The sequence below is a fragment of the Quercus lobata genome, chromosome 6 (genome assembly GCF_001633185.2).
Source record: "Quercus lobata isolate SW786 chromosome 6, ValleyOak3.0 Primary Assembly, whole genome shotgun sequence".
NCBI classification, from domain to species: Eukaryota; Viridiplantae; Streptophyta; class Magnoliopsida; order Fagales; family Fagaceae; genus Quercus; species Quercus lobata.
The window spans coordinates 1340733-1411603 of record NC_044909.1 but is presented as its reverse complement, the minus strand read 5'-3'; the positions used below and the strand labels follow the sequence as shown (position 1 = coordinate 1411603).

General features: G+C 34.2%; 7 protein-coding genes across 7 annotated transcripts; 4 read left to right on the top strand and 3 right to left on the bottom strand.

Moving 5' to 3' along the window:
* Positions 1-3376: 3376 nt before the first annotated feature.
* On the top strand, positions 3377-4731 carry LOC115950840 (early light-induced protein 1, chloroplastic-like). Its single transcript, XM_031068097.1, has 3 exons — positions 3377-3611; positions 3770-3820; positions 4327-4731. The coding sequence occupies exons 1-3, from the start codon at positions 3453-3455 to the stop codon at positions 4669-4671; spliced, it is 555 nt and encodes a 184-aa protein (XP_030923957.1). The 5' UTR covers positions 3377-3452; the 3' UTR covers positions 4672-4731.
* A 7807-nt stretch (positions 4732-12538) lies between these two features.
* Positions 12539-14369, top strand: LOC115993852 (early light-induced protein, chloroplastic-like). The gene is made up of 3 exons (XM_031117829.1): positions 12539-12777; positions 12916-12999; positions 13802-14369. Exons 1-3 carry the CDS (start codon positions 12613-12615, stop codon positions 14144-14146), a joined length of 594 nt encoding a protein of 197 aa, XP_030973689.1. The 5' UTR covers positions 12539-12612; the 3' UTR covers positions 14147-14369.
* Positions 14370-25086: 10717 nt separating this feature from the next.
* On the top strand, positions 25087-33893 carry LOC115995001 (protein NETWORKED 1A-like). Its single transcript, XM_031119394.1, has 6 exons — positions 25087-25301; positions 25386-25458; positions 25990-26066; positions 26185-26460; positions 27798-32035; positions 32510-33893. Exons 4-6 carry the CDS (start codon positions 26358-26360, stop codon positions 33644-33646), a joined length of 5478 nt encoding a protein of 1825 aa, XP_030975254.1. The 5' UTR covers positions 25087-25301; positions 25386-25458; positions 25990-26066; positions 26185-26357; the 3' UTR covers positions 33647-33893.
* A 1306-nt stretch (positions 33894-35199) lies between these two features.
* Positions 35200-38822, bottom strand: LOC115995327 (40S ribosomal protein S3a). The gene is made up of 7 exons (XM_031119843.1): positions 38682-38822; positions 38548-38595; positions 38313-38418; positions 37019-37156; positions 36687-36872; positions 36031-36231; positions 35200-35564 (listed from the first exon to the last, which is right to left on the bottom strand). The coding sequence occupies exons 1-7, from the start codon at positions 38690-38692 to the stop codon at positions 35469-35471; spliced, it is 786 nt and encodes a 261-aa protein (XP_030975703.1). The 5' UTR covers positions 38693-38822; the 3' UTR covers positions 35200-35468.
* A 7043-nt stretch (positions 38823-45865) lies between these two features.
* LOC115995122 (leucine-rich repeat extensin-like protein 6) lies at positions 45866-47348 on the bottom strand. The gene has a single exon (XM_031119559.1). It carries the CDS (start codon positions 47330-47332, stop codon positions 46043-46045), a length of 1290 nt encoding a protein of 429 aa, XP_030975419.1. The 5' UTR covers positions 47333-47348; the 3' UTR covers positions 45866-46042.
* A 6754-nt stretch (positions 47349-54102) lies between these two features.
* On the top strand, positions 54103-60868 carry LOC115995287 (STIP1 homology and U box-containing protein 1). The gene is made up of 8 exons (XM_031119793.1): positions 54103-54474; positions 55722-55815; positions 55902-55952; positions 56065-56238; positions 58021-58200; positions 58443-58562; positions 59248-59381; positions 60313-60868. Exons 1-8 carry the CDS (start codon positions 54281-54283, stop codon positions 60386-60388), a joined length of 1023 nt encoding a protein of 340 aa, XP_030975653.1. The 5' UTR covers positions 54103-54280; the 3' UTR covers positions 60389-60868.
* A 2244-nt stretch (positions 60869-63112) lies between these two features.
* LOC115950860 (sulfate transporter 3.1-like) lies at positions 63113-69326 on the bottom strand. The gene is made up of 12 exons (XM_031068129.1): positions 68775-69326; positions 68472-68679; positions 68008-68179; positions 67844-67909; positions 66737-66850; positions 66288-66404; positions 64923-65049; positions 64419-64705; positions 64131-64321; positions 63950-64035; positions 63759-63835; positions 63113-63664 (listed from the first exon to the last, which is right to left on the bottom strand). The coding sequence occupies exons 1-12, from the start codon at positions 69088-69090 to the stop codon at positions 63476-63478; spliced, it is 1950 nt and encodes a 649-aa protein (XP_030923989.1). The 5' UTR covers positions 69091-69326; the 3' UTR covers positions 63113-63475.
* Between the last annotated feature and the right edge of the window lie 1545 nt (positions 69327-70871).

Sequence of the window (70871 nt, the reverse complement as noted above, 5' to 3'; positions counted from 1 at the left end):
GGAAACATTAGGAAACACCATGTGCATTCTTGTGCATGTGAATTTGAACTCTTTTACTTCGAACTCTTTTTTTTTTTTTTTTCTACTTTTACATCTAGTTGTATTTGGGCCAGTGATTTACTAGGCTAATTATTTTATTACCCTTTCTATTTGACCATTGGACTTGGGCCCGTGCCACTTATGCAGCTTATTTTGGGAGTTAACATCCTTGCCTGCAAAAACTAAGTGCAGTTTATAATCAACATAAAAGATAAATTACTCTTTTTTCATCTTTTTCCTTGAGTTATGTACCTTGAATTATTCCAACAGCCAGCTTTGTATTTTAAAGTTTCTTTTGTGGTAAGGAACCATCAGAGAAGGATAGTTCATTTAAACTTTCATACCTGGAAGTGCATCCTTACAGAGGTAGTCTAATCTTGAAGGTTGCATGTCAAGAAGCCTAATCTCATCTAGTTAATAACTTGGTTTACGATATCAGAATGAATGATTTTATAGCATTGAGAAATCATAACTCACCCTTATTATTACTTTCGAGACTAATATTGTTTAATTAGTTATAACAAATTTTTCACCATCAAACTATTTTCTCAAAAAAAGCGACATTGCCCTGGCTTCATAATGTAAACATAAAAGTGAAATTGCCCAACAAAATCGAAAGATGATTCAACCATAGCAATATAAGAACAGTGTTGCCAAGAAAAATGGTGTGTTTGGACTGGCTTTTTCCCGTTAATAATTTATTTGCTTATGTAAAAGGTCTGTCCAAGAAAGGTTCAAAGTTTAACACTCAATTTGTCCATTTTCATCAAAAGAACGCAACGGTTCTGGGGATGTAACAATTAAGCATATATATAAATGATAATTTGCTCTAGTGTGCTGTAAGTTACTGCAGTGGGGTTCAATTATATTCTTAACAAGACATCTCTTCCAAAGAATATGACTATGAGTAGCTTCCTCAAATCTGCAAACTCTTCCTATTAGGCATCAAGGTCCACGATCAATACGAACGACTTTGATGCTGATGGATTCAAGCCCTGAAGCTAACCAAATCGCATCTCTTTCTGGTATTTTCCTTTATATTCACTAGCTTCTTATCTTTTTAATATTTAAAATTTATGTCCTTTTGTTTTTATCAAGGATGTAGTTTATTCATGTCTAAATTAGGGAAATTAATGATACTTTTTTTGCAAAACAAAAGCATTACCTATTTATAACTGAATGTGATATTGTAATAGATGTCCATAAAATAGTACAATAGCCTATAGGAACCTCTCGTTTTTCTTGAAAGTGAAGAACTTACATCAAAATGCTGATCAAAGTGAAGTCAGTAATTGTGAATTCTTTTTCCCCAAGTAATTGTGAATTCTTTTTCCCCATAGGTAATAATTATTTTATTGAAAAGAAATGTGGGTGAAGCTTTGGTACAGTAAGGACTATTTATTTATAACGCCGAACCTTGCTAAGGCTTGGAGTTATCTTTAGGAAGTAAACCATGGACACATGACCCTATCTGTCATAACTATGTATTAAGTAATCCACGAGAACTCTTAGTAGAGATCATTATGTGTAAAATATGAAAGACATGAATACTGTCCAGAACCCCTTTATAAAACTAAACTATATAAAGGAGAATGGAATCAATGTATTGTTAACTAAAGCAGGTGATATATATAATTTTCGGTGCAAAATTGACCAAAGAGTGATAGATATAGGTTCTTTCTAAATCACACTGGCAGCTTCAACCTATCAAACCAACGTACTAGACAAGTGAGCAAATTAAACCTATCATGGGAGTAAAGAAAAATGAGACAGCCGTCCCCTGCACCCCAGTGGCAGTGTCAAAATAGATAGACCAACATCAATTGGGAATTAACCAATGAACAACTTATGAGCAAGTTATAACATTCAGAATCTTGAAAAAGTTGTGGAATGAGAAAATTATGGCCAACCAAATCTGAATTAAAATGTGTTTTTTTTCCCCAATAAATTCTAATCCCAAATTTATCACTTTATATGTAAGAGAAAACTCATATTTATCAACTTCAATAAAAGTAGAGAGCAAAAGCGATTATACTCAAACGAAATAGAGAAAGAGAGAGATTAGTGAGATTATACCCATTTCCATCTTTTAGATTTGTAGACTTTTATATACACACACCAGATTAAGAGACTAAATTAGGCAAGCTTAGTTCCAGTAGGGCTGCATTTCTATCAAATTATGCTCTTTTCTATTGCCCCTTCATCCCTTCTGATCACATCTGCTTAATGTGCAGACCCCATCAAGAGTCTTGGAGTGGTCCTTTGGCCTCCCCCAAATGAATTTACTAAGCATGGAAGTGTAAATAAGGCAATTGTTGTTTGATTCATCAAGTCAAATAGGCTAGTCTAAACCTCACTTGTTATAGATGAGTTGAATTCAAATTGACTGTATTTTATGCGGAGAAAAATCAAAAAATGAACTTAATGTGGATTCAAATTTTCAGGACGAAAACAATAATTTAACTAAAGATGTGTTAGTTTAAGTAACGCATAACATTCAAACCACCACTCCCCTATACACAAAATTTATAACATATCTATTGAAAAAAAAAAATTGTAACATATCTCGGTATAATCAAAATTGGCTGGGACAGTCATATTTGAGCCTAATTAGGAATGATGACACTATGGTAAAAGAAAATGCATATCCATTAACATTTTGAACTATGAGTTATGCAACCAAAAGAAAAAGGAAAAAGATAGGTTCTAATTAACTCAACTGGTAAAATCTCTGATGGTTGTATAAGAGATCTGGGGTTCAATTCCCCGTCTATACTAAAAACTTATTGATGTCTTGATATGATGATAAGGAACTATCATTCTAAGCGAACACCATAGATTAAAACTCTAAAAAACAAAGAAAAAATAAAAAGAAAACGGTGACTTCTTACAAACTTTTCCCATCAAACAAAAACGTTGGTATAGTCTAACCCAATCAATTGCGGTTGCGTATCAAACTTTGGTAGTGATCAAAGTTAAAATCCGTGGCACAATGTGAGAGGGGAGTCGTACGTAGAAGATAGTGGAATGGTATTAGTCTCTTCAAAAATCAAGAGTGAAAACCTCGAACCATTTGGGCCATAAACTCACTGATGGGAAGTTCTGATGAGCCCAAAGTGCCACGTCCATTACGTACCGACACCACCATGTGTGGACAACTGAGCCCATAATGCCTGTTGTAACAAAAAAAAAATCTTGATGCATGGGCAGTAAACAGTAGACACTGCCATAATATGCAAGACGTGGATCCTAAGTATCCACTGCTCTACTTGCTTCTCCTCCAAAACTCTCTATATATATCACTCCGAGACCAAACATAAAAGCCACAACCACTTACTACTTCATCTTCTACTACCTTCTTGATCACTCATAGCCTATTAGTGAGTTCCATATATAAAAGCTCTTTGGTAATAATGGCAGCCTCATCTGCAATGCAATCCATCTTGGCAAGCCCTTTGACCCGTGTAGTTTCAAACAGGTCTACTAGGGTAAACCAGTTTCTAATTATTCCCACTAGTTATGTGTCACCTGTGCCAAGAAATGCTATCATGCGAGTGCGTTGCATGGCAAAGGTAATGAAATCTATGCACCATGATAAATTTTTATTCTTATTTTTGTCGAAAACTCAAAACCTGATGGAAATAATTTAATATTTATATTTATATGATATGTTGATTTATTTCTAAGTAAAGTTCATGACCGTGAGATTCATTTTCTTTGCACTTTGCAGAAAGAGCAACTAGAGTCTGAGACAACTTCTCCACCTCAATCAACACCCAAGGTAGCTACCCTTAACCCAAGGGATACTTCATCTCTTTTTTCTTATTCTTTTTTCGCTCATTAACCCTAGATATACAATGAAAATATTTCTTGAAAATCCATATTTTTAACAATTAGTTTAAGCACAAAAAATTATTCATTAATTTTTTCACAACTTTCTGAGCAAATTATAACTAGAGCAAAATTACTTTAACATAAATTTATTATCGATCCAAATTTAATTATACATAACTTAAAATATGTTACCTTGATTTTGCAAAAAAAAATTCTTTTGAGTTTATTTATTTTTTACTTTCTTAGTAATACTATGGACACAATTATAACTAGTAACATGACTCTTCATATGGAAGTAACATAATTCTTAATTGGGTCTACTAAATGATCCTACTTTTATTAAGCACTAAGCACAATAAATTATTTTAATAGTTATGAAAAATGTTGTTGATGGTTATGTGTACAACATTATTTAAGATTATTTTTTGACATGTGTTTCACTATGATTGACAGATCAGCACAAATTTCTATGACCTGTTGGCGTTCAGTGGACCTGCACCGGAGAGGATCAACGGCAGGCTAGCAATGATTGGGTTTGTTTCTGCAATGGCAGTGGAGTTATCCAATGGTCAGGATGTGTTCGCCCAGATATCCAATGGTGGGATTCCATGGTTCTTAGGAACTAGCATTCTGCTCACTTTTGCATCTCTGATTCCTTTGTTTAAGGGAATTAGCGTGGAGTCCAAGTCAGATGGGTTCATGACCTCAGATGCTGAGATGTGGAATGGGAGGTTTGCCATGTTGGGTTTGGTTGCACTAGCCTTTACTGAGTATGTTAAGGGTGGAACCCTTATTTAGGTTTTTGATGTGCTAACTCAAGCCAACTTGTGTAAATGAATAATTAATTTCCATGTAATTTGGAAAGCAGCTTATGTAATCTATTTTTCAGTAAATTATGTTTCAATTTTATAAAGGAATAGTAGCTTATATGCAAATGAGTCTATCAAAAGTAGTGGTCCTCTCTAAATATGTTTGCCTACTCTCATCGTTGCTGTATTAATTGTCAAATGACTCTGTCCAACTAATGCCTCATTAACCATATGTCATCACTAATGGAGGGCTAATCCATAAGCACCACAATGGTGATTTAAGCATGTATGCATGGACTTCTACTTGATCCATAATGGTGCAGTGCATAATGTTAAGACCAGAGAGATTCATGCTCTTGGTGCATATGTAAACATATGAAAGAGTAAATGTATGCTTCTAATTCTTTTTGTTCATATTCATCAAAAAAATTCATTCTGTTCATATGTTTGCTACACTGCAGAGACCTTTCCCACACATAAATTTGAAATATTTAACGTAATGAATAAAAGACGATGCTCAATTCCATTTTTATACCTTAATTTTCCAAGAAAAACCACAACTTTACCACGTCCTTTTATAATTAGCCCTCCATTGTGTTATTGAAAATGATAATCACTCTTACATTAGAGAAAGCAAATCACAATATTATTTGATATTACTATATTCCCTTGCACCTGGCCATCTGCTTCAACAACTAGTTAGACATAATTTATACTAGCTAAAACACCATGCATCACACTTCCCTAGTGAAACAACATATTTAAAGAGCTTCTTGCTAAGAGTGGATCGGGACAAACCAAATACAATTGCCTCCTCAAGAATTAATGACCAAACACTGCAAGGTTGGACTAAATCTAATTTAATACTCTATTTCATTACAAATAAAATAAAATAAAATAAAAATATATTTAAATAGGATAACTGAAACTTGTGAATACTATTACATTCTATATTTCATCTCCAAAAAAAAAAAAAAAAACTGTTACATAATATATATATAACGGGAATATTTATTTGTGACTTATTATTTTATGAATATTACAATTTATATTAACATAATTACAATTACGTATACTAGTTGAGCTAAATTCAAATGAATTTGCTCTTGGATGTCTTGGGCTTGCTGGAGGTGGTGATCTGATAAGAGATCATCAAGGGAGATGGGTGAAGGGTTACACTAGATTTATAGGCTGGGCTAACAGCATTGAAGCTGAGTTGTGGGCAGTAAGGGATGACCTAATCCTATGCTTGCAATTACAAGTCCAAGTTGTTGAAATTGAGTTTGATGCTAAATCTGCTATCCAACTTCTGTCAAATAATGATGTATCTTTTGCTGACTATGCACCTATTACTGATGACTGCAGGAACCTTCTGAACCGGCTGCCTTTTTAGAAAATCCAACACTGCTTTAGGGAGGCGAGTGCCTATGCTGATGCTCTGGCTAGGAAAGCTGTATCCCTTCAACAAGATTTTTGTATCCTAGACTCTCTGCCTGTGCAGTTATCTTACCTTTAATGCACAACCTCTCTAGTCTTTTTTGTAATATATATACCATGTAACACTTCTTCCACTGTGGCTAACTCTTAGGCCTCGTTTGGGAGGACGGAATGGAATGGAATGGAAATGAATAAAAAAAAAAATTTTAGAATATTCTTCCCTTCCCCTTGTTTGGGAGTTTTAATGGAGGGAATAGAAAGCTCATTCCCTTGTTTGGGAGTAATAGTAATATTGTTATAAAATGAATCCATTACATTCCCTCCATGTTGCTCCCAAACAAAATTATTTACATTCCATTCCTTTCCATTCCTTCATTTTAAAATATCCAATCAAGGTTACTTAATTCCATTCCATTCCATTCTTTTCCATTCCTTTCTCTTGCTTAAATACATTCCATTCCATTCCCTTATGATCATTCCATTCCATTCCATTTCTTTCCCTTATGAACTCCCAAACGGAGCCTTAGTTTCTAATATATATCCTTTTAACCAAAAAAAAAAAAAAAAAAAAAAAACCTATACTAAGCAAAAGTGGGGAGTTGGGGCTGATTGCTGGTTTAGTCAAATGTATGGGCCATATTAATGGGTTTTGTTTGGGACCGAGACTGCTGATGCATGATGCTTATGGGCTTGAGTTATTAATGCATAATATTCATGGGCTTTGGGTTGATCACGCAAGACCAAATTAATGGCTAAACCAATGGATTTTGGGCTTTGTCTTATATTTGGAGCCGAGTGATAGAGGCTTCACAGGAAGAAGCTCAATGAGGACGCTGACAAATTATTGGGCCGTTGGTGATGAATGATGATGGGAACGGTGGTGTTCGACAAAATGCCACTGAGAATGAGAATGTTGGTGTTACAGAGTGACAAGTCAGTTGAGATTCACAAACACTAACCAAAAAACTTCTTGATTATAATGATTTGATCACTAATTTATTCACAATTTTAAAGAGAAGAAAAGAGAAGGCTGTAGTGTTTATATGGAGTTAGGAATACTATCTTGTACATCTAAGCAAACAAAGGGCTTGTAAAGCCTCACATTTCCTTCTCCTACCACTTCATCTGGTGCCATGATCATCTTCTCATCCTCAAAGCACCAAAAGAAAGCAAGAGAAAACCGGTTTGCCGCCCTAAAAATCTCATAAACCAATAGTGTGATAGATAGACTCTGAAATCTTTGAGTTTACATCATGCCTCAGATTTATTAGAAAAACAGTTTTGTTTTGGAGTCTCACATTCTCTAATGCCTCACTTGAATCAAATCAAGTGTGAAAAATCAGTTAGACAATAAACATTTAGAAATACATTATTATAAACTTTCTTCTTCTTTTTTGAAAAATTAGTTTAACTTTAAATTTTTTTTTTTTTTTTTTGATTTTCAACTTAAAATTCATTAAACTGAAGCAGAAGCCAAATGGCTTACATCATTTTGCACTTGATTTACAATCATTGGTGGGGTATCTTCCACCCAAATATCACAATCGTTTACATACTTGGCATATCTAGCCATAACATGCGCTACTGTGTTGCAGCCCCTACGTGTGTGAACAACCTCCCACGCATCAAAATGGCACAGCCCAATGCTTGAACCTTCAATCACTTTCTGGATGCTGCTTTGAACCAGACCATGCTTGCCAAAAGAGTTGATCACCACCTGAGAATCACTCTCAATGACTATCCGACTCAGAAAAAGGTCCCTTGCAAACTGGACCCCTTCCTCCACAGCTTTAGCCTCTGCCTCCAGCGCTCCCAACGGTAACTCCAGTCTTCTGCACAGAGCTCCCATAATTTGGCCCTCTTCATTCCTGATCACCACACCAATGCCGCAGCTGCCGGTCTCCCTGAATACTGCCCCATCCGTGTTAACTTTATACCAACCTTGCTTTGGTGGACTCCACGTTTGTGCAACACTTCGATGGTCTCTCCTCTGTGGAGTTTTCTCCCCTTTAAATTCTTCAATGTAAGCTGCCACAGACCTGATAAGCCCCTCCTTTCCTTTGCTAAGGCCACCATGAACCACCGTATTTCTATTATTCCACAGACTCCACGCTGTCACAGCAAACAGCAACCAATTTGTGTTTGGATGAGAATCCATGACCTCCCACACCACATTCACAAACTCAGGAACCGGGCCAGGCAGAGCTGGAAGTTTGATCTTTGTGCCACTCCACACTTCCTTGGCTAATTTGCAATCCCAAAGTATATGCCCCGAAGTCTCACTACATCCACATAGAGCACAGCAATCCTCACAATTAATTCCCTTCCCCTTTAGCCTACTCCTAGTGGGAAGAATATTCTTGCAAACCCTCCACATAAAGTGTTTAATTTTGTTAGGACAATCCAACCTCCACACCATTTTCCAAATTGCTCTCATCCTTGCATTATCTGAACAGCTGCCTAGATCCGGTCTTGTTGGCCCCTCTTTTAGCCACCTCTGCGCTACCTCGTATGCACTCCTCACAGAAAATTTTCCATTTGGGGTCCATGCCCATATAACTGAATCGTTAGGCAATCTACAACTGATTGGAATGCCCAACACCAGCTCTGCCTCATGTGAGAGAAAGGTGCTCCTAACCCTCGCTGTATCCTAGCACCTCCTATCCGCATCTATGAGGTCCGAAACCATCACCACATCATCCTGAGTACGCCTAGGGCTGAATATTTTAAAAGAGTCAGGTCTCGGGACCCACCTATCATCCCAAATATGAACCTTAAGACCATTTCCAATGCACCATCTAGCACCTCTCAAAATTATGTCCTTTGCCGCCATAATGCTCCGCCACGTGTAGGAGGGTCTCCTACCCACTTGAGCGTTTAGGAAAGACTCGTTTGCAAAGTACTTGGCCTTATAGACTCTATGAACCAATGAGTTTGGATTCTCCACCAATCTCCACCCTTGCTTTGCTAAAAGCGCTAAGTTGAACGCCTTGAGGTCCCTAAACCCCATACCTCCCTCCGACTTAGGCTTACATAACTTCTCCCAAGATATCCACACCATTCTCCTCTCCCTTCCCTTTTGGCCCCACCAGAAATTACCCATCATTGAGTTCAATTCCTTGCACAAGGAATCCGGAAGCCTGAAAACGCTCATTGTGTATGTGGGGGTGGCTTGAGCCACCGCTTTTATGAGAATTTCTCTGCCTGCGTTGGATAAAAGCTTTCCTTTCCACCCCGCAATCTTTCTTCCCACTTGATCCTTAATTCGGTTGAATGCTTTCCTTTTCCCCCTTCCTATTAATGGCGGAAGCCCCAAATACTTCTCATGTTGTCGAACTATCTCAGCCCCGAACATTAGCTTGACCCGCTCTTGCACTTCCCTACTTGTATTTTTACTAAAGTATAAGGCTGTTTTCTCCTTATTCACCTTCTGCCCCGAATCCCTTTCATAATCTTCCAACACTTTCAAAACTCTCTCACACTCCAAGATAGATGCCCGACAAAAAATAATGCTATCGTCGGCAAAGAACAAATGTGATACACTCGGAGCCCCCCTACAAACAGCCACACCTTTAATGTAACCTTCGTTCTCTTCTTTCTTCAACATAGCCGACAAACCTTCCGCACATAATAGGAAGAGATACGGGGAGATTGGATCCCCTTGTCGAAGACCTCTTGAAGGCACTATCTTTCCTTTAGGCTCCCCGTTTATCAAAACCGAGTAAGAGACCGTTCGGACACACATCATCATAAGGGCAGTCCACTTCTCATGGAAACCCATTTTCCTCAACATCGCTTCTAAATACGACCATTCAACCCGGTCGTAGGCTTTACTCATGTCGAGCTTTACCGCCATCAAAGCTTCCTTCCCCTTCCTTTTTTGGTCTATGCAATGCATAGTTTCAAATGCTACCAGCACGTTATCTGTTATTGATCTACCCGGCACAAACGTGCTTTGAGACACATCAATGACCTCCGGAAGAATTTTTTTCAATCTATTTGCAAGAATTTTAGATATGATTTTATACACTACGTTGCATAAACTTATCGGTCTATATTCTGTGATTTTCTGAGGAGAAGCTACCTTAGGAATGAGACAAATAAATGTTTCATTAAGAGTACAGGGCAGCTCACCAGAATTCAAAACTTCTAAAGCACAATTAACCACATCAGGTCCTACGATATCCCAATAATGCTGGTAAAAAATGGGAGACATACCGTCAGGGCCCGGGGCCTTTGTGGGATGCATTTGTTGCAGGGCTTGCCACACTTCTTCTACCTTGAACACAGCAAGCAGCTTCTCGTTCATTTCCGACGTGACTCTTTTCGAAATAGCACCCAAACTCGCATCAAAATTTGAGGGATTATCCGACCTGAAGAGCTTTGTGAAGTAGTCAAAAATAATGTTTTCAATACCCTCCTGATTTTCAATCCACTCCCCTTGATCATCTTGCAGCCCATCAATTCTGTTTTTTCTTCTCCGCTGACTCGCTGTGGAGGGCTGTTTCCTGAAAGTCCATACACAGGCAGTAAGGGTCCAAACTTAGCCATGGCTGATGAATTAGAGGAGCTATGGAACTTTAAATATTTATAATAAAACCAAGTTTGTGCAATCATGCAATGTACCAAAGTTTAACTATCTAGGATTAGTAAAAACATAGCTAATAAATTTAGAATAAAATTGCAAAATTTATCAAGTACCAAATGAAAAATCTCTCCACAAATGTTAGGGAACAAGAAATAAAGAAAAATTAATTCTCGGTCCTTAATAAGGTTCTTTTAGGAGAGTAAGTCTCATATATATATATATATATATATATATATATATGTTAAGCCCAAACTCAATAGGTTTACTCTTTCATATATTTACATATGCATCAAGAACATGAATCTCTCTAATCGTAACATTATGCGCTGCTCCCATTATAGATCAAGGAGAAGTCCATGCATGCATGATCAAATCACCATTGTGGGGCTTATGGGTTACATGTTTGAGCAGATGATAGTCATTCTAGGATCCTCTTTTCTTCTTCTTTTCTCGATGTATTTGATACCTTGTTTGTTGGGCTTCAAATTTTGATCGTTTTTAATTTAATATTGAATTATTGGGCTGGTTTTTACATCGTTTATGATCTACATATCCTTTAGTTTTACAACATCTTCAGAAAAATCTTACTAAAATTCTTCTTTTTCTACGAAGGAGTACATGTGAGAAGGTAAGTCTTTTTAAAATTAAAGAGAATAAGATTTGATTGTCTCATCCTTTGATTTATCTCACACACACACAAAAAAAAAAAAAAAAAAAATGTAAAGGTTTGAATAATTTAAGCGAAGAAAAATAAATTTCTTGCAAATTTTAAAGAGGAAAACAATAGTTTAACTTTAGTCTAAGATGACACGGTTAAAGTAATCCACATATCTCTTTATCATTAATGATGTCATTATAGGCCATTTTGGATGTACACTACTGTCAATTTCTTTAAAACCTTCTCACTTTTCCCCGTATGTGTGTGTGTGTTAAAATACTTGATATTCTAAAAAAAAAAAAAATTTAATGATGTCATTATGATAAAAGGAAATGCAAGTTCATTAAAATTTTGAACTGTGAGTTTAGCAAAATTATATATATAAAATAAATAAAAATAAAATCAAAAAATTGAGTTCCTTTGAGTTTTTTCTACCACAACTGTAAACTAGTATCTACCCAAATGATACGATATTCAACGAGAAACTACACTCAAACAATGGCGTAGAAAAAAACAATGAAATAGATGATGGACTAGCTAATTGACAGAATTTTTATACATGAGTCTTGCCCAAGTTTTGTGTATGAAAAGTATTTCTGAATGTTTGTCAAGTAAGCACCCTTAGAAAGCTTTGTAATAAATTATGTGCTCTCTTAAACTGTTTATTTGATTAAATAAAATTTCTCCTTTATACCAAAAATAATAAAGAAAATAATACAAATAGTCCACGTTGCTTGTTTAAACGAATCAAATGGTATATCTTTGGGGGTCGGTGGCACAAAGTTTGGTAGTGGTATACCATTCCACATTTCAATGTTCTAAATCACCTCTAGAACCGTGGCACAATGTGAGAGGTGATTTAGAACATTGAAATGTGGAATGGTCTAGTCGGTCCCTTCCCTTCCCTTCAAAGTGAAAACCTCGGAAGCAATATGGGCCTCAAACTCAGTGGCAGAAAGTTATGGTGAAGGAGAGCGCCATGTCTATTGCTTACACCACCATGTGTGGACAAATTAACACACGTGAACCAATATCCTTATGAAAATATATATGGAAAGACGTGGCTCCTTAAATATCCACTGCTCTGCTTAGTGCTTGCCCCTCCAACACACCCTGTCACTCTCTATATAATGTCATTTCGAGGCCTAACATTAATGCCACAACAACAACTTTAGTACCTCATTTCCTAGTGCTTATAGCTACTTGATCATCCATAGCCTACTCCATTAAGCTAGCTCTAATTGGCAATGGCAGCCTCATCTGCAATGCAATCCATCTTAGCAAGACCACCTTTGAATCGTGTAGTTTCAAACAGATCTACTAACAGGGTGAACCAGTTTCTAATTCCCACTAGTTACGTGCCACATTTGCCCAGATATGCTAGTCGTATGCGAGTCCGTTGCATGGCAGAGGTAATCAAAAGTCTAGTTTGTTTTTCTTTTTGTGGAAATCTCAAAAGTTTGATAGAAATTATTTAATAAACATGATCTGCTAATTGATTTCTATGTAAAGATTCTGACTGTATGATTCCATGGCATTTCACTTTGCAGGAGGACCAGCAGGAGCAGCCAAAGCCTGTAACAACTTCACCTTCACCACCTCAGCCCCAACAAATCCCTCGTCCTGCACCCAAGGTATACCTACCCTTAACCCAAAAGATACTTCTTTCTTTGTTTTTTTGAGTTAGAAACCCTAAATATATATGACTATTTACCAAATAGTTTAAGCACACAAAATTATTCATGAACTTTTTTGACCTCGCTCAGCAAATTATAATTAAAGCAAAATTGATTTCACATAAATTTGTTATTGATCCTAACTCTATTATACACAACTTAAAATATCTCACCTTGATTTTGTGAAAAAATTGTGCCCAATTTATACATTTTAAACTTTTTAAGTAATGTCAGAGACTTAATTATAACCGTTAAGGTATCTCTTCAACTAAGAAGTAGAGATAAGTCTTCAGGTATAGGTAGGCTACAACATGCGTGATTCTTTAAATACTAAGATAAAATACAGCATTCCCTAAAATTAAATATATAAAAAATACAATATAGCATGTATTAATTAATTATTAAATATATTTTTACTTATATTTTTTATATATTGTTAAGTGAAATTTAATTTAAGAGGAATAATGAAAATAGTAAATAAATAATAAACTAGATAAGTGTTCATCATCCATTGTCAAGGGATTGAAAGTATCGGGTATAGATTCAGAAATTAGGTATTTGATAAAAAATGAAGTATCTACACTTTCTAGCTATTAACATGACAACATGCCACAAAGTAACATAAATTTTACTTGATTCACTAAAAAAATTGCTTCTATTAAGCTAAAGTCATGTTAATTGTTGTGATAAATATTGTTCTACTTATAACTATGCTTTACAACATTGTTAAGAGTATTTTGACACATTTCACTATTGGCAGGTCAGCACAAAGTTCTCAGACGTGTTGGCATTCAGTGGGCCTGCACCGGAAAGGATCAACGGCAGGCTAGCAATGATTGGCTTTGTTGCTGCATTGGCAGTAGAGTTATCTAATGGCCAAGATGTGTTTGACCAAATATCCAATGGTGGGATCCCATGGTTCTTAGGGACTAGCATTGTGCTCTCTCTTGCATCCCTAATTCCTTTTTTCCAAGGAGTCAGTGTGGAGTCCAAGTCAAAGGGGTTGATGACCTCAAATGCTGAGATGTGGAATGGGAGGTTTGCCATGTTGGGTTTGGTTGCACTAGCCTTTACCGAGTATGTCAAAGGTGGAACCCTTATTTAGGTTTTTGATTTGCTAACTCAAACCAACTTTTGTAAATGAATATTTAATTTCCATGTAATTTGGAAATCCACTTATGTAATCCATTTTTTAGTAAATTAGATTTCAATTTTATAAAGGAATAGAAACTTATATGCAAATGAGTCTTATCAAACAAGTGGTCCTCTCTAAATATATTTGTCTACTCTCGTCTTTGATGTATAACATTGTCAAATGACTTTGTCCAGCTTGTGCTATCATTAACCATAAATTATCGCTTAAATATAAAAGGACAGCCCAAATTAATTACTAGACATGGGAAAGTTGTGGTTTTTCTTGAAAAATTATGGTATAAAAATGGAATTGAGCATCGTCTCTTATTCATTACATTGAATATTTCAAATTTATGTGCGGGAAGGACTCTACAGTTAGCAAACATATGTTACCCCTCTTTCATATATTTACATATGTGGGAATGACTCTAGTGTAGCAAACATATGAACAAAAAGAATTAGAAGAATACATTTACTCTTTCATATATTTACATATGCACCAGAAACATGAATCTCTCTGGTTGTAACATTATGCACTGCACTATCTGCACCCATTTTGGATCAAGGAGAAGTCCATGCATGCTCAAATCACCATTGTGGTGCTTATGGGTTACCCCTCCATTAGTGTCGTGTTTCTGCAACCAAGCAATTAAAAAATTGTGTTATTGAAAATGATAATCACTTACATTAGAGAAAGCAAATCACAATATTATTTGATATTACTATATTCCCTTGCACCTGGCCGTTGGCTTCAACAACTAGTTAGACATAATTTATACTAGCCCAAAACACAATGCATCACTCTTCCCTGCCTATAAACAAATTGAAACAACATATTTCTAGAGCTTCTTGCTAAGAGTGGTTCAGGACAAACCAAATACAATTGCCTCCTCAAGAATTAATGACTAAACACTGCAAGGTTGGGCTGAACTAATTTAACACACTATTTCAAATAAAATAAAATAAAAATATTAATATATTTAAACAGGATACCTGGAACTTATAAATACTGGTGTGCCGCTATTTATTACTTTGTTTGCCCAATACCATATATATATATATATATATATATATATATATATGTATGAATTATTATTTTAAAAGCAAAAATGGGAATATTTATCTATGACTTATTATCTTATGAATATTACAATCCATATTACCAAAATTACTACTACGTATAAGCAAAAGTGGGGAGTTGGGGTTGATTGCTGGTTTGGTCAAATGTATGGGCCATATTAATGGGTTTTGTTTGGGACCGAAACTGCTGGTGCATGATGCTTATGGGCTTGAGTTATTAATGCATAATATTCGTGGGCTTTGGGTTGATCACGCAAGTCCAAATTTATGGCTAAAGCAATAGATTTTGGACTTTTACTTATATTTGGAACCAAGTGAAAGAGGCTTCACAAGAAGAAGCTCAATGAGGACGCTGACAAATTGTTGGGCCGTTGGTAATGAATGATGATGGGAACCGTGGTGTTCGACAAAATGCCACTAAGAATGAGAATGTTGGTGTCACAGAGTGACAAGTCAGTTGAGATTCACAAACGCTAACCAGAAAACTTCTTGATTATAATGATTTGATCACTAATTTATTCACAATTTTAAAGAGAAGAAAAGAAAAGGCTGTAGTGTTTATATGGAGTTATGAATACTATCTTGTACATCTAAGCAAACAAAGGGCTTGTAAAGCCTTTCATTTCCTTCTCCTACCACTTCATCTGGTGCCATGATCACCTTTCTCATCCTCAAAGCACCAAAAGGAAGCAAGAGAAAACCGGTTTGCCGCCCTAGAAAATAGAAATCCCATAGACCAATAGTATGATAGATTAAATTTGAAATCTTTGAGTTTACATCACGTCTCAAATTTATTAGAAAAACAATTTTGTTTTGAGTCTCACATTCTCTAATGCCTCACTTGAATCAAATCAAGTATGAAATTTCATATAAACAATAAATATTTAAAAATACATTTTTATAAATTTTCTTTTCTTTTCTTTTTTCAAAAATTAGTTTAACTTTACATATCTATAATAAAACCAAGTTTGTGCAATCATGCAATGTACCAAAGTTTAACTATCTATAATCGGTAAAAACATAACTAATAAATTTAGAATAAAATTGCAAAATTTATCAAGTATAAAATGAAAAATCTCTCCACAAATGTTAGGGAACAAGAAATAAAGAGAAATTAATTATTGGTCCTTAATAAGAGTTCTTTTAGGAGAGCAAGTGCAATATTTATGACTTATTGCTTTTGGTGAAAGACACTTTGTCATTCTGCTTGACTTCAACATGTATATATGTTAAAGTCTTTTGGTTCAAGTAGTGTCTCTATATATTATATTAATTATTTAAAGAGAATCTCTAAGGTGTTATCTCCCCTAGAATATATATACACACATCCAAATCCTTAGCCATAGAACAAAAGTTAAAAATGGCCTGCCTGGCTCTAGCACATGGGGAGATATGGATGGTCTTAAAGGCCTTTTCTTTTCAGCATGGTAGGGGTATATAATATAACATGTAAAGGAATAACATATTACAAATTACTATTTTATCTTTTCACTTTCTACCAGAAAATCCCCGCACAATCTTATGATAGTGTTGTCAACTTTTCAGAACCTTTCACGAATAGCTGGCTAAGACACTAAAAAACGAAAACACAATATGAGTTCCATCTTTTTGGTTGGGCCCATGATATGGTATCTACTCTTCTCTATTCTCTGTCTCTCCACATTGCTTTTGGATGTTAAAGACAAGTTGTTATTGTGGTTGGTGGGAGTTATTAGTTTCGGAAGTGTGAAATAAGGGAGGTAGATATGGGCCTTAGTCTTTTCCACAAGATCCATTGAGATATGTCTCTTGTTGTACTTGTTCCCACTAAGTAATGTTAGGATATGATATTTTTCATAAACATTGATATGGTGGAATGTAATTGGACTATTGGAGTAGACACTTTCCTGTCTTATTTCACCGTGATCAATTTTTATTATGTATCAATCATAATTTATAATGTTAGTAAGTAATTAAAAACTAAATGCTAAAATTATTATAAATTTTATTATAAAAAACTTACAAAATTATTTGATAACGAAGGTGATTATTGCCCTTTCTAAATTACTATTATTTGATTGATGACATGCTTATTTATATGATTTATATAATAAGATTTGAACCCAGGGGGTTAGCCAAGTTGGTTGGGCTCTCAGTCTCAAGGTGTTTGTACTGGGCTCGATTAGGTGTGCTCCCCAGTTCAAGTCTTGCTACCTGTACTTTGAAAAGAATTTCCTGGATCAGTGTTTTACCCCTTTGTGGGTCCATCTGGTACAAACAGTGATTAATCTCTAGTTGAAAGTCTTAAGGATACATTGTGCAAGAGCAAAAAAAAAAAAATAATAAAATTTGTAATATTTCTAATATTAATCAAGTTGTGAAAAATATTGTGTATGTATATTTGCGGTTTGCTTTAATGAATAGATCGGGAAGAGATCACATCACATCATACGGATCGGTGAGTTACAGCTCTAGTGTCTTCAAAGCATTTCAGCTTTGGTGGGTAGTAACATCAACTCATAGTCATAGCACTTGGATAAAGAAAGAAAGAAAGCAATATATACAATTAACCATAAAAGCTTCTTGCTTTCTCATGTGGAGTTAGAACTCTAGTGTCTTCAAAGCGTTGTAGCTTGCTTGGGTGTGTTGTAAGTTGTAACATCAATTCAATAGTGGTGAAAAGAAGAAACAAAATGTACAATAAAATTAAACTACAAAAAGGTCTTTTTCTTTGTCTTGGTGCCATCAACCAGAGCATCTTAGCTATAGTGAGAGTTTTTGGAGGTTGCTCCGCAATTTTGGGTTTCAACTTTTAATGAGGCCATTGTTTGTTTGCCTCTCACAAGATCAAAGTAAGCTTTTTTCGCTAAATGACATTAAACAGGATTTAGTCCTAGGTTTTTTGTACAATAACAAGGCCTGGCCTTGAATAAAGACTTATATAGTCTAAATCTAATTTACTATTCAATATTTCGGGAGTAAAAAAATTGATATATCATCCCTCTTACATATATAATAGCGACTCTCACTAATTAAATTTAGGATGAAACTTATTTTTATATAAGAGAAGGGAATACTTCATTTTATACTCGGAGTATTGAATAATTTTTCCTCTGAACCTTACTTGTCAACTTTGTTTTGTTTTATGTTCACACGTTATAAGTGTGTGGCACTCTTTTTTCTTTAATTTAGCCAACTTCACACTCATTCATAGAGTTTTAACCTGAGAGGGAACAAACAAACAAAAAGAATTATCAGTGAGTGGTCCGGCTTTTGGCTATTTGTTCATGGAAAAAAAAAAAAAAAATCTAAACTTTGATGTTAACATTGTTAGTGGATGGCCTAAACTGAACAACGAGAATCTTTGTTTGTTTGTTTGTTTGTTTTTTTTTTTTTTTTTTTTTTAATTCTTGTGTGTGACTGTGTCTATTTTTATTCTTTATAACTTTTCCTCATTCGTATTATTTGATTGTGATATGATATCTTTCACAAGCCATGGTAATGTTCACGGGACCAATGTGAATTGTGAAGTACTTTAAAAGGCCCTCGACTCAGCAGATAGTATCAGCCGCTCATTTCCTTACTTATTTACTCAGCAAAAGTCTTGTCTATGTGAAACATTTGACAAATGCCTACTTGGACTGGAAATGCCAGAATTGAAAATTCATTATACACATGCATGCTTGTTGTCAAATACCTAAGATTTTTATAAGGAGGGATAGACATATCTAGAGAGGGAGATAATTAAAAGAATAAACAACGCCGTCTCTATAATGCAAAATCACCTATTAGGATGAAAGAAAGCTTAGGATTTTAGGTGCATTAGACTTCTAAGTTCTACTATCTCTTCAAGTTAATCTTAAATGACAAGGGGTGCAATTGATTTTACATTAAAATCAATACCCCTAATGTTAATTTTGGTAATGGATTAAAATTAGTAGTTTAAAACATGCTCCTTATTACTCTAACAGTTGAGTAGCAAGAATTATATACAAAAAGTAGCAAACAATTATTTGCTAAAGTTTATAGGGAAATGTTATGTCTACAACATTTTCACAATAAATCTTAAATGACAAGTTGTTATTGGTTGTTATGGGTGGGTTAAAAAGTAATTTAAGTTGTGAATTCAAATTAAAACCAATAACAATTTTCTACATATGATTTGTTGTGAATGTAGTACTTCTCGTTTATAAAAGAGCCAAATGAAATGTGATAGAAAGAAAATGAATAAGTGTGATTCTCGTTTATAAAAGAGCCAAATGGAATGTAATAGAAAAAAAATGAGTAAGTATGATGGTTTTTTTTTTTTTTTTAGTATATTTGATATTATTAAAAGGGGGGGGGGGGTGAATGAGAGAAACATTTGATTTATTATTTTACCATTAATTTATCTTTATCTTTTCCTCATTATATTATAACTTTATTTTATACAAAAAAAAAAAAAGAAAAAAAAGAAAAAAAAGAAAAAAAAAAGAGAGTATTCCTCCAATAATTTTTGGAAGGAATGCTCAGAGTCAGAGGAGAATAACATATTTCTCGAAAATCCTCCAATCCATTCTATTATCATTTCCTTGTCCCTCCAAACTTACCCACCAAATGATGTTGGAGAGGCTTCTCCCATTTATATTGAAGAAGAAAACGACATTTCTTTCCTCTAAATTCCTTTTGGTACGAAGTGATTATCACAAAGTCCCTCCGGCATTTAAGTTATGCATATTTCTTAATAGTTAATTTAACTTAACAAACTAATATGCATTAACAAAACTCGTTATCCTAATGATATCTATAATGTCCTGGTCCCATTGAAAGCACGCTTGCTTTTATTAGCAAGGAACCCACAAAATCTAAACTTGATGGGAAAATAAGAGAGACAAGAGTAGAGCAAAATTTTCTTCTCACTTTCTATATATATTGGATATTTAATTTCTAATTTCTCCCCAAAAAAAATTCAAATTAAGTTTTAAAGGTATGATAATGATATCATATCAATATTGAAAGATTAAATCTTTATTATAAAAATTTTCTATAAATTTGATATCATTTTAGTAGATTAGTAGAAAGATTGAAATTTTAGAGAAAACAAATAGAGAAGGCCATATTTGCACAAGGATAATACTTTGAAATAAAACATTATACCAACCCAAGTTACCTAGCTCCTCTGCGCACAATAGTGGTCCAAGAGGACCAGGACAAGTACATTCATGTTAGGGTGTTTGATTCAACTTAAACAATCACCCACGTGGTTTGTGGACCCTAATGATTCTGATTTTTCAAAGTAGTAGTAAATGTGAGGAACATGGAATCAACGGTGATGATGCAAAAACCAGCCAGATTATCATGATTCATGACCACTCTATATATATAACCAAGATTTTTCTTGCGGTACATAACATACAAGGATTAAGCTGCCTAAACAGCTCATATTTCAAGACAAACTTGTTGATCATAAGAATCATCCATGGCCCATAGGAGAAATCAAATCATATAATCATCATTATCTTTAGAGATAAAAAGTATTAATACAACAACAATAATAGTTGTTGAGTTCTTGATTCTTGAAGTCATAGTGATGTTTTCAATTTCTTACTTTAATTATGGTTTTCTTTTCTCGTTTAGTTAGTACTAAGCAATAAGTTCCTCCTGTCATGTCATACTTATATATTCATGTAATATTGGTCCATCAAGAAAAAAAAAATTCTTATTCTTGTTTATGTTAGAAAAACATGTGATCCTCCTTGGAGGAAACATCTTATCTACGAGCAAAGCTAATGATTGTGTTGTGCCGACAAATTTGTTGAGAAGAGTGGTGAACCTTTTGAGTTTACTCAACCTAACAATATATGCTTCAAATTTCTGTACTATAATCTTTTGTTAGATGTCATAAAAATGACCAACTCATTTTGTTTAAACTTAATCTAATAAAGTATTTTTTTAAAAATAAAAATAGGTGATGATGATTTCTTTTTTTCACCACTATATAAGCGAATTAGATAAAAATGTCCAAAAAAAAAAAAAACTAAGTTATTTTTTCCTTTCACGCCTCTTTTCAGTTACGTCTGGCTTAATTTTTTTCCTTTCACGCCTCCTTTCAACTACGTCTAGCTTAATGCATTTGAGAGCTTTAGATGAAATATGAATTGAGGCTTTTTATATATTTAAATGACTTTTTCTTAAAAAAAATTCAATATTACTTAAGTATATTATCTTATTTTAGACGCAAAGTACTGTAGATTTTTTTTTTTTTTTTGATAAAGTATATAAATACAAAATATTTGACAAAACTTTTCAAATCTATTGATGTGGTTTTTTATATTTATTTTAGGGAACTTGATATGGTAAATTAATAGTGGTAAATAAAAATATGATGTTAAAGGTGGACCTAAATGAGAATTAGTAAAAGTTTGTCAACTCAACTGCTGTGTGTGTCTTTGTGTTAGAACCCATTTCCCTTTCCCTTGTATGTGTGTTTGTTTCTCAAAAAAAAAAAAAAATGCTGTGAAATTTTTTGTATATTGCTCTTTCTTTTTTAGAAGTGTTACATTCACAAAATTTTCCCAACAAATCTTAGATGTTGAGTTGTTACTAGTTCTAATTTGAATCTACTATTGAAATTATTTTTTTGTTAATCAATAATAGTCAATAATAACCTAATACTTAAGATTTGTTGTGAAAAATATTTTGGATGTAGTATTTTTCTCTCATTTTTTCTTCTTTTTCATTTGATAAAAAGATATTATTTTGCTTATTAGTTAATATTTGGGCTTAGAAATAATCTTATTGGTTAAAATTTAGAGGCCATTTTTTTTTTTTTTTAAGGGCTTAGGTGACCGGCCCTGCTTTCAGTCAATTAAAAAGGGTTTAGTTTGTGAAAACAAAAAAAAACAAAAAACAAAAAACAAAAATCAAAGAGAAAACAACACAAGTTTTCAACGTGGTTCAACTTATTAGGCATACATCCACAATTTTGTATTTTTTTCTGCATATATTTTCTATTACATATGTGTGTTTTTTACTTTTTATACATAAGCTTTATTCATAAAATCCAATTGTTATTCATTGGATTGTGTATTCTATATATGGTCCTCACATGACCGTTGTACAAACAATAAATAAAATTCTCAAAAGAAGAGGTTTTGGCAATATGCATGCAAAAGAGCTTTCCAAAATATAATTTGCAATACTCAAAAAGGTTAAGCAAAATAAAAATAATAATAACTGTAGCAAAAAAAAAAAAAAAATCACAAGAGGTTGTGGTCAAAGAAACATACAAAAATTGTGTAGGCACCACTTTTTGTTTTCTTATAATGATATGATTTGAATTCATAATATTCCCTCATAATTGACACAGTGCGTTCTCATTGTTCATTTCTCTAACTTGGTCTAAAGTCTAGTCTTTCCAGAATTTTGTAATAAAAAGGTGGTGAGGTTAGAAACTTTTAAAAGTATTGAATTTTCTTAGTAATGTGCCGACAGGGGTGGCACCACCGTCCAAAGGGCGGGCCGACCAACCAAAAGGTGATGGGCTTATGGCCCACACTGGAAAGGTGACTTTATTATTTCCAATTTTTATTATTATAATTTTTTTTCTTTTTTTTTAGAATGTTTTTATTATAATAGTTGAAAGACTTAATAATAATAATATAAAAATATATCAAGATTATAAATTCCAAATTTCCAATAATTTAACTGAAGGCCAAGGTGAAAGAGAGTCTAAATTCTAATGATGTGTTTGCATTCGATTGAATATAATATAGAATATAGCTCCTTGATCTAAATCATTCAATTTGGCTGCTTTCAACCACACATTATTAATTTATTACAACTACAAATATATATATATATATATATACATGTATATATTAATATATTATATCATATGCTTACTGCTTGGAGTGTGGAGTGAATTGCATGTGGACTTTGATTAATAAATTAGAATTTTATTTTTTATTTTTTCCCATTGAAAGGAATAATATATATTTTTTATGTAATGAAAGAATACCAACAATGATTAAATTAGAGGTAATGATGTAACCACTCTGTTGAGAGGGATGATGAATAGGAATTTTACATTTATTTTATCAGTCTTTAAAGCATTTTAGATTCGGGAATCCCTAATCTTTTGTGAAGTTTCTAATCCAAGCATAGCAAGAGGTCAATGGTCAATTAGTCATCAAGTCCTTTGATTAAAATAATTATTTTTCAAATGTAATCCTAAAATTAACTAGTAAATATATTGATGAACTAGTAAAAATATTTTTAGTTTTTTTTTTTTGATAGGATTTTTTAGTTTAATTATACTGAATCATTTTATTATAAAAATTATTAAAGTTATAACAGTAATTACATAGGAATAGGAATGGGTATTACAAAAAAATACAAGATGTTGTAATATAATTCTCATTACTATTTATTTATTTGGTGGCATCCCAATAATAGAAAAAATGATGGAATGAAAGTATTTTAAATCAAATTTAAGATATATTTTAGGAAATATCTTCCTCATATAATTATATTTTCTAAAAAAATAATATTTTGTAAATTTGAAGAGAGATTGATTATTTTTTATTAAAGAGAGATTGGTTATTTTTTGTGTTTTTTTATTTTCATAATTGTTATATATATAAGAAAAGTTTATTTATTTGGAAATATATTAATTTTAGAAATTAATACACCTACTAAAGAATAGTTATTACAACTCTTTTAGACATGAATAGTTATTCCTCATTTTAAAATATAATTATTCAAAATTGATGACTATTCTGTATTCCTTACAATAAAAATAACCAAACTATTAAATAGGTAAATTATAAAAATAACTATTACTTTATAGTGTTTATTACAGTTTAGGCTTATTAATATTTCTTATAAGTCAATTTTTTTGAACCCCAAGGCCCCAAAAAAGGAAAGGTTTGTGGTTGTAGCCTTCCTTTTTTGGTGGGCATATAAAAATGAAAAGAAAAAAAAATTCTCAAATGAAAAAAACGTGTTCAGTGAACAATCAGAAATGTACAAAACCACAAAATATTGAACCATATTATTATAACCTTAACCTATAATAATAAAAAATTGTATTATGATAAAGCCCAAATGACAAAAGTAAAACAAAGTTTTAATAGCCCAGGAAAAGACATTATTGAGATATTAAGCAAGGGTATGACAAGAGAAAAGGATGTTAATGAAGGGGTATATCAGTCATTTGAGTTCCCCAAGATAACTTTGCACCCACCAAACATGTACACTTGGAAGTAACGACAGGACTGAGGAGACAGCAAAGACACTAAAGAAAATGAGCGTGCAGTAGATCTATCTCATTCATTACAATTAAATAGTTACAATCTTTTTTTTTTTTTTTTTTTTTTGAGAAGCAAAATAGTTACAATATTAATTAGGCAAGTAAAGTCTTAATCTCCTAGATTTGGATGCACAGAACATTACAGACTCCTGCATAGTATAACAATAAGATTATTATTCAGCCAAAAAAGAAGAAGAAGGTAGTATTATGATTTCAATTGTAAATATATGAATTCTTTAAACTGCATAGCAATATTAGAAAAGTAACAAAAAAAAAAAATCAAACATTTTAATTATGTATGAGATATAATACAGATAGAACAACAATGCTATCGACACAATTTTTATTTTATTTTATAATATTTGAGAGGATAGATTATGATTATTGATAAAGTTTATTTTTTTTTATTATATGTTGTTTCAATAGTTGTCAAGAAGAAAAAATAATTGTGAAAATTTTTATATATTTAGACTAATAATAAATATAAATATATATTGAGATTAGCAAATTCCTTCTTTCGTTTGTAAAGTAACAATAATTCCAATATTTCTTGGTACTGTTTTTTGTCAGTGTCTGTCTTCCTTTTACAGTTGACGGGTCATCAAACAGTGACTGGCAAATCTCAGGATATAATGCAAAAGACCCATTTGAGGCAGAGAGAGAGTCTGAGAGTAATAGAGAGAGAAAAAAAATGGGGTGAGAAGGATGATAGGCAGCTGGAGTTTAAGCATCACAGCTGCTGGCTAAAATCCCATTAACAAGTTTCATTCTTCTGGTGTGTACTTTATCCAGGTGCTTTCCTAAATATTCACTTTTTGCAGTTTTGGCTGATTCCCATTTGCTTAAAGTATGTGTGTAGTTTTGTTCCATTGGATGTTTGCTCTGGTTGCTGGATAAGAATTAAGAACCCATCACTGGATTTCATTCACTTGGTAAGTTCTTGATCTTATGGTTCATAAAGGTTCAGTCTTTTTGTAGTTTCTGTTGAGACAAGTCTGCTCATAATTATTGTTGATCAGCACTGTAATTCATATTTTACGTTTTTATTGAGATCCATATGCATATATATCTACTAGATTCACTCAATGTACATAGTTTTTTTGTTCACTTAATCCCTCCTATTGTTAAAAACTCTCTCTCTCTCTCATACATATGTATGTGTGTGTGTGTATACATATTTATTGGTGTACTTATTGATCAAAGTAATTTTAGTGATGCTTTTTACTGGATTGTGGGGAGTTCAAGTTATGCGTTCCTGGTGTTTGTGTTTTGGGTTGTCAGCACTCCCATGATTTATCTGTTACTTTATGCTGGATCAAGTGAAGGAGAAGAATACATGTGATCAGCCCAGATTAGTGTGTTGAGGATCCAAGCTGATCCCAAAAGTTTTGGGACTAAGGCTTTGTTGTTGTTAATAGTTTTGAAGATATGATATTTATTGTCTCTCTTTTTCTGTGGAGCAGTTGATTTGGTTGCTTGAAGGCTACTGAAGTGAGGAGTAGCAATTATTCAAGCATTGTACTTGTGTCCAATTAAGCAGGTAGTGATATTGTCCTATATAATCTGAAGAAGCTTCTATGAACTGAATAGGATTTTGAAGATCAAACTATAAAATTTGTTTACACTGATTTTTTTTCTTTGATGATCTTGCTGCCTAGGTGCAAGAAGTGAGGTGTAGAGCTGCAAAGCATCATTTAGCATATAATTGGGTGGTGTGTTTTGTCTAATTGATATTCTGGCCTGGATCCATTACCTAGGATTTTGTTACTGGTATAAAGACCAAGCGTTTGCCAAGTCAAAACCAGTTGCACTGCTGTTCCTTGCTGGAGTCATGGCAACCTTATTACATTCTGAGTCTAGACGCTTATATTCTTGGTGGTGGGACAGCCACATTAGCCCAAAAAATTCAAAATGGCTTCAGGAAAATCTTACAGGTGTTGATATTTTTTCCTTACGACTTAATTGGCTATCACTGTGTTCTTGAAATTTTTGTTTCTTGCTCAGATCTGTTGTTTTTCATGTTTGTTGATGGCGGTTGCTTTCTAATTACTAAAACTGGTTATTGTAAATCAACTTAACACAAATCTTCAACTAAGCATCCGTAAGAACTTAACCATATGATGAGGAACACTTGTTGAACAATTCTTTATAAGAATACACTGTATTCAATTTGTTTTGATTTTGAATATATTATTCATTCTTGTTGGTACATTCTTATATATTGCCCTTTCTTTCTTGTTTCTTTCCTCATAACCCCAGTACTTATTGAAATGAACTTGAATGACAATGTCTCTTTTTCTAATTATACTGCAATTTACTTCACCTCATCTTATGCTAAAATATATAATTCTCCCCCTTGTTAGACTTTAAAAAGTTTCAATTTAAAAAACTGAACTTTCTTAATAGTTTCAACCCCCCAACCCACCCTTTCTCCTTTGTCCTCTCGGTGAATCACAGTTGGCTAAAAGTAACAAAAGTTAACATAAAGTATACTTAAAATCTACCCCAAAAAAAACAAAAAAATTCTTCATAGGAATTGCAGGTGGCATTTTGGCATTAAAAAAGCTTAGAAAATGGCTAAAAATAACCTAAAAGATAAACGTAGTTTAATGAAAATGCAATTTTTTGTGAGTTCTTTTGCACTAAAACACCATTTGGCATTTATATGATGGTTTGTTAGTGTCCAAGGTAAGTCTCAAGTACACTTTACTTGAGTTCTTGTTAATTTTAGTTAATAGTCATTCATTAAGGAAGAAACTTATATTGGTTTGGAAAATTCAAGGTTTTAACTGAAACATTTTAAATTCTAAGGTTTAATTTGAAACCACCTCTAAGCTATAAGCAGAATTACGTAATTTCCCCTTCATTTTACATTTTACTACTGATAATTTTGAAAGTTTGTAATGTCCCAGATGCTATTACAACCAGGAATCTTGTCATTTATGCTGGCACATGTTTTTTGATGAAAAAAAACATGTGCCAGCATAAAAACATAGATCTTAATAATTCAATGAATAATCACCCTTGAGTTGTGCATCATAGAAATTAATAGGCATTTAATCCACTTTTATAATTTTTAAGAGGTAGTAGTCATGGTTCTCCATGGAACATGATCTAGGAAGGTTTGATGGCATTATTAACCATGAAAAAAAAATTATTAAGATGGCTAAACAAGTGGACGTGCTGCTCTATGCATGTCTGTAATGCACATGCATCATCTCTATGCTATTTTAGGCCACATTCTTAACAGACCCTAAATCTGTTGATACAGACATGGATGCCAAGGTCAAAGCAATGATCAAGCTCATTGAAGAAGATGCAGATTCTTTTGCAAGGAGGGCAGAAATGTACTACAAGAAACGTCCAGAACTTATGAAACTGGTAGAGGAGTTCTACCGAGCCTACCGTGCATTAGCTGAGAGGTATGATCATGCAACTGTGGAGCTTCGCCAGGCCCATCGAACCATGGCAGAAGTGTTTCCCAACCAAGTACCTTATGTGCTGGCTGACGATTCACCCTCAGGTTCTTCAGGCCCTGAGGTTGATCCCCATACACCAGAAATGCCACATCCAATTCGTGCATTGTTAGACCCAGATGACTTGCACAAGGATGCACTGGGACTCTCTTCAACCAGCTTACAAACTATGAAAAGGAATGGAGAGCGTTCAGAAGAATTTGACACTGGAATAAGCAAAAGGGGTCTTAAACAGTTCAATGAGATGTTTGGGTCAAGAGAACTAGTGGCACAAAATTCAAATGTTGCTGAAGGAAGGATGAGAAAAGACCCAAAAGTTCATGAAGCAGAAGAGAGTGAACGAAATTTGCAACATGGTTTCCTTTCCAAGTCTCAGCATGCTGGGGAAGCTGAAAGAGAAGTTGAGACCTTAAAGAAAACCCTAGCAGAGATACAGGTTGAAAAGGAAGCTATCCTTCTTCAATACAAGCAGAGTCTGGAGCAGCTATCTCACCTTGGGAGAGAACTTAATCAAGCCCAAAGGGATGCTGGAGGGCTTGATGAACGAGCAAGCAAAGCAGAAATTGAAATTAAGATACTGAAGGAAGCCCTTGTTGAGTTAGAAGCTGAGAGGGATGCTGGTCTTCTTCAATACAATCAGAGTTTAGAAAGGATATCTAGCTTGGAGAATATGTTATCTGTTGCCCAAGATGATGCAAAAGGACTCCATGTGCGAGCTGTTAAAGCAGAAACTGAAGCTCAATGTTTCAATCAAGAACTTTCTAGATTAGAGGCTGAAAAGGAGGCAGGTCTTCTTCATTATAAACAATGTCTTGAGAAGATATCAGTTCTGGAGACTAAAATATCACTTGCTGAGGAGAATGCCCGAATGCTAAATGAGCAAATTGAAAGAGCTGAAACTGAAGTTAAGGAACTAAAGAAAGCTCTTACCAAACTAAATGAAGAGAAAGAATCTGCAGCATTTCAGTATAAGCAGTGCTTGGAGATAATAGAGAAGATGGAGAGAGAACTTTTTCATGCCCAAGAGGATGCCAAACGCCTGAATAGTGAACTTCTGAAAGGGGCTGCAAAATTAAAGAGTGCAGAAGAAGAGTGTTTTCAATTGGAGAGATCCAATCAATCTCTGCGGTTAGAGGCAGACAATCTGGTGCAGAAGATTGTGGTGAAGGACCAAGAACTTTCAGAAAAGCATGGTGAGTTGGAAAAGTTACAAACTCTGATGCACGAGGAACATTCACGGTTTGAGCAAGTGGAATCCACCCTCCAAACTTTGCAGAAGTTGCACTCTCAATCTCAAGAGGAGCAGAGAGCTCTGGCAGTGGAGCTTAAAAATGGGCTTCAGATGTTCAAGGACTTGGAGATCAGCAAACGTGGGATGGATGAACAAATGCAAAGGGTTAAGGAAGAAAACAGGAGCTTGAATGAAATGAACTTTTCTTCCACCATATCAATAAATAATCTGCAAAATGAAATCTTTACCTTGAAGCTAATGAAAGAGAAACTTGAAGAGGAGGTTACACTAAATGCAGACCAAAGCAATGCTCTCCAGCAGGAAATTTGGCATTTAAAGGAGGAAATCAAGGGCTTAAATGGAAGATACCAGGCTATTATGGAGCAAGTAGCATCTGTAGGTCTGAATCCTGAATGCCTTGAGTCATCCGTGAAAGACTTACAAGATGAGAATTCAAACCTGAAAGAGGTCTGTGAAAGGGAAAAAGAAGAGAGAGAAGCCCTACACGAGAAGTTGAAGCATATGGATGAAATTTCAAAAGAGAATGCTGTTCTGGAGAGTTCCCTGTCAGGATTAATGGCTGAGTTGGAGGGGTTGAGAGAGAAAGTTGGGAACTTGCAGGAGTCCTGTCAGTTTCTCCAAGGAGAAAAATCCACACTTGTTTCTGAAAAAGCTACTCTGTTTTCACAGTTACAAATTGTCACTGAGAATCTGCAGAAGCTCTTGGAGAAGAACACCTTGCTGGAGAATTCACTCTCCAGTGCAAATATGGAGCTTGAAGGTTTGAGGGCAAGATCTAAGAGCTTAGAAGAGGTATGCCAGTTGCTTGGTAATGAGAAGTCCAAAATCCTAAATGAGAGGGACACCCTGGTATCTCAGTTGGAAAATGTTGAACAGAGATTGGGTAGTCTGGAAAGTAGGTTTACAAAATTAGAAGAAAAATATTCGGATCTGGAAAAGGAGAAAAAATCCACGTTTTGCAGGGTAGAAGAATTGCAAGCTTACATCTTCATGGAGAAGCAAGAGCACACAAGTTACGCACAGTCAAGTGAGGCGCGATTGGCAGGTTTGGAGAACCAAGTGCATATCCTGCAACAAGAAAGTAGGTTGGGGAAGAAGGAATTCGAGGAAGAACTTGATAGAGCTGTCAATGCTCAGGTTGAGGTTTTCATCCTTCAGAAGTTTATAGAAGATTTGGAAGAAAAGAATTTATCTCTACTAAATCAATGTCAAAAACAGGTTGAAGCATCCAAATTTTCAGATAAACTGATCTCAGAGTTGGAGAGTGAGAATCTTGAGCAACAGGTAGAAGTAGAATTCTTGTTAGATGAAATCCAGAAGTTGAGAATGGTAATTCATCAAGTGTTCAGGGCTATTCAAATTGATCCAGATAATGGGAATGTAGATAAGATTGAGCATGAGCATATACCTGTACCGCGTATTTTGGATGGTATTGAGGATTTAAAAGATTCTCTGTTGACAAGCAAGGATGAGAAGCAGCAGCTGCTGGTTGAGAACTCAGTTCTCTTAACTTTACTTGGGCAACTGAAATTAGAGGGTGCAGAACTCGATTCTGAGAAAAAGATCATTGAGCATGAGTTTGAGGTCATGACAGAGCAGTGTTCTATGCTGCAAAAGAACAAGCACGAGCTTCTAGAGATGAACATGCAGTTGAGATCAGAAATGGGCAAGAGTGAGCAACGGGAGGAAGTTTTAAAGGCTGAATTGGAAACTCTACACATTTCTCTGGCAACTTCAAAGGGGGCTTGCCTGGTATTTCAGAAAGAAAGTACAATGTTGCTTGAAGAGAAGAAATCCTTGCTGAAGAGTTTTTCTGACCTGAAAGAGGAAAAGCATATTCTTGAAGAGGAAAACAGTTCTATTCTTCATGAAGCATTAGCTCTCAGCAATATGGCTTTAGTCTTTGAGAGCTTTGCAACCGAGAAATCTGTGGAACTAGAAGCACTTTCTGCAAATATCGACAGTCTCCATGTTGTCAACATTGACCTCAAGGAGGAGGTTAGCATGTTGGGGAAGAAGATGGAAATGAAAGAGGAAGAAAATCTATGTCTGAATGAAACAGTGGTGAAGTTAGGGAAAGAGCTGAGTGAAGCCAAAGATTTAAATGACCAATTATGCATTCAATTGTCTGTTGAAAAAGATTTTCTGAGACAAAAGGCAACAGAGCTTTCAGAAGCAGAACAGAAGCTTAAGGCTTCAGAGAGCTTGAATGTTGAATTATGCAGAACTGTTGAAGACCTGAAGATGGAACATGAAGAATCAAACCTAGTCAGGGAAAATCTAGAGAGACAGATTCTTGAAGTATTGGATGATAGCACAATTCAGAAAAAAGAAATTGAATGCCTTCGTGAGGTGAATGAGAATATGGAGTCTAAAGTAGCAATATTAAACAAAGAAATTGAAGAACATAGGATTAGAGAAGAGAATTTGAATTCAGAGCTGCAAGAGAAGAGAGATGAATTTGAACTATGGGATGCTGAGGCTGCAACATTTTATTTTGATCTCCAGATTTCTGCCACTCGTGAAGTTCTACTTGAAAAGAAGGTTCAAGAACTTGCTGGAGCTTGTGAGAGTCTTGAAGATGAAACTGCTGCAAAAGGTATGGAGATTGCACAGATGAAGGAAAGAGTTAGCTTCTTAGAAAGTGAGATAGGAGGACTGAAGGCGCAGTTGTCTGCATATGTTCCTGTCATAGCTTCTTTAGGAGATGATATAGCCTCTCTTGAGCAGAATGCCCTTCTTCACACAAAGCTTTCTGTGGCACGAAATCTAGAAACACAGGTATTATTTTTCATTTTTTTGAAAACATCATGTTAATGTGATTGGCTTCTTGATTCTTGGTGCTAACTTTTTTAGGGGCCAAACAACAAGCCCAATTCTATGAAGCCAAACCAACACGCACTCACACCTGTGTATTTCATTTTAGTAACCTTATTGAACTGTTTAACATGAAGAACTTGTTAATTCAAATGGCACTAGAAATTGATATTCAACCACTTCAGTTTTTACACTAGGTTTCAAATCCTAACCCCTCCCCCCCGCCCCCTCTCCTCTTTTTCCAAAATTTAATTTTAAACTTGAAGGATAATTGGAAACCCTGCTTTTTCTTGAAATTTTCTGCATGCAGAAACAGATACATGCAGGATTGCAACTCATGCAAGTGGACCTGAAGTCCTTAGCCCTTCAACATAGATATTGTGTGTATAATGCCTTTTTGCTGAATCTCATACTTACTTAACATGCATATTTCTGTAGGACAAGGAAATGGAAATTCATCCTTATGAAAACAGCTGTCAAGAGCTTAAAGAAGATCAAAGGACTGCGGTACCAAATGGAATCTCACATTTGCAGAAGATGCAGACTAGGATTAAAGCAGTAGAAAAGACTGTTACGGAAGAAATGGAAAGGCTTGCAACACAAGAAAGCATAAACACCAACATCAAAGTAGAAGATGTAATGGAAGAGACTGAAGACTTCAAACCAAAAGGCAAATTGCCTCAAGAGAGAGGTCTGGAATCACAGAGGACTAAACCTGAAAATGGGATTTTGATGAAAGATATTCCACTTGATCAAGTCTCAGATACTTCATTCTATGGGAGAAGCAAGATAGACAATGGTAGAGCTGATGACGAGATGCTTGAATTATGGGAAACTGCAGAGCAAGAGTGCGGCCAGGGTCCAATGGTCAATGAGACACAAAAGCAGGCATCTGCACCAGTAGAAGATGTTAATGCATACCACAGGCTAGAAGATGGGGAGAAGAGTCAGGATCTCCCTTCAGAATTAGAGATTGAGAAGGAGTTGGCCATTGACAAGCTAGAGGTATCTGCAAGTGTTAGACAGCCAAATCAAGATGTCAACAAGGGAAAGTTCCTGGAGAGACTTGCTTCCGATGCTCAGAAATTGACGTGTCTTCAAACAACTTTACAAGATCTGAAAAAGAGAGTGGAGATGAACAAGAGAAGCAAGAAGGCCAGTGACATTGAATATGAAACAATCAAAAGACAGTTACAGGAAGTTGAGGAGGCTATTTTGCAGCTGGTGGATGTCAATGATAAATTGACAAAAGATATTGAGGATAGCCCATCATCTTTGGATGGAAGACCTTCAGTAGAGCTGGAGGAGGCTGGAAATGTCCGCAGAAAGAGAGCAACAGAACAGGCAACTAAAGGGTCCGAAAAAATTGGACGTTTGCAGTTTGATTTACAAAACATTGAGTATGTTCTGCTTAAATTGGAGGATGAAAAGAAAAGCAAAGGAAAGCACCGATTTCCTGAAAGTAGAACAGGAAGTCTCTTGAGAGACTTTATTTACAGTGGGGGGAGGGGTAGTGAGAGGCGTAAGAAGTCTTGTTTTTGTGGCTGTACAAGACCTTCAACTGATGGAGACTAAGGTAATTACTAAGAGGAAAGCATGTTTCCATCAGCTGTAAGTTTCACTCCCTGAGATGATCCTAATATTATGTTTAGGGGGTCATTTCTTGGATTAATCAGTAAAAACTGTGCCTTTTAGCTTAGAGGAACCGTAAGAATTTAGGACCAAACTAATTATAATAAGCTGCTTTTCCAGCATTTTATTTGTTAATTTATAAGACAATCAATATCACTAAAGGAACTCAGTAGTACAAGTTTCTTTTATACGGTTGATAGTTTTCTCGAACGGCATTGTTTGACACCAACTATGGTAGAGAAGCATGGACTTGAACAAGTTCATTTTGACTTAACTACACCTTGGAGATGGGGAAGTCCTCGCATATGGTCTTATACAACTTTAACAAGGCCAATATGTGCTAAAGATGGAAGCCCACTAGGCCAACAAGTATATTAACTAAAAAGGCCCACTTCTATTAGTACTTGTTCAAATAACTTAAGAATTTGATGTGCACAATTTATCTATTTTGTGGCAGACATTTTCAACAATGTTGTAAACCAGAGGATTTTGAGTTTGTTCTCTTTAACTAAGATTGTGGATGCCTCATGAAATAACCCGTTACTCAGAATGATCTGATTAGCAGAATTATTATCAACATGGTCCCCTATTTCCTTCTTGTAATTGATACTTGGTTGTCCAATTTGGCCATCTATTTGACATTAAGAACATTGAATACAGAAGTCAGTTAATGGCTTAAAGCTGGGATATAGATTTTACACGTCTTGAAGCTGGTTAAGCCCTGCAATAATTTTTTGTTCCGAGATAAAAGTTTTAGCAGGTGGAATTGATAGCTTTGACAGTCAAGCAGGAGAAACAATCCCTTAACACCAACCTACAACCCTGTAACTTTCGAGGTTGGAGGTTTCGAAAAAGAAAAAACTTCATGATTTTTCTAGAATCTGAGGGCTGCTCAAACTCCACTCCAGGTTGATAAATTGTTTATAAAAGTTTCTCAAGTCCTTAAAACAGTGTCAAAGGACGAGATTTGAAAATTAGAAAATCCGTCTCTATAAGGTTTGAGCCTTTGAGGTTTGGACCCGCGTATGCAACGGATCCAAAAAATGTCAGTTGATCGTTGTGCTACTATAATTCAAAATTTCAAGATACTAATATACACTAAAAATTACTAATTAATATTGGCATTAAACCATATAAGAAAATGGCATTACTCAATTATATATAGCTACTTCAAGTCTCGAATTTAATTTTTGTTTTTTTAAATACTACTTTGTATAATAGATACTATCAAATTTTTTATAGAAAAATACTAGATTAGCCCATCGTCAAATAGAGAACAGTTAAATAAATTAGTTCATGGTCACTTCAGATGATCCCGTAGATTTTGTAGCAATAGTTTCAAAACATAATATTCAAGATGTTTTAACTTAAAATGACCTATATTGGTAGATGTAAAGCTTCATTCTACGTAAGTAGTTTAACTTAAAATAAGTGTTTCATGTAATTGCACATGGTGGTGGATGTAAAGTTTCATCCACCCTTAACTTCTTTTCAGGGATGAAAATCTAGGGGTTTATGTGAAAATAAGTGTTTCATGCTCATTACATACGGATTTGGTTGGTAAAGATAACAAAATGTAGTCTAAATTAAACGGACAAAAATGTCTCTTAATGACAAAACCACTCTAATTCTGACAGGTAGGAACAAAATAGGAGGAATGTTTAAATAAACAAGTTCTCCATAAACTGCGAGCAACAAAATCTCAGAGCCACCAAAAAAAAAAACAAGAAAGTAAAAGCTAAAGGGCAATTTCAGAATCCTTCATTCAGGCTCCAACTAGTTCAGCAGGGGCTTCAGCCATTGTGTCGTCAGCAGGCCTATCCACCTTGGCACCAACATCCTCTGAATAGTCACCATGAACCTGCATAGACAAACCACAGTGGACACATTTACATGAGTGCTTCAAGAGATCCTAGAACACAAAGGAGGCATATCAAGATGTCGAATATTGACACTTGAAAATGATCAAAAATTTCAGAAAGAGATAATAAACTGGATAGACAGGCATCAAAGTTGCTTCATGAAGGCAACTTAATTTAAAAATAAATAAATAAAAAACTGGGTGAGCATAAGTAAATCTCTGATCATCCAGAAATCAGAATCTAAATTTAGGTGTGGCTTAGGCCTTGGATTTGTCTGGGGCATGAAGTAATTGATTTCAGAAACAAAGCTATAAACTTTACGAGCTCTTGGATAACCTTCGTTTCCAGGCTTTTTATTAGCAAAGGTTCAAAATTTTTAATACCACCACAAATGCCAATGCTCTAATTGTTAAACTGGTATTACATCATGCACACAAAGAAAGAGAGGAAGGTAGAGGGACTTGCCTCCATCAACTTTCCAAGGTCAAATTTTGGAGCTTTCAAGATTTTTACTTTCCGGATAAATACATTTTGTAGAGGGTAGATGCTTGAGGTTGCCTTTTCAATATCCTTGCCAATTGACTCAGGAATGAACTTCCTCACCAATTCCTTCAGATCACAAGATGATGCTGAGTTGATCATGATCTCCCTCATCTTGCGGCGGATCTAACAGATCACAAGCAATATTTTTTGTTAAACGGTGGTAAAATTTATATTGGAATGCAGCAATTTAAAAAGATGAAACAATCATCCAAATACTTTGCTGTTCAACCTAATGAAGTTCACAAACAATCTTAGTGGGGAAAGAAGGCATTGGGCAACGAGTTATTTAGGATCTAAAGCCAATGATAAAGCATCATTTGCTCAATTAATTTATCTGTTATATTCTCCATATCTACACCATTCAAGCAGTTTAAAAAATATAAAATAACTTGAAAAGAAAAAAAAATATTCTCTTGTTTAGGTCATTAAAGTTGGAAAACATTTTAATTAGTAACTATTACGCGTGCACACACACTAGAACAAATCAGTGGTCACATATAGTACACAGCCATCTTTGCTCAAGTTGCTGATTAATTTCTATAAAACAATTTTTTTTAGTTAAATAACAGTATACAAACCTGTCTAATTTGGCTAGACTGGGCATAACAGGTCCTCTTGACTTGGTTTTGGCGCCTCTTGGTGAATCCAATGCAGAACATCCTCAAGGTGTAATTGTCTGTAGTCTTCACATCCACATGAGCTTCAATCAATGTCTGCCATTTCCTCACCAAAGACCTCAACTTGTCTGTTGTAAAATCCATTCCCTAAGAACATGACAGAAGTGACAGATTTTTCATTAGAAACATTCCAGTTTTATAAAGTAAGAACATAGCAGAAGTGACTAATTTTTCATAAGAATCATAGCATCAACAATGTTGGAAGCAGATGAAACCATTTAAATATCACATACCCAGAAATTTGTCAGAACATTCCTCCCTTGAACATCTTCAGCTCTCAATCTGATCTTCCTGTAAGCATGCTCCTCATCATCCTGAAGGTCAGCCAATGATATCTCAAAGACTCTGTGTTTGAGTCCTTCGGAAGCAATCTGTTAAGAGACAAAAAGGAGGTCATATTGTATGCATGAACACATAAACATCTGGAAAATATTAAATACATTAAAATTTCCTGGTTGTGGAAGAAGTATAGCCTTGGTTCAATGGCAAGTGCATTCCACCAAAAGGAATGGTTGCAGGTTCAAGCCCAGAAATTTGCCTCCCCAAAAAACAATTGGGAGTAAGGCTGCCTACCAATAACCTCTCCCAAACCCATCAAAAGTGGGAGATTTTTGCATTGGGTACACCCTTTTTTTTTATTAACAACAAAATAAATGCAACAAAACAATCGCTGCAATCACATTAATGAACAGCAGCACATAGATCTGTTGACTTCATCTCATAATTTTATAAACTTTTGTATGACACGCAAAACTAAAAACCATATAAAAAAACACAAGGTTCCCACCACCAAAATTGTAGTCAAAGACTGTAGAACTAAACAAGCAAAATAAAATTATAAAAACTAAACACCTAATATGGGTAATAAAGGGCAGGAAAGAATTAGAACAATGTCTTCAAAAAGAATGAAAAGCAGGCCATTCTTGCCACTGCAATCAATACTTCCATAAACTAGATCTCATACTTTCATCCACCTTACAATGAGAAAGGAATGCGGGTTGGTTCACAAAATTGAAACCCTCACAAAAGATTTGAACATCGTTTGTCATGATACTTTGAATGCAAAATGCACATGTTCCAACAACAATCCGTAACCAAACAATAGATTTCAAAGTCGCTTATGACACACAATGTCATTTGGCCTAACCTATAATTCTAACACTAATAGCACACCAAAGCAGCTCCTATCCATTAAATCCAACTGGATCGTCTTATAAACAAAGAAGGGTTAAAATTAAACAACAATTACCATCCAAACCACTATAAGCACCCATCTAGATTAGCTTTAACCAACCACATCAACCAATCAAGCAAGCAACAACAAACAAAAAAAATCAAAATAAAAAACCAATATTTTAGCTGCAGAGAAAGCTGAAAACAAAACAGAAATGGAAACAAAAAAAACCCCAGATACAAATTTTAACTTGGTTTCTAATCCCACAGTTTCTCGTTAACCAAACACATCATAAGATCAATAAAACAATAATAATAAAAACCCACATATAGATAACAGAAAAAAGAGCTAACCTTAGTTCCCTGAGTACGAGTGACGAGGGTTTTGCCAACGTTTTTGACAGTGAACACTGATGGGGCCTTGATGTCATACCAGTCCTTCTTTGCAAAAGGATCAGCTCTGTAATACCCACACACAAAAAATATACACACATATTCAAAATCAATAACAAAATTGAAAATGAAAAAAACAAAGAAAACCCAGATCTGAAAAACAAAAATTGAATGCAAAAACGTAAGAAAGACTCACGCTTTCTTCTTGCCTCCCTTCTTTCCCTTGGAAATCCTCTTGTTCTTACTGCCAAATACAACACGTTAATATTAGTCCCTCACAAATGCATGAATTCTCAGTGTAAACATGAATGAGAGAAAAAGAGTGAGTACCCGACGGCCATGATTGGATGAGCGGAGAGGAGGAGAGTGAGAGAGAGAGCACCAGACGGCTATGGAGGCAAAACAAAAAATGAATGTTTTGAGAGAGCAAAACCCTAATTTTGGATGAGGAATTTATATGGGGATGTGTGCTTTGGGTTGTTGTACACTCAGGTTGGGTGTGTCGTTTTGGTGATATTAATTTTAGACCATACAAGGGTAATTTCGAGATATTGGTATATCCAGTTGATGCAAGGACTGCTATTGGTTTATATAAACCGATGTCGTTCTGTTTTCACCTTAAAAAATCATAGCCTTCTCACTTCTTAGGGCTTTTAAATTTTACTTTTATTTTTATAAGCCTTTTTCTTTTTCGTGCTGCTTGTTTAGATAATTTTCCACATTTTTTTATGTTTGGTAACATAAAAAAAATAAAAAATTAGTTAGTGGAAAACTATCTTCATTTAACAAAAAAACCCTAATAAGATAAGCATATTTTCTATAAATTGTGTAGGGAGAAGGTTTATAGGGCCCAAATGACATTGGATCATGGGCTAAAATAAGGCCAATACATGCTTATTTAAGAATAGAGCTTCCCTAAAATATCCATACCCTGGACCACGAACCAAATGGTGCATCATTATGGATCCAATGGTAAATTCACCAAGGACCCCATCCGAAGTCAAGATCTTCACCAAGTTGGCAAAGTCAAAGTACCTACCAAGCTTTCGAGGATGTGCTCTTAAACTTATAAGATTATCTAAGGACACCTTCTAAACCTTCCTGATAAATCTATAGTTACTTGCTTGGCACATTCGCATTTAATGATGGATAATTGATCAGGATAAAACAAGAAACCCCAAAAGTCTTCATTCATCATGACATTGAGGAAGAAAGAGACTGGTGGGACAAAAAGTTGTCCAACTATACAAAAACAACTCATGCTAGAGAAGAAAACATGGCAAATATAAGGAAGGATAAGGGTGAAGAAGAAGACACAAGAAATAAGTGTGAGAGAATTGATAAAAGATAAAAGTAGGTTGTTCTTAGAGAAGAGCTTGTAATACTGTCTAAAAAAAAAAACCTTAATATACCTTTTTACGTATATTTTTGTGGTTTTTGTTCCAATCTCTCATTGTGGATTGTTGTTAACCCCTAACATAAATTAATTGTGATCCTAAGTCAGGTTTAACCAGTTTTGGGCCACACGAGTTATTTCCTTGAAACCTTGAAATTTATTTTCTATAGGTTGTTTTCCCCAAAAAAAAAAAAAAATGGAAAACAATCTCTCTCTCTCTCTCTCTCTCTCTCTCTCGTGCACAATGCATAGCTCTTATAGCTCTCTCACTTCTTCTCTTCCTTTTGCTTTTTCTCTTTTCTCTCACCCTCAGTATCACTCTCTTTGGTCTCTTCTCTTCTCTCTTTTCTCCCTGTTTCTCTTCCCCTCTATAACACAATTCTATGAATTTCAATCTTGACTTTTTTTCTTTCTTTAAGTAATTTTTTGGTTTGATGGATTTTAGTATGGAAAGTTGCATATGTTAATTCTCTTTTCCACATAAAAGTTAAAAAAATAAATAAATAAAGAAGAATGAATATAGTAAAAGACAAAAATTTGCTAATATAGTGTCTATATGACTTTAAATTACTTTTACATAGGGCAATCTTTACAGTAAATTAATAATGTTGTTACAAATAACAGTATAACGGTTCTCAAAAAAAAAAAAGTATAATGAATGATAAATTTTTAGGGGAATTGCATTTTGTTGCCTTATTATCATATTAATATTATGAAGTGAATTGCAATATTTTCCTCAAACTTCAACATTAAGCCATTGATTTCTTTAAACTACTGGATCAATTGTGATATCTTCCCGTCTTGTGCATGGGCTAGCGTTGTAGATACATTATGTTGAGTATTTTTCAAGTAATATATGATTGTTTTAGTCCTACAAAGTGATCAATATATATTTTTTATGTACGTTACTGTCCGTATATGAGCAAAATGAGTGGTAGAGATCATACAAATTGGACAACTAATTTTGCTTGTATATATTGTCAAAATTTTAGTTTGAAAACCAATTTCATTTTTGGTTTTTTTTTTTTTAATTTTTAATAATGATTACATTTGTTTAGTTTACACAATACACATGTTTTAAATTACTCAAGAAATATTTAAAAAAAAAAAAATTGTGTATACGAAACACTAAAAAATGTTCTCAAACTCATTTTTAATGTTGTTACCAAACACTGGTGTAGACATCAAAATTTTATGATGTATTCACAACCTTCTAATTGTTCATGATAAAACATTTGTGATCAAATTAATCTCCAATTGATGATGTGGACGATCAATGAATGAAATCAAGTCACGTGGCAACATCAAATGAAGAAAGCCATATGGCAGCATCAGAAGAAAAGATCTATATGAAAAGTTCTTATTAAATAAAATACCAAATTAAGTTCATAATTTAACTCTCAATAAATGCTGAGAGAAAATTCCAAATTAAATACTATTGAGTTACCTATAAATAGAAGCTTCTCATATGAGAAAAAAATGAGAACACTTAGAGAGAAAACACTACCGACACTCTGACAAAATAGAAAGTCATCTCTAAAGTTCACAAAAATTCCATTGTTTATTAAGGCCTATTCCAACTTCTTCAAATCAAAGTAGGGATTCTCTTTTAACCTAGTTCGAGATCAAGCTATCAGCACCTCGCATTAAATCAAGCACGTTCAACTATTCATTCAACTTGGAGACATCAAAGCACGATTCAAGATCAAGCTTCATTGCCCCTTTGGATCGTTATGTTTCTTGGAAATCAAATCGGAGGAATTTATTGTACTCTTTCATTGTAAAGATTCATACAGAGAATTGTACTTACATATATTCAAATACAAGTTTATTATTTGTTACACTATTTCGTGATCATGTGATTTATCTTTTACGAAAATTGTGTGTACAATCAGAAAAAGAGATAGTTTTCTAGAAAACGCTTTCTAGAAAATGAAAAAATTTCCAAGAAAAGTTATTGTTGAAACAAACAAATCATTATATTTGTTTGGGTTCTAGTTTCTTCTTTCTTTCTTTTTTTCTCCATTTTTTCTTTTTGGTTGAGAAATATGCAAAAAAGAAAAGAAAAAAGAACTCTCCTATGATTTTTGATTTTTGTGTAAATAATATGAACCTGTGTTATTAAATAAGTACCTCACTCTTAGGGGCGGAGGGACATATAGTCCTAGGGGGCCATGGTCCCCCAAAATTTTTGAAACCCTTATAGTATTGTATAAAAATAAATTGGGCCTCTACAAAATGTAATGATTGGCCTCTCCAAAAATTTTTATAGAGGCAAGATTACTCGTAACTTAGTTTAAATCATATCATACTAAAAAAAAGATAACCAAGCGGTCCACCTACTTGCATTACATGCCCAAAAAACTGGAGTTTTCTAAACTATTGGATAGAAGATAGTCCCTGGTTTTAGAGTTTCAATTAGCTATGGATGTTCATCATCTTCACAGTTCATGCTCATTTTTTACTGTTGTTTTGCTTTGTTTTTGAATAATGAAAACTTATGACTTTCCTTAAAAAAATGTCACAAATGTTAGTCTAGTGTTAGTTTTTTGGGAGGAGGAAATGGAATAGAAAGGAACGAAAATAATAATTTTAGAATATTCTTTTCTTTCCTTATTTGAGAGTTGTATTCCCTTGTTTGAGAGTTTAAGGCCTTGTTTGGGAGGAGAGAATGAAATAGAATGGAAATGAATGAAAAGAATAAAGGATTTACAAATGTCTTCCTCCACTCTAATATACTACTTAATCCTTGATGTCGTATCTTGCATGTCCTTAGTTGGTTTTTTCATAAAGGATTGTATGAGCATCAACCCTAAGGGTTAGCCCGCCTTTAAGGTCTTAACTGAGAAAACCTCATTGCATTTGCAGGGGTCAACTTTAGCATTAGCAACCCTTATTTGCATAGACATTAATGTGTCCATCTCCTTCAATTCAGTCATCGGTTGTTAATGACTAAAAAGATATGAAAATCATAATAATTTCTTTCCAATAATAAATGGTGTTGAATTTGAACTCATCAGCCCTTCACAGTTCACAGTGCCACATTAAAAGGAAAGTAAAGTAGGGCTTTTAGTCAATACACTTTATAAGTTATAAATAAAGACATTCCGGTTTGTATTATTTTTTGTTTTCGTACCTTTTTAGTGCCTAAATAATTGTCGATTAAATTTTCGCTAAAACTATTAAATCTTTTTGTCAATATTGGCCAAATTCAAATTGAATAAATATAGTTTTTTGTATTACACATACAAGTTTTTAAAATATTTAATTTGCATTTTAAATTGTTTTATGTTTTGGTCTTTTATCTTACTGTATATAGTATAATTATAATATGTATAAATAAAATAAAATAAAATAAAAAGGTAAATTTCATTCACATATGATTAGGGACCAAATTGGTAAATTTTGAAAAATCTTGGATATGATTAGTATTAGCCCAAACCTTGTGGTATGTTGATGAAATTTATTCATAATTTTTATTTTTATTTTACAAATGAAGGTATCCAAACCTCTTCGAGTATTTAATTATTCTCTTAAGTATATGCAGTCCTCCATCTTACACGCACTAGGTTATTATAAGGAGGAATCCCATGGGATAACTCCAAGATGCTGGTAAGAGGTTTCAAATCTATGATCTCATGAATATCATGAAACTTTAGAAATTAAAATTAAAAAAAAAAAAAAAAAAACTTTGTCTTATATTTGTTTGGCCTTTTCAAGAACAAATTTCTGCCCCGCCACTTATTCAATGAGAGCAATTTTAGGCCAAGCCTAATTAATAACCTTTATTTGGTATAATCTAAACATGGACCAAGACCAATTAAGGATTCACAATTCAGGCATGTTAACTTCAATTGTGTGTAGTATAATTTGCCCCACTCTCCCTTAAAAGTAACTATGCATGATTTTTTAGTAGAGTTGTAGTGTGTCTTTGTGTTAGAATTCATTTCCCTCTCTATTGTGTGTGTGTGTTTGTTTCTCAAAAAAAAGAATGGATATTGTCTCATATTGCTTAAGAGAGTGTGTTGTGTGTAGTATAACTTACCGCACCCTCCCTTAAAAGTTACTATGATTTTTGAGTGGAGTTGTAGTGTGTTTTGTGTAAAAACATCTTTCCCACTCCCTTGTATGTATGTTTGTTTCTCACCAAAAAAAAAAAAGAAAAAAAAGAAAAAAAAGAAAAAGGAAAAAGGAAAAGGATGGTGCCATTTTTTTCAAAGACAAGACAAGTAGACAACCATTATGACCCATGGCCAAAAGTTTGAGAGAAAGATGAAAGACACAGCAAACCAACCCAAGTATACATCCATCATTCACTTTCTCTAGAAGACAAGAGGAAATTCCAAGGAATTATTAAGCATGGTAAATGCAAGGCATCTAGCTATCAGATGGAAGAAGAGAAACGTGGGTGTATATATAAGTGTCTTAGCATTTAATCAAACTATTTTATTTATCATTTCTTACTCATGAGATACTCCAAAAACCTTATAAACTAATAAAGTGATGAATCGAACTAAGAAATTTTAAGTTGAGTAGTGTTTATTGCACATAAATTGTATTACACAATTTTACACACGTTCTAAAAAACAACTAAAACTTAACCTAAAGTCACAATTTTTAGATAAAAATGAACCCTTTTGTATTTACGAATTATGACACATCCTTCAAGCTTATTAGAGCACTGCTATTTTAGCTTTATCAAAATACAAAAATTGCTCTACAATAGTGAAGGTATAGCTAATTATTTTAGCTTTAGAGCTATAGTACGCAGCTATTTTTGGCTGCGTACTATAGCTTGAAGCTAAGCAAAAAAAATATTTTTTTTATTCCCACTAGCATTAAAATAATATTTCTTCTCTTTCTTTCTCTAATTCTTTTTCTATTTCTTTTCTTTCTTTCAATTCCCATTATCCTCATCACAAACTCTCATCGATTCCCATCATCTTCATTAGAAAAAATGATTTAGCTTCACCGATTCCCATTCTCATCCACAAACTCTCACCGATTCATCAACCTCCTCATCGCCGCCACCGAAACTCACGCATCATCACCGAAACGGTTCGTGGTTGTGCTGGCTCGTGGATTGGAGTGGTTATCACTCGTGGTTCGGAGTGGGTCGTATCGGCGTGGTGGGTTTCGGCGTTGGGCATATCAGTGTGGATTGGAGTGGGTCTTTCTTGCTCGTGGGTTGGAGTGGGTTTTAGTTTTAGGTTGCTGGATTTTCGGGTTGTTGTGGTGGGTTTCGGCGTTTCAACATGGTGGGTTTCGACGTTGGGGCGCATCGGCGTGGATCGGAACAAGTCTTTCTTGCTCGTGGGTTGGAGTGGGTTTCGGTTTTGGGTTGCTGGATTTTCGAGTTGCTGTGGGTTTATTTTGTGGTGGTTGTGGGTTTGTATTATTTTATTATAGTAAATTTATTATTTTATTGTAATGTTTATATTATTTTACTATGTTGAAAGTTATAATAAATCCACTATTACTAGATGTTTTGTAAAATGAGTACGTAAAATAAATAAAATAACTTTTTATGATACTAAATAACTAAAAAAATAGCTTTATTGCTATGGATGCGCTTAACTTCATCTTTCGAAGTGTCCCCCAAGAAACAGGAAACATGCCTTTTTACAATATTACGTTATTTAAATATTAATCACACAATCTTGGATAAAAAGGTTTGATTGCTAAAGATACATACGTCTATATCATTCCATATTGGTGTGGGCCTTTATTTCATAGAATTTTAGGTGTACCATCAGCTTTACCCAATGCTTATATCAAAAAGAAAATTAATGATTATGACAATACGATTAGGTTTTAGGTGTACCACCAGCTTTACCCAATGTGTGTAATAGTGTTACTAAAACATCTCGGTATTGAATAGCCACGGCTACAAGTGAATTGACTAGTCTAGAGCAACACTTTCTATTACATTATTGCAGTCTGCAAAACGTTTTTATTATAAAAACATCCTAGAGTGAGAATTGAGAATTTAATCTTTAGCTTTTCAAACTGTAAGTTTTAATTGGTTACTTTTTAAACTATAAGATTTAATTTCACTTAAAATAAAAAGAATTTATCTCACAGATTAAAATTTTATTTTTTATTCAGTAGAGTATAAAGTATAACCTCAAAGGTTACATTGAATACAGCTTTCAATTTATAATATTTAATCTAATGCATAAAGTAGATCAATTTCATGTGAAGAACAATCTAAATACCTAATACACGAGAAATCAACATGAAACTAATTAGTCTTTGGAGGAATACTTTCTATATATCATATATCTCCCTCCATTCATGGATTAGTATAATGAGGCATTGGCGGGGGTTGTGACCGGTGCCACTTTTTTGGTGGCGGCGGCGGCGGAGGTGGCGGTGGTGGTGGTGGAGGAGGAGGAGGAGGAGGTGGTGGTGGTGGTGGTGGTGGTGATGGTGGCGGTGGACTTCTAACTGAGCAGCCAAATGTACCACAGTCAACAGGATGCGCATAGAAAGAAAAACATTCCTCTGGTGACCTTTGCAATGGCCTATCTGGAATACAATTCTTCTTGTCATCTTTGTCAGGCAGCTTCAAGCACACGGGTGGTTCACCACAGAAATAGTTATATGAGTAGGTAAAGTTCTCCAACTTAGGCAACATGCATATACTCGGTGGAATCACACCTGACAACTTGTTATGCGCCACATCCAATTGCTCCAAGCTCTTCATTTTCCCTATTGATTCAGGCAAAGTACCAACCAACTCGTTAAAGCTCACATCAAACACTGTCACTTTGTCTAGCAACCCTATCTCTGGGGGCACACACCCTTTTAATCCACTGTTCATTAGTATAATCTCATTCAAAGTGTCCTTCATGTTCGACAAACTCGAAGGCAAGCAACCATTAAGGTTGTTGTTGGCAAAAACAATCACTGAAACTGTGGAGTTGCCTATGTTTTCAGGTAAAGATGTTTGGAACTTGTTGTTGTTGATGAACAAAGCATCGAGTTTCAAGTCGAAAAGGCGTGAAGGGATGCTTCCTTGGAATTCATTGAATCGGATATCAAGGAATATGAGTGAAGGAATATAAAGAACAACTGAAGGGAATGGACCAGAAAATTGGTTATTACTAATGTCAAACTCATGGAGAAGGTGAAGGTATCGAAAGCAATCAGGGATAGTGCCATAGAAGCGGTTGGAGTTTATGTGGAAGAAAGCAAGGTCAGTCAAGAGGCCTAGTTCTTCTGGTAGTGTACCGGCTATGTCAGCATGGTTTAGATCTATTCCAGCCACTGTCATAACGTGAGGGTCATCTGGGGCTGGCGCACAGTACACACCAGTGTAATTGCAGACATTTGGGCCCCACCAATTTAAGGAAGAGTTTTTGGGGTCAGAGGTGATTGAGTGTTTCCATGCTTGGAGGGCAGTATAAGCCTTTAGGAGTCTTGGGTTTGGGAGTGGTGGTTGTGGTGGTGGAAAGTTTGAAGCTTGGTGAGAGGGCTTGGAGAGGAATATGAGAGAGAAGATGCCCCAAAGGGCTAGAGTGAGAAGTGGGTTAGTCTTCATTTTGGAAAACATGCCATGTATTGGTATTGGGTTGTTCATTCTTGTATGATGTTTGAGGCAATTAGACCCTGATTTATAGAAGGGTAAAGAAGAAGTTTTGATGGTGATAGCGATTCATAGCATAAGATATGGTGTGTAAGTTAAAAAGGTTAATCAAACTTTGACAATATCTCAGTTTTCATTTTCCTTGTGATTATTTTGTAGGTAGAGTGGGGTATTGTAATTATTGGAGTACAGAAGTACTAATATGTTTTATATTTGAATTTGACTCATTATTAAGAAGGTGAGACGAATGTTCACATTTCACACTTCCTCTCTGTATATATTTTTATAAGCTTTTCTTCTTTTGCATGGTTCACTGTAATGCACCAGCATGGCCTTTGTTTCTCGTGGAAAGTTGGAATGGAGTTTGGTAGCTGATCTTACCAAAAACACGGTTCTTAAACCTGTTTGGTTTATTATATTGGTTCAACTCAAGGCTGGATTATTCAACAAATTAGGAGTATAACATATATTTTGCAGCTATAATAGTAATTGTAATTTTTCAAAGTGGGTCGTTTAACAAAGATATTAGATGGTGTCCCTAGTCTCAATTCAAATAGTTTCCTAGGACCCGAGACAAGGTCATGAAAATGGCAGGCATCAGAATACAGAAGAAAAATTTGTTAGACATATATTAAATGCCGGTACTTTCAACAAAGAATTGGGAAATGAATCTTAGGTTGATTTGTCAATCACCAGATGGGACTTAATCTACTTTGGTATTTTAAGTTTTAACCAATGGGACCCCCATGCAGTAGCTGAAGGCCTAGGGGGGGATATGTTCGGATCTTGTTTGGTTATCCGCAAGGCTCACCATCTTAAATTATGAAAGTCATGAAAAAAATATATATTGTCATGGTTGTTGGAGATTCATAATGAGATTATGATTTCACAACAGAAATGAGCTATAATTTATTATTGTATGTCCATTATTTTTATTATTATTTTTTTTAGTCATACATTGCACCCATTGACGCAGTAAATGGTTCTAAAAATTCAGAAAAACATTTTCTATTACAACTTGGATTTGTTTATTTCATAGTTGGTTGGATTAAGCGTACTTTTGACGAGCAAGGAAGGCTACAATGAGAAAGTTAGCAGTCTTTTCAATCTGAACCTATCGAATTAAACCACTGACTTTGTGTGGTGTTTTGATTCTTGTGAACTCAAACCGACATTTTAAATAAACCATGGAGGCACATTGACCCGATGGAAGGTTTTAGTATTACAGCAGGCAGCTGACTTTATGTAGTGTTTTATTTTTTTTAATGTGTGCTGTGCCTCTTATTTTTTTTTGAAGCCGTGCTATGCCTCTTATTGATGACTGCAGGCAGCTGATTTCCAAGATAGCCTAAGTCCGGATTGATCACTGCTTTCGTGAAGCAAATATGTGTGCTGGCCTCTTGGCCCCATTAGGAACTAAGCAAGATAGGACTTTTGTTTTGTATAATGATCCACCTGTGGATCTTTGGGAGCTCTTAAGCTCGGACAAAGAGGGTCTGTATCATAACAGAACCATCATTGAACATCCCTTTCCCCTTAATTCTTCGTTAATGCATTTTCCTCTTTACAAAAAAAAAAAAAAAAAAAAAAAAAAAAAAAAAGACAACCTAAATACATACGTTTAAATGAACACTTTATTTATTTGTTTATTTGTTTGAAAGTTGGTTAAAGTAATCGGTAAATAAGCTTTAAAAAATCGTCCAATTGAAAAAAGAAAAAAAAAAAATGCCAACATATATATATATACATATCATGAAAGAAACGCCTACATATACCTTTTTTTTTTTTTTTTTTAACGAACTAAATGCTTACATATACATTCTCTTGTATTGTTCCCAAATTTAATAAAGAGGTTCCATGAAAAAGCAAAAAGGGAGAGAGCCAATTTTGAAAACATTTGAATGTGTGTATTTTACACCATTTATTTTTTCCAAGCAAACATTATATATACTTGAGATCATAGACTGAGTTAAGTCACCTAGCAGAGCAGGTAGGCTTTAATAAGAGCCACTATGTCTCAGTTGCGTGGTCTATTCAAGCATGCTTGAATTAACACAATTTTCTTTTTCTTGTGATCTAAAATTCAATTAATTAGAACCCACTTGAGAGTTGAAATTTGTGTGAGAGAGAGAGAGAGAGAGATATGAAGTCAATGACCACTAACTATATAGAAGGAGGAGAAGACAAATCATGATATAATAGAAAATTGTACCACACAGAGCACTGAGAGAGAATTTAAACGAGCCTAGCTAGAAATCATAGAAATTGTATTTGCATTTCCCAGTTTCCAACTCTAGACAAATGCAAAAAATGAAGTTTAGGCCTAAGAGGAAGCCAGTCATACAGTTCTAGCAAAATATGAAACTTTTATATGAGCCTAAATAATGCAGTCATGCTTAATGGCAAGTTAGCTGAAACATAAGCATTCCCAAGCCAAGAAGGAGTCACTCTCAATGTAATAGTCAATTTAAAAGAATGATTACAATGCAAAGCAACATATCAGTTTCTAGAATGTCGTTTCCTAAAGTCTTTTTTTTTTTTTTTTGGAGTAAAGTTTCCTAAAGTCCATAATACCAAACTCTTAAGACCAAATCATTTAATTAAGCAAGAAGAGGTCAGCAATTGTCAACAAGAACCTTGTACACCGTCAGAGATGTGGATTAAAAACACGATGTTGAAAAAATAGAAAGAAACTTAAGAAAGATGAGGTAATTAGATTTTGAAACTAAGTGGCACCAAGAGAAAATCAGCAAAGCACTAAACATGAATTTGATTGGTCACAGACGGAAAAAAGTAATAGTGCCAATTAAAGCCTAAAGGGTTAGTAATAGGGTCCCTCAGTGGACCTTTTTCTGCTTATTTTGCTTGTAATCAGCACAAAGAAAGAAAGAAGAAAGAAGGAGGAAACAAAAAAAAAAAAATCCAAAAAGAATATGCCGGATGACTAGATGAGCATTATTAGTAATTTTTTTGAATGATTAAGTTTGGCTACAATTCTCATTGAAAAAATTTACATAATTATATATTTTGAAAATCTAATTGTTAGATTGCATATTCTTTATGGTCTTCAAACACATCAAATTTTGTGCTAGTCCGATTTTATTTACTGCTCAATTCATAAACTTATTTGTTATGCATATATAATTTTAGGCTACAATTTTTTTTTTTTTTAAATTTAAACATTTGATTGATGACATAGTTATTTGCCTTTAATTTTCTGGAAATTTAGCATGTATGAATGATATAAGAAGAAAATGTAATCTAATGGTAGATTTGTCAAAATTCATATCTAATAAAAAGATATTGAGTGGAGTTGTAGAACTATGAATTCACTTCCAAGTTTATTGCCAAATTTTGTCATTCTTTGAAAGGGAAAAGACATTAAAAAATATAAACATTGAACTATGAATTTCTTCTCCAAAACACCATATATATACATATATATATATATATACAAACACACTTGTATATCTAGAAGATTTGTGCTTATTTTGGCTTTTCTTGCACACAAAAATAAAACTCCTCCTTTTTTGTAGTACATTAAACAAATAAGCAATTAGAAGGAAAAAAAAAAAAAATCCAAACACACTCTATTAATAGGTGTGAATTTACCCATCAATATTCAATATTTATATAAAAGCATAGACTTATGCAGAGAACGTAAGGTCTTGCCATGTGGCACTCTAAGTTTGCAAATGTTGTGGATTGTTAGATGAAATGCATTTTTTTATTTTATTATTACCAAAATAAAATATACCAGAGATTGACACAGTATTTGTAAGAGAGAGAAAGAGGAATTTGAAGAATTGCCACTTTCGTCATACTAGCCTTTGACCACCGTCAAGCCGCCGAAACCCCTATGAGTAGCTTTTTATTTTTATTTTTTTGTTAATTAGGGGCTTAAATATGATTTTGGTTTATGTAATTTGGTTAGATAGTTTTTGTTTTGGGTATATAAGTAGAGAGAATATTTGGTGTGCAATGTAAATCCATATCCTACCATGGTTTTAAATCATTTATAAGACACATGCATATGCACTTGCCCACGCTATGTTTTAATGTCGCACTATCAATGAGTGAAAGACAGTGAGAGAATTTAACATACATTCATTTTATGATATGCAATCTGTAAACATAACATAAATTAGTTGATTTTTATGGTCCAATTACTCTTTTACATTTATTTTTTTCATATATATTTTTTTTAAAAACTAATTAATCTTACCTTGAGAAAGCTATAAATGTGCAGTGAAACTACTAAACTAAATATTAATATCTCAAAATGTATATGTTTCTTTACTTTAATTTAGTTTACTTTTTCTTTATAATATATGTACAACATTTTCTAAAACCGTGTTACATAAAATATTACAAAATTATCCGTGCATCTCACAAACAACTTCCTAGTTGTACTAATTGAAGGCCTTTTTTTTTTGTGTGTTTCCAGTATTTTAATTTTTTTTAAAACTTTATCTTTTTTTAGAGATAATTTCAATCAATTGAGCAAATTGAAACTCACATTTAAAACTTTATTTTATATCATTAAAAGATAAATGAAAGTAAAAAACTATATCTTTTTTCTTTTGATCAAATAATAGCCTATATCTTAGGTTTTTATAATGGACAATGCTTTCTCCCAAATAAAACCATTCACGTGTTAATCAGGATCAAAACACTTCATTGAAACTGTGTGATAGAATATTTAAAATAAGTGCTAACAACAAATTATATGAAATTATCATGATAAAGATAAATATAAGCTACAGTAGGAATAGAAAGAGATTTAAAATAAAAAATACAACCTAAAACTATTAAAATACGATAGCTATACATATGATCTACAATTTTTATTTATTTATTTATTTGAGGTAAAAGATTTACAAATTTTAGTGTATGTAGAATTGTTGCCGCACATAATGCGGGTTACAATTAGATTTTATAATTGAAATCTAATTTTATGCCGTGTGTCATAAATTATTTATTTTTAGAGAGAGTTTTTTTTTTTTTTTTGGAGAAACAAACACACACAGGGGAGAGAGAGTTTTATTTCTTAATTTTGAAGTCAAATGTGAGACTACATCATAAATATCTATTCAAGTGAGTTATTACATACAAAAACCAAAGACTTTAAAATTAATGAACATAAAAAAAAATAAAAAAATGGACAATTTATATTTTCTACTTAATAATATTCTTATAAGAATGACTATCAATAATATTTAAATTATATATGTAAATATTATATTATACATCTTAATATATATCTTTTAAGTATATCCATGCATATGCATACACGTGGATACATTAATGGCTTTTGAGTTGTCATTGAGGAATTTTGCTTCGAATGGGCTTAAAAATAAACCCTTTCATTTTATAATTTCAGTTTACTTGTAAAGTGAAGGAAATTACAACGAAAGCCTTACAAACAAAAATGAGGCCTTGCAGTTCCCCAAGATGACGACTTATCACACATGCAATTTCTTTGGCCCAATTATTTGGTTGCAGCGTTAGGTTGCCTCTTTTACCTCCCAATCGGTTATTCCTGTCTCTTGTTTATCACACATGAATTGGACCTCAGGGCCTTTGCTTTCTTCTTCTTAGTAATAGTCATTTAATTGAAAGAAAAAAAATCATTTGAATTTGACTTAATGGATTAAGGTTCTTATTAGTTTATTATTATTGTTATTAAAGTAATTTCTAATGCTGGTTTTGTTTTGTTTCAAAGCAATTTGTGATCAACCATGACAATTCTACTTAAATGTGACCATAATACCTTCTTACCTTTTAAGATGCAATTTCTAGTATATAAAAGATTAACATATATTTGTCATTTTCCATGATTTCTTCATTTGGGTCTAATTTTGTGACTTCAATAATAGTAGTAACAAAAATTGTTGGCATCATAAAAGCTAGGAATAGCAAAATGCCCTCGTCATATTAATATATATATATATAAATATATAATAGGTGCTCCCAGTTATTATATATATCATGAGCGATACAGAAATTGATACAATTTCAAGATTGTTTGCGAATACATTATTATATTTAAGTTTGATTAGTTTAATAGTTGAGAATTAAGCCTAAATTTCATGTTAGGAATCCTAGGCTAGGATAACTTTACTTGTCTATTAATGAATATAAACATTTTTTGTTGTCAAAGTTCAAATTATTTGTAAATAGTTTAATTAGTTTACAAAGCCCTTTAATTGAATTATAAAAAGAAAAACTCCCTAATTGAGACGGATGAAATCTATTGTCTACAATGGGGGATAACAAAAAGGGATAGCAAAAATGTTGATTGCTTCACTTATCTTTTATCGATTCGTCTCTCGTGGATTTTTTTCATCTCAAAGAAGTAATGGAACTAGAACGAGTTTTGCTTGCCTCATCTTGAATGTGTATATACACATATATTTGAATTATTTATATATAATTTTTTTAATGCATATCTTAGTTATAATGTGTTTTTTTTAACACATATTCCATTAATAATTTGAAATCACTTAGTAGGAGTTATCTCATTAGGAATTGTAAAAACCTCTAAGCCCACCCCAAACTCAACTTGCCCCACTCTCATTCTCATATCGAGCAAATTTTTCTTGCACCGAAGAAGAAATGGGACACCCATAATTGAATTACGCCTGACCTCATTGTCATCTCTAATTTCAAAAAAAAAAAAAAAAAAAAAAAAATTTACTATTATTTTATTTGTCACAATAGAAGTATTCCCCAAAACGCATCGTATCGCTCCCTCCCTCCTTGTTCCTTTTCAACATAGATAGAAAGAGACCCCAAACCAATCAAGCAGGAGGGGCTAGTGCTGTGAGAGAGAGAATATCATTCAGCTTTTTCTTTGTGTCAAAGAGCTACCCCATAAACCCTACTAATACCCCCACAAACCAAAAAGAACAAAAACAAAAACAAAAACAAAAACGAAGAATGAGTGAAGCAACAGCAGAGCCAAAATCGGGTGCGGTAAGCTCATCGGGAGGTGGTGGTGGTGGTGGTGGTGGTGGTGAGATGTCTTTGAAAGACAAAGGCAATGAGTTTTTCAAAGCTGGGAATTACCTCAAAGCCGCTGCTTTATACACCCAAGCCATCAAGCTTGACCCTTCTAACCCCACTCTTTATAGGTAAGGTTACCCTTAATTTTTTTTTAGCATTTCTGGTTAAAGTTTGATGCTTTCGTAGAAATTTTTGATTTTGGTTTCTGGGTTTCAAAGTTAACTTGATTCTGTCAAATGGGTACTTTGCAAATTTCATTTTGCTGGGTTCTTTTTTTTATTGTGATTTTGATCTCTGTTAGTGGTTTTACTTCACTGTTTACGTGGTATATCGGTTTATCACTTTAGAAGCTTTACCTACGCTGGAAATTGAAATGGGTTTTGTTTGTGTTTGTTATGCGTTTATGCATTTGAGCTTTACAAGGAGACAATGTGGATTTAAATTTTACATAAGCTTTGTCCTTGAATGCGAGGCAGTATAATGTACTGGGGGGTTTTAGCTGTTGATGAGTTTTTGAGGCCAGTGTGCGATTAAGTGATGTCTATAAAACTTAGTTTTTACAATTACACGCGAGATGGGACACCGCTTGAATTGTTCATAATGATTTGGCATAAGCACCCTGTTGTTGCTGTTTAACATAGTTGGACACTAGCGAAACGACAGTTGGTTTTTGTGCTTTGTGAGTAAGTTAATATGACATAAGGGAGATGGAGGCATCAGCCAACCAATAAAATGATCTCATTTTGCATTGGTTGAAGAGAGATGTATTCAGTGCAGGCCCATGGTTATTCAATTCTTCATTGCAAGGTTTGGATAATTTCTGCTTGATGTACTCAGTCACCTTGAGTATCACACAATTGGACAAGATCATGATGTTACTCTGAAGATAATGCTTTTGAAGAGGAGGGATTTGAAAGCAGCCAGTGCTTTTCTTATCAAGTGTGAATTTACTTTGGGACATAATTTGGATTTGGTAGATCCCTGATGGTGTGTAATAAAGCCTTCTCCACAGTGGTTATTTCCAGCATGCTTGCCGTCTGTAGTTCCTTATTCATTGACCACAGCCTTCATTTTTCCTGATCACATTTATGCATTTACTGAGCTACCTATGGAAAAAGATGTAGAAGATAAGTATGGCTGCTAAGATTAGAATCTAGATGGGTATTCATGTCAGTATGCATAAATATGAAATGGTACTTTGCTTTAGCATTTAGATACTGAAATTGCAGATTGATCAGGAGAAGTATCATGGTAGGATAACCATCACCCTAAACTTACATTGTATAGTAGCTAAGATTAGAATCTAGATAGGTATTCCTGAATGCATATGTGGTGTAAACAACCTTTTCATTTATAATGTTCCATTATTGGCCAGCAACCGTGCTGCTGCATTTCTACAGTTGGTTAAGCTTAATAAAGCACTTGCTGATGCTGAGACAACAATTACACTGAAACCGCAGTGGGAAAAGGTATGTATATACATGCAAATGAAACATTAATTGTACTTGATATCCTAATCTCTTCCTTAAACAGTACTGATTTGATGCACCTACAGGGATATTTCAGGAAAGGATGCATATTAGAGGCCATGGAACAATATGATGATGTATGTTTTAAAGTTACTATTATTTTTCTTTTCTGTGACAATGATTCTTCTGAACCAGGGCTCGTGGTTTTGGTATTTTGCTACTGATGTTTATCCTATCCACATATTGTAGGCCTTAGCTGCCTTTCAAACAGCTTTGCAATACAATCCACAAAGTTCTGAAGTTTCAAAAAAGATTAAGAGGATTTCCCAGTTGTCGAGAGACAAAAAGAGAGCTCAAGAAGTGGAGAACAAGAGATCCAATATTGATATGACAAAACATTTGGAGAAGTTGAAATCTGAAATGGTGAGTGTATTTTTCAAGCATAAACTCCAATTTTTCATATATTTTCTCTTGTTTTTTGTTGGTCTGTAAATATAGTGATTTAGACTCCGTTTCTTTTGACATAAAACAATTTCCCAAAATTGTATTCCAAATTTTCTGGTCTTGGTACAGCTGAAAACTTATTGTCAACAAAAAATGTTTTGCTGGTTATTGTTAAAAATAAAGACACTAAAAAAAGTGGAAAATATTTTAGGCATAAACCATTTTCCATATGTTATAGGAAATAGGATCCATAGCTGACCCCTAAAATTTTGGGACTAAGGCTTAGTTATTGTACAAGCAGTACTAAGGAGGGGAGAGGGGAGAGAGGGGGGGGGGGGGGGGGGGAGTAATATAATTATAGTTATAAAATAGAGTGCCACTTGTCAAGGTGCAGCCGAGTGGTTGGAGGCTTGGGATGAGCAGTAGACCCAGACATCCTAGGTTCGATCCCCACTAGGAGTTCTTCTAGATTACTTTTCACCCAAAAAAGAGAGCATATCATTCCCATGAAGCCCCACCATATTCTTCCTATCTTCCTGTTGACGCAGCCCACCAGTGGCAGTGAGCCTCCATAACCTCAACTTTTCAGTTAAGACCTTCTCAGGTCTCATCCATCCCCACATCTACCTCTTGTCACTCTCCCATGAAGTCCCACTGTCCTTTCCCTTTCTCATTGCCTGCAGTTTGATTTCGTATCACTATGACCTCAAGAGGCTGAAAAGGTTCTCTGTGGTGAACAACGATATTCCAAAATTGGTGCCATCTGATTTGGAAAATTTTGGTTTATCCAAATTTGATGTGAACAATGAGCTCCATTGGAAGCCCCTTGGGTCCAAGTTTCATTGAGGCTATGGTGTTGTTGAGCAATTGCTGCTAGAAAGTGAGGAGAATGTTGTTGGGTATTCTCTCAAAAATCCTAAAGTTGTGGTGGGACTGGGATGATAACCAAATCAACTGAATTTCCACAAAATCAAATCCAACTTTGATGAGAATTGGGGTTTGTTCTTCTTGGTTGCTTATACTTTCTGGGTTTAATATTTTTGTTTCTAGAATTGATTACTTTTGGTTCATTCTCAATTTTGACCATGATTCCTATATCAAGAATTATGGGTAATTGGTGTCTAAAGAATTTGGCGCTAAAAATTGTGATTTTGGAAGATTTGTTTCTTGTAATTGGGTTGATGGTTTTATTTATGTGAAAGTGGCTGTTTCTAACTTATCACCCCCCCCCCCCCCCCACAAAAAAAAAAAAAAATATGATTGACTTTTAGGTTTTCATTCTGTAGCCAAAGTTTGCCCAAGGTATTTTTGGACTATTTAGGATTATTCATTGAGCTTAGCTGCATTTGTAATTTGATGGATTTTGTGTGAACCAACCAAAACATGGAAATTTTTTTCATGACTATTTTTGGGAGTCCAACCAAACCATGGAAGATAAGTAATTTTCATACTTTCCCATAGAATATGCTTAGGTTGAAACAAACAGAGCCTTAGCTTGACTTATTCTCGTTTTCTTTAATAAACTTTCTAGTAATAGTGATATAATATAGTTGTTTCTATTTGCTTTAATCTTTGTGTTCTGCTTTGTCATCTTTCCTTCTCTCTTATAGAGCAGTTTTATGTATCCTCTGAAACTGTCCAATGCAGGTAAGAGTTTACTACTTTATCAGCTACTTATGTTGAGACCATCAGTAGACCTTCTGGGGTAGGATTTGTTTTCAGTATTCACAAGGAGGACTAAATTGGTCATTATCTTTGCAGTCTGAAAAGTGGGGACCTGAAGAATCCTGGAAAGAGATTTTCTCTTTCCTTGTTGAGACAATGGAGACTGCAGTAAAATCATGGCATGAAACGTCTAAAGTGGATCCAAAAGTCTACTTCCTTCTTGATAATGAAAAGACCCAGACTGATAAATATGCTCCAGTTGTAAATATTGATAAGGTATTTAAACTATATCAATACTTTTTTTGCATATATAAGTTTGCCTGCTTATATTCAGTATGTTATGACCCATTAGTGTTGTTCAGGTTACATATGTGAACTCAACTTTGAATTTTTTTTTTAATCTTATCTAGCAATAAGTTTCTAACACTTACATGCATGTTCTCTTTGTCCATCATTTGCAGCTTGTAGTTGCTTCTTACACATTTTTATTGATTACTTTTATCTTTTGCATGTGCCAGGCCTTTGAATCACCCCATACACATAGCAGTTGTTTTTCATTTCTTAGGCAGTATGCTGATGATTCTTTCTCCAGAGCGGCCTGTGTGGTGGCTCCCAAAAGTATCATATCTTACCCACAGGTAACTTTTAAGTTCTTCAGGACATGGATTTTTGATAGACAGGGACTTTATCATGTGACAAGCTGGATACCTCCCTGTATTTTATCCCCATGCTAATAGAAGCATGTCTCAAGATGTCTCAACTTTAATTTTGATGCTTACACTTGCTATTGTAAAGTGCTAAAAAAGTTTCTTCGTCTTCAGATTTTTACTATTGAATGGGCACTGCATAGAAAGTGCTTTAGGTCATTATATGTGTGTGTGAGGTGTAATGAAAATGGCAAGTGGTTAGTTGGTAACTTGTTGGAGGTCACACCACAAATTTGGGTTCTAGTATTTCTAAAAGTTTGAAATATGCCTTCACCTACTAACACAATTAATGGCTGATAGTTGCTTGTTGACAGTCAAAAACCCAAATGATGATTTGATGTGGTGCAGTGCAATTTACTATTTCTATATAGAATGTGGCTGATGGTTCCAAGTGTAATAACTGTTGAAAGATTAATCAGGCAGTTATGAACCTGCTTTAATTGATATGCCATTGCCCTAATTAGAAAGTTACAGATGTGAGCTGCTCTATCTGATATGCCCATATCTGTATTCCATAAAGAGCGATAACTTATTCAGTTGCCTAGGAAAAAAAGGCTTATGCAGTCTAGAAATTGAATGTGTAGTTGACAACCAGTACCAAAACACCCTTTTGCAGGTCTGGAAAGGTCAAGGATCTAGAAAGTGGAAACATGGGCAACACGATGGTTTCTTTGTTCAGTTTGAGTCCCCTTCCCTGCGACAGCTTTGGTTTATTCCCAGTTCCAGCGAAATGGGACAAACAGTGTGCAGGTTTTGTCTCTCTCTGTCTCTCTTGCATTCAATCTTATCCATCATGAGTGTTATCAATGATTATTAATTAGTTTAGAATACAGAAAAGTATTTCAATATTAGCTATCCTGAGTGTATCATTGCCAAAGCTGTTTTGAGACAAATGCTTTTCCTTCAATAAATGGGTCCAGTTACATTAATCATCAATTTTAGAAATTTTTTGATGAGAAATTGAAAAAACTGTAAAAAAAGTTAAGTCACCTTTTCATTTTCTCATAAAAAATTTCCTAAAATGGTTTAATAATGTATGCCCTTAGGTCATACGTTAGTAAAACCCATAATAAAGGGTCTGGTTAATGTATGCAGCATACATTAATCATACATTTTATACTTTTAAGTATCAATTTCAGGAACGTGTATTACTTTTTGAAGCTAGTGATTTGATTGAACAGTCTGTAATGGCAGGTCCATCACATCTCATTCTTTTTTGTCTATACCCTGGTGAAAAGTGATAGTTTTTAATTTAAAAAAAGAAAAGAAGAAAAGTGATAGTTTTTAACTCCCTTGTGCAGCTTTCATACTGATCCATATTATTCCCCCAAATTCACCGAGTTATGGTTTGTTTTTCTTTTAAGAAGGGAAAATTGAGAAAGTGAAACTGATTTTTTTTTGGTAATCCCAGTAGATTGATTCCTCGTTGATTTCAAATCAAATTAATTCTTCATATTGATAGAGATTGGTTCCTTTTTTGAGTTTTAGGATGTAGCCCACTGCTTTCAAGGAAACAGGCCACTATGCATGTCCTCATCTTTTATTAATATAATCATTCAATAATTTATCATATAGAACTTTGTAGTATTCAGTGTCCAATTGAATAGCATTGATAGACTCCTTTCCATACAATTTTTTCTTGTTAAAACATACAGAACCTTAATCTTAGGGCCCTTTTCAGGGATCCGGAGGTTCTTGACATCAGCGTCCATGAAGTGCTTCCACGTGTATTCAGGGAAACGCTGCCCAAATCTTAATACTCTTTCTTATCTTGGCATGGGATCCATCTCATAAATTTTGGAGGTCTGCTAAAGTTGGAGGGCTTTAAGTCAAAAGAAAGACACAACATCAGCTGTATGTGTTTTGCCTTGATTTGGTATGCAAGTTCCTGCTTTGATGTGGTAAATGCTTGCCAATAGGTGCTTTTCTTTGTCATATCACTCTTGTAGTCAGCTTTAAACTCTTGCTGAAAATTCTGCAGGCTTTTTGAGTGGTTTTGTTTTGCAGAGAATTTTTATTATATGATTGCTTTTCCTGTAATCTGATGAAAACGAGGGCTTTGGCCCTTGAACTAAGTGAGTCATTTCTGGTGCCGATTTTATATCACTAACATCAATGTCAGGAACTCTTGGAAGTAATTGGCTTAAAAGTGTTTAAAATGGCTATATCTTATAAATAGTGCTAATACAGGTATTCCAGATCTCCATTTATGTAATTTTCAATGAAACAATTTTTTATTTTTTGGTCTGTGTTTACTCGTATATAAAAAACTTGTTACTGTGTTCCTCATTAATTGCGTTATTCTGATTGACTGATATTGTTAACTTCTAAATCATTCTTTTATCTTGATTTCTGCTTAAAGGAAAGATGAATTGGTGGTTCGAAACCTATCATCTTTCATGTTCATATATTGTGTGTTATTGTTCTGATAAGAGACCATCACGTGTATCTCTTCAATTCTTCTATTACTTACATGCTTGGTAGTACATATGAGACCTTTAAAACCATATCTAAGCAATTGTAATTGTGTTTGGGAAAGTTGGTAATCTACTTAAGGATTAGTTAGGGTTCTAAAAAATGATTAGTGAATTACCATAGGCGTATATAAATTATATTGTGATATCACTAAACAGGAATTAAGGATGAATATTTCATCATCCTGAATTAGCTTTACCTAGATACAGGGAAATTCAGTTAGCTAATGTGGAAAGGATTTATAATGTTTGTGTGATTCTTGCATGCATATTAACATTGTAATCAATTCTGAGTCAATTAAAAGTGGTCATGTCTATTTTAAATTAGTGTACGAGAAACTGGACCTGAGAGTTGCAATGGTAAGCAAAGATAGTTGATGGTGAGATTTTATAAATTAAAGCAAGCGCCATATCTGACATACAAATAATTGCACAAATCAAGAGTGAAAAATGTGATATGGGTCTTGTTGATGGGGCTTCAGCATGGACAACGGATAAATAGGGGTGAGAATGGGATTAAGCCAGTTCGTACTGGGGCCATTTGATTTAGGTTTGGTTCATATTGATCTATTAAAACCTGGAATATTTTTAGCTTAGATCAGGATAAGACTTGGTAACTTGGTTGCGCTGACATCTTCTAATAAAGCATATCCTAAATTTAGCTTCTCAAATGCTTAATGTGATAATCTTTGGAGTTGCTGAATACATGAAAGCAAATAGAGAGGCACTCACCTATTCAACTGAGTATCACAAAATAGGAAATAAATTTGAAGAGAACCATAACCAAGTAGTTTTAATAAAATTAGTAGAGGAAAAAAGAAGAAAAAGTAAGCAATTTCCATAACTGGAAATTGCTTTCTTTTTCTTCTTCTTTTTTCCTCTATTAATTTTAAATATAACTGGAAAATTGCATTTGTAGAATTAATAAAAAAAAAAAAAAATTGACATTTCATGTCAATTAAGGAAGTAACAGAGTATACGACTTTAGATAGAATATAATAGAGAAAAAAAAAATACATGTGGTTTTCACAAGTTCTAAGAGCTTCTTCCGGTTGGGCTCTCCACTTATTTGGAGGCTTTTATGGTTTACATGGCTACATATTTCTATTGAAGTCCTAACTTGAAGGGTGATTTATTTGGTTGATAAATGTCTCTTAATTAGTTAACAAGGTCATCCCATAAACTTCCAAGTTCAAAACTAAAGCTTTTCAATTGAGTTTCTTTAGGATCTGAACACATAGATAAGAGTGCCCGTTTTACATTGTTGTAGGAACTAGAATTTTAGTTGTAGAGTTCACTTGGGTGACTTGACATTTTTTTAGAATAATCATATGGGAGCATCCAGACGCGCATAAGCTGCAAGTACACCATATTTAAGATCATATTTCAATATGTTTTTTCCGATAACAAAGTTGGTACAAACTCCACTTCAATTTGTTTAGACTAATTAGAGTTATTGATTAACTTTTAAGAGACCCTTATAAAGACATTGTCTAATTTCCTGTTGTGTGACATACGTGATAGGACAATGCCTATGCAAAAACCCAATAATATGTTTTTCTTCTCACAATGATGGAAGTAGTTGAAAGTCTCATAGGTCTATCAGCACAGGACTAACAATTCTGGTTCAACTTTATGCTTGTGCGCTTACCTAAAACCACACAAGTAGAAATAAAAATAATGAATATACAAGTGTTGGTGAACAGTTGCTCTACATAATTCTCGAGTACTTTAAATTGTGGTCTTTATGCGTAATAATTATTTCACGCACTCGGCATATACAAAAGATACCGTCTCCTTATATGTGCGTATTGCTATTGATAGGTCAACTGTCGAAGATAAGATGCAAGTCTCAATTCAAGATCTAAGGACATTTCCTTTTCAGATTAGTTCTTTGCCTTATATTTCAATGGCTGAAACAAAATGGTTAGTCTTAATCACAATTCACAGGCCACCTGCTGAATGTGATGCCCATGATGGTCAAGTGGTAATGGTACTTCTCTATTAAAAGCTGAATCTAACATATCACTGTTGATCCATTATGCAATTGAGCCCCACAAAGTGTGGCCAAGTATTGAAACTTCGATTACAGAATTTATAGTCAGAAGCATTACACGTAGGAATCGGGGAATCACTTAATACCCCAGGCCCCATCAAGCCACTTGCCTCAGTACTAGATCGATAAGCTTACATTTCATATTTCATTTTCATTTACAATACTTAAGAATTAGCAAAACACCCCAAAAATAATACCCTCTTTCTCACTCTGCATTGCATTGGTCCTCATCATTGGTGGACGCTCTTGCCTAATACTCATGGCTGCATCTAGTACATATAAACATTTGGATCAATTATGCAATTGATCATAGCTTAGACCATGTTTTCTCGTCCTTGTAATTCAACTGCAGCTGGATTGGGCTTGCACGTGTGTAGCATGAAGTTGCATGCTGCCACAGCTTCTGCCACTGTTAAATAAATCCATTCTTGACCAATGTTTTCGATGAATTTGGACTTGTCCAACTTCTTAATCACCTCGCTTCTTGGGTTGGCTAGCACAAGCTATATTGAAAACAACATATTAGTACTTTAATAATCAACCAAAGCTATTTCTTGGCATTGAATTTGAAATAAGAAATAGCAATAAAATTTCTACCTTGAGACCCTTGCTATCTGAATTCTTCTTAACCTCTTCAAGCATGCTGATCCCACTCGTGTCAATGCTACCAACAGCTGTGATATGTAAATGCATCTTTAGCTATGAGGAGAGTAGTTGTAATATTGTATAGGATAAACGCTGATGTCTTTATTGAGTTCTAGAGAGACTCTTTCTAATTGATTACTTACTGCTCAAGTCTAGGATAATGTACTGTAGGCTGGTTTGTCCTGAAGATTTTAAATTCTCTTCCTCCTCGTAAATCCATCTTTGGATTCTGTGAACATGTTTAGCACCAATATAAATATTTTCTTCATGCTCAATAATAATGAGTTTTCATTAAGAACTTGAATATTGCACGTGTTTATGCACCTTTCTCTTAAGTAGTTTGAATTTGCAAAGTAGATGGGGGCGTCAATTTGGAGAATGAGAACTCCAGGAACATTATTAGCTATTGGATATTGATCAACGCTTCTGTAAGCCATGGAGTTGGGAATGTTCCCTAAGGCAAAAGTCCTTGGCCTTGCTACAAATAGGAGTACCCTTAGCAAGGATAGTGTAACCTACATTTTCAAATATAAACCACACAAACAACTTCAAACAATAAATTAGACCATATTGTTTTTTTTTTTTTTGGCATGATGTTCCTAATCCACTTACCGCAACGACAAGGCCAACCTCAACGCTGAAAAAGACGACACCAATATAGGCACCCATACAAACAACGAAATCAAACTTGTCGATATTCCAAAGGTGGATGGCAGCTTCATAGTCGATAATGCCAAGCATGGCAGCTATGATTATAGAGGAGAGCACTACAAGAGGTGTGTAGTGGAACAATGGCGTAAGGAATAGCAATGTGATCATCACTGCTGTTGCCATGACTATGTTGGACACTGCAGTCTTGCACCCTGCATTGAAATTCACTGCAGTTCGCGAAAAAGGCCCTGCAATCACATTGGATTACATATGTATTAGCATTTGATCATGAAAAATGCTAGTCCTACTTGTTATATTAGTGTGGGGTTGTGAAAACCTTTCTGGGGGCCCAAATCATCTAGCCCAAGGCTAATTAACCAAGGTTCTAATTTGGGTTTTCTTTGGATTGGGTGGGGCTTGTTTGTACCTCTTATATTATATATTTTGAACTTGTAAAAAATGTACCTGCGGTCAAGTAACATGAAGTGCAAGATCCAGCAATGTTCATCATCCCAAAGGCGATCATTTCTTTGTTTCCATCAATATGATAGTTCTTGAAAGTAGCGAAACTTCTCCCAACTGCTACACCTTCCTGTTTCACACCCAACAGTATGTGTTGTTAGCATTCTCTTCGGGATACAATATAACGTGACCTATACTAACTAATTTTTCTTGACCATAGTTTTCTTTCTAATAGTAAACATTATATGTGCAAAAAAATAATTCATGAGTTATGATAAGCATGGCAAATGCTAAGGCAAATATTAGTTTTATTACAAAAAGGTTTACAAGCTCACAAAATGATGAATATGCTTGGTACCACATTAACAATATAATAAATAATTTTTTTTTATAATTTTTTTATTGTGTTAAAAAATTATCACATTAATTTGTAAAGTTTATATATTAAAATTTATAGTATCTATAATATTAATCTCTAATCATTAATATAAAATAAGAGACGTAGTATATATTATTTAGATAATAAAATACAAAATTAAATTATGAACGATATATATATATATATATATATAAATTTAAGTTATACATATATTGCACAATAAGATAGATAATTCAGATTAGATGTATATTAAATTGAATTATGAATGGGACAAGACAAAATTCATTCTTGCTCTATCCTTATTGGGGAAAAAAAAGAAAAACCTGCACGGGATGATATAGGGCTGGATGGGAATATCCTCTGTTTGCCCCCATTAATATTTTTCTATTACTACTTGTCCATATATTGTCTATCTTTGTTTACTTACTTTGACCTTATTGTCAAAAGTTAAACAAAACATACCAAACTTTTAATTTGTTTTTTTTTGTTTTTCTATTGGCGAAAAGAAAGACAGGTTGAACTGCAATTTTTAGTCGGTGACTCATGGGCAAAATGGTCTAATGTGGAGGCGCTAATAAACAATATTAGTCGGTGATCATGCAATTTTCATCATACGGATCCCTTCATTGATAGTTCCCACGTATGGATTTGTCTTGTTTTCAGTATTTCGAGAGAAGATGCGAGTATAAATGTATAATACGTGTTGTAAAAGGGTAAAGCTTGGCTCCAGTGTATTGGAGTTGACACAATTTTGATACATGACAAAAATTAAACATGTGTCTATATTATGTCAAATTCAATGTACTGAAGTTTTGGATGTAATCCGAGTTTGCCTTAAAATAGTCACGCATCAGTTCAAAATTCCATCTAGTGCACGTGAGCAAAGCGCAAATAATAAATATCAAGATTTCATTAATCAGAAGTGGTGCTAAATGCCAAGCAATAAGCATTTGATGCATGTGAAGGGAATTGTATTGTTTGATACTTACAGCAAGGCCAATGATGCCCGTAATGATCCCAGTTTTGATTGCTGATGATAGATGCGATGAACCAAAAGCCAACTCAGAGACAGAAAGCGGATTTATACCTTTCTTCAGATGTCCAATCTGGAGATCATAGATACAAACAAACAAACACAAACTAATGAATATGATACACCTTGTAATTAAATCCCTCTAGCACCTTTTAAAATCTATTATACTATAGTCTGTCCAAGAATATAAGTGTAAATGAAGTGTGTGAGTTTGTCATATATATGTGGAATAATATGGTAAGACAAAGAAGATTTGTATGTCGTAGTCAGAGCTACTTTACAGGTTACATGTACATCATAGAATATTGGTCGTATTTTCATGGGTGGAGGCTTACTTGCTGGATAGCACAGACTAGTAGTGCCTAGTGGGGTTAGCAAAGACACAGAGAGAGAGAGAGAGCTTACCACTTGAACACCATGTTTTTCAGCATGGGTCAGAAAGACAAGGAGGCTTCCCAAAATAACAGATGTCAGGGGCGCCATCGCATTTATCCAAAAGAAGGTTGGCTTTTTCTTGCTCTAGTAGATCAAAGAAACAAACAAAAATACAAAATATTAAAGCATGCAAACATAAATTTTGGTCTCAAGAGAGTGAAATATAAAGTTTTATAGTGAAAATCTATAATTGTTTTATAATTTTTTCTTTTTAGATTAATTGTTAGGTTCAAATTCATATATTCATGACCTCATCATGAAGGATTGAGAGGTTTAATTCTTAAAATTTATGCTTTTCTAAAAGCAAGCTATGCGCCTTTTATTAGAAATAAAATAATACACTTATTGCACTAAAGATAAATTTTATTGGTTCCTAGTTTAATGTATCCACAGAGAGAGCAATGAAGCCCTTAATGCTGTTCTTTTGATTTAGTATTTCTATGGTCAAACCAAATGGGCTGCTTGAGGTGTAACATACACTTTGGAGTCGCTTTTTTATTTATTTATATTTTTTATTATTTTATTATTTTTTATTTTTGCGGTGAAAAGTAAGTTAGTTTTTGACTAACTTGTATCTTAAAAAAAAATGAAAAAAATTGACTTACTTTATAAGATAAATAAAACCAAACGAGTTTTTGGATAATAATGGTTGCATCATCTTGTGTAACGATTTGATTGGTTAAGCATTTTTCTTTTTATCCATTATTGACTTACCATTTGAGATCTAGCTCTTTGTTTTCCAGACCTTATTAAGGGGTGAAAGGTAAGTGCCAACCCCTAAAGTGAGGAAAGGAATTAATGAAGATACGTGTGTGTTTATTTTTTGGGTAGGTTCAGATGACAGTGGCCCTTACTGTTAAAGAAACACCCTTTACAATTTTCCATCACTAATTTGATTATTATTTTTGTTGGTAGTGGTTTTGATGATGTTATGTAATTATTTTTTCACCAACAGGTGGGTAAATGACATGAAAAGTAATATGTTTGATTCTTTCACAAACTTTGAAGTTTGGACGTTTTCAAATCTTGGTACTGAAGCTTAAAAAATAATGCTAATGCAATAAGTACTATACTTACGAAGTACTTAGTAAGAAGAAGGAAGGAGAGGAAACAGCAGCCCAATACAGCACTTTCCCATCTCCACTGCAACATAGTAGCAAACATCATAAAAATTTCAACTAAGAAAATTAGGAGAGAATATATATAAAATAGGCTAGTTATAGTAAAAGAAAGTTAATTACCTGGTGTTTTTGGCCAAACACAGCTCGCATAACCGAGACAATATCAGTCTCATGGGTGAAATGAATCAGCCCAAGAATCCCTTTGAGCTGCTGGAGACAAACAACTGTGGCTGCTCCACCCATGAAGCCCAAAATTGTTGCATGCGACAGAAAGTCCACGATAAATCCAAGTCTGCAATTTAAAAGATCATTTCAAAAGATTATAAAATACCATGAAGCATGTTGAAGTATATTGGAGGCCATTTTTATTCTTCTTTCTTTGTATCTTTGTCCACATTTAACTATTTTTGTAGCCTTTAGTTATGCCCTAAAATTTAACCAGCATGCAATGAGTACAAAACCCTATATAATAGGTATTAGGATCCATTTCGTAGTCGTGTGTTGCATTATTTAAATGAAGTATAATCTTAATTATGAAATGGACTATCTTCATTTTAAGTGAAATAGATAAGAGAACAACAGACCTTAAGATCCCGAGTAAAGCTTGGAAGATTCCGGCGAAGAACGTAGCAGTGAAGGCCAACTGAAGATAAAGTGTTGGGTTCTCATAAGGGCTAACTTCCTTTCCCAGCAGGGAAGATATGAGAAGTGATGCAACAGCCACAGTGCCTACTGCCAAATCTCTAGAGCTCCCCAACATGGCATAGACCAATGGTGGGACAAAGCTAGAATCTGCATGTTTTAGATATCCCATTTTAGCAAAACAGATTCATAACGAGCATATTGTAATACTTAAGCTTATTTGTCATAAAAATTTGGCCACTTACACAATCCAAGAATCGGTGGTAAGTTAGCCAAATTTGCATAGCTTATCCCTTGAGGGACAGCTAGACTGGCAATAGTGATTCCAGCAATAAGATCAGCTTTGAAGAACTCGAAAGTGTAGCGAGGAGCCCATTCGAGGATTGGTACAAAGTATTGTAGGCCTAGTATAAACTTCTTAGCTAGAGACTGGTTCTTAAACTGGCGAAAAGGGTCATCAGGAAAGAGAGTCTCTTTGAAAGAAGACTGTATGGACTTGAAAAATGGTTTAGATGGAGGAATGGCAACACGGTGTGGGCATTCATAGTCGGCGTTACCCATTGATTGAAAGCTTATGTTTGATTTAGAGATACAATGGTACAAAAGTAGCTAGAAATGAATAATAAGTTGTGCTATGTGGATATCTAGCACAACTTATATGGTATGAGTCTTTTTCTTCAAGGGTGAATTTCCTAGTTGTAGTTGGCTAGGCTTGGTGACATTTGAGAGAGAAATAGAGAGAGGGAAAGAGAGAGAGAGAGAGTTGCCAAATGCTAAACTTGGGTTTTGAGCTAAGAGCTGATTGTGCACTGAGGAAATGGCAAGGGGAGCTGGTATTTAAAGTGGTAAATGGCGCGTGGTGGATGTTCATGTGCTTTATGGGACCCAGACACGGATTAACACGTGGCCTTAATTATTCATCGAACTCTTTGACCTCATTGGACTTTTATACTCTTCTTTGCTTGGCAACTACCGTCCACTACTTTGTAATTTGTATCACTTCGTATGTAGGTTCTAGGAGTGTGTAGAAAATCTACCGACCTGTCAAATTTGACCCGACCCGTCGGGTTGGGTCAATTTTTAAGATTTAGTGGGTTGGGTTGGGTTACAAAATTTTTTTTTACAGTGAGTCGGGTTGGGTTTGGGTTATAAAATTACAACTCGTCAAATCTGACCCGACCCACCCATATTTAATATATATTTAAAATATATTATATATTTAATAATTATTTTAAAAAAAAATCAGTTGTAGGGCACTTATATATATATAATAATAATAATAATAATTTAAAAAAAAATCAATTGTAGAGCAGCACTTCCTCGGTTTCTCCTACTAGTACTAATTTAATATATATATATATATATAATTAATAAAATTTTTAAAATAACCAGTTTTTCCTATCCTATATAAAAGCCAATTAGTTCACACAAATCCTAATAAATTACTGTTGTTGTTTAGTCATTAGTGTTGTTTGCCTTTAAGGAGTTACATTAATACTAATCTTTAGGTTTTTTTAATATATTAATATTTATATTTTTTTCTACTCAATTTAATAATAATAATAAAAATTTGTCAAACCCATGGGTTCAACCCAACCCATGTGGGTTGGGTTGAATTTTTTTTGACCCACCATAGTGGGTTGGGTCAAAAAATCCCCTCAACCCGACCCATGCACACCCCTAGTAGGTTCTTAGGAAACAGATCATATCAAACTAGCTAGTAGGTTTCTGTTTAGTTTTCTTTGAATTCAAAGAAGAAGTAATATCCAAATCGGAAGTGTATTTCATATATAAATAGTAGATGTGGCAAAATTACCCTATAACTAGACTTGAATTCGAAGGAAAAATGTCTTATTTGAATTTGAACCCGAATTTTTTAATCAAGAATAAAAACAGGTGGACCTATAACCAAACCTGGCTGACCTGTGATTTGACTTTTAAAAAAGATATATTATTTTCTTTAAAAAAAATTTAATCCTAACAAGTTTACTAATTGTTTATTTCGGGTTTTACAATGCGTAACTCAAACTTAATATACATATTAACATCATTTAAATACAATAGCCTAAAGAAATCAATTGAGGCCTTATCTAGTTGCATGCAAGTGAACTAAAAGATGAATGATTGAGATCTTCTTCTCACTTGAATATTGCAAGGAGCAAATATTTTTAGATATCAAATGATAAAGTGCATGCTAAGATAATCTGGTTGTAGTAGAATAAAAAAACAAATATTTGAAATTATAGACATATATGAGAAGTATTCACAAGTGTGAAAAAAGTAAGGCCAAAGTATATTAATGAAATTGACATAAATTATGGGTGTTTAAACTAATTTTTTTA

Coding starts and splice junctions, on each gene's coding strand:
- LOC115950840 (XM_031068097.1), top strand. CDS start 3,453: ATGGCAGCCTCATCTGCAATGCAATCCATCTTGGCAAGCCCTTTGACC. Junction 3,612..3,769: donor GAGTGCGTTGCATGGCAAAG/GTAATGAAATCT, acceptor TGCACTTTGCAG/AAAGAGCAACTAGAGTCTGA. Junction 3,821..4,326: donor CACCTCAATCAACACCCAAG/GTAGCTACCCTT, acceptor TATGATTGACAG/ATCAGCACAAATTTCTATGA.
- LOC115995287 (XM_031119793.1), top strand. CDS start 54,281: ATGAGTGAAGCAACAGCAGAGCCAAAATCGGGTGCGGTAAGCTCATCG. Junction 54,475..55,721: donor TCTAACCCCACTCTTTATAG/GTAAGGTTACCC, acceptor ATTATTGGCCAG/CAACCGTGCTGCTGCATTTC. Junction 59,382..60,312: donor ATGGGACAAACAGTGTGCAG/GTTTTGTCTCTC, acceptor GGCCCTTTTCAG/GGATCCGGAGGTTCTTGACA.
- LOC115995001 (XM_031119394.1), top strand. CDS start 26,358: ATGGCAACCTTATTACATTCTGAGTCTAGACGCTTATATTCTTGGTGG. Junction 26,461..27,797: donor GCTTCAGGAAAATCTTACAG/GTGTTGATATTT, acceptor CTGTTGATACAG/ACATGGATGCCAAGGTCAAA. Junction 32,036..32,509: donor CACGAAATCTAGAAACACAG/GTATTATTTTTC, acceptor ATATTTCTGTAG/GACAAGGAAATGGAAATTCA.
- LOC115950860 (XM_031068129.1), bottom strand. CDS start 69,090: ATGGGTAACGCCGACTATGAATGCCCACACCGTGTTGCCATTCCTCCA. Junction 68,180..68,471: donor GCTTTACTCGGGATCTTAAG/GTCTGTTGTTCT, acceptor TTTAAATTGCAG/ACTTGGATTTATCGTGGACT. Junction 64,706..64,922: donor TTCATGTTACTTGACCGCAG/GTACATTTTTTA, acceptor ATGTGATTGCAG/GGCCTTTTTCGCGAACTGCA.
- LOC115995122 (XM_031119559.1), bottom strand. CDS start 47,332: ATGAACAACCCAATACCAATACATGGCATGTTTTCCAAAATGAAGACT.
- LOC115995327 (XM_031119843.1), bottom strand. Junction 38,419..38,547: donor AAGGGAGGCAAGAAGAAAGC/GTGAGTCTTTCT, acceptor TGGGTATTACAG/AGCTGATCCTTTTGCAAAGA. Junction 37,157..38,312: donor CTCGTACTCAGGGAACTAAG/GTTAGCTCTTTT, acceptor GTCTCTTAACAG/ATTGCTTCCGAAGGACTCAA.
- LOC115993852 (XM_031117829.1), top strand. CDS start 12,613: ATGGCAGCCTCATCTGCAATGCAATCCATCTTAGCAAGACCACCTTTG. Junction 12,778..12,915: donor GAGTCCGTTGCATGGCAGAG/GTAATCAAAAGT, acceptor TTCACTTTGCAG/GAGGACCAGCAGGAGCAGCC. Junction 13,000..13,801: donor TCCCTCGTCCTGCACCCAAG/GTATACCTACCC, acceptor CACTATTGGCAG/GTCAGCACAAAGTTCTCAGA.